The following is a 72,089-nucleotide window of genomic DNA, read 5'->3' on the forward strand; positions in this document are numbered from 1 at the left end:
CTTTTTGTAATTTTTTCTCTTGTGAGAGTAAAATTGGTATTTATTCTCAGTAACTTCTTGCTGAGTAAATGTTACGGGAAAAGTAAACGAACAGACCTACTAAATGCTGTCTTTTTACACAAAAGTTCAGTAAAAGAGAGCGAAGTGAGAGAACAAGTTTGACAGTTGTTTGCTGAGAAATTAGTAAAAGTTGCTGAAAGAATTTTCCCAGCAACCTTTAGGAAGTTCGATCAGCTGTTTTTTAATCATCTGCAAATGGTCAGCTGCTCAATGTTTATCTTATTTTTTGTGGAAAAATACTATAAATATTACGACCCAGGTTTATTTATTGATTATTTTATAAATATATTAATTATTTTCTATTTGTTTTGCTTAAAATTGAAGAACTTTTTCATTGCTTTGGAATTATTTTTTCGTTCATGCATTGGCGCCAATGTTTTTTTTTTGGTTATCAACTGTTATCTTGCTAAAGTTTACTAAATGCCGTCTTTTTACTATTTTCTCTATTTTCGTATCAAAGAGTAAAATCTCTCTTACTCTCAGAAAAGAAGTTACTGAATAATTACACTGTGCAACATTTGTGAGCCAATCGCGTGCAAACAACTTCTGTCCAGAATTTTATGAAAGTAGAGGACCAATAGGCAATAACTATATTTGGGTTTTGTTTTCTTAGATCGGGTTCGGTTTTTATGGCCTATCTAAACATGGTTAAAGATCGAATTTTTAAAACAAATCGGGGTTGTATCTTTAAAACCAATACGAATCTTGTTTTGACATCTGCAGCAAACTTGTAGATAAGAGCAAGAAGAAAATATTTGGAGGAATAGTGAACTCGAAAACTGCATTTATTGCCTCAAATTTTATAATATATGTAAAAATTCTATAATTTGTGTATATTTCGCAGCGTATCTCGCAAAATGTTAAATTCTTCTTAATGTTACCTTTTGGGAAAATATTCTCTGGAATGTAATACACAATTCTTCAGAACATTATATTGTTGTAAAATGCCTCTATCGCCTTGTTTATAGCGAATTTTTCAACAACAATTTGGTAAATATTTCAATAATTCATTGAAATTCCAACATGAAAATAAACAGCCTGTGTGAACATTGTTTGAAATAAGTTTTGTAAAAGGTATGTTATGAAATACCCCTTAAACAACGTGAAATAACAATTTTAGAGTTTCAGAATGTTCTGAAGAATTGATGGTCACATTGTTTGGAAAATTTTTAAAATGGTCACTTGTTTCAACTTCCAGCAGTTCAGTTGTTACTGACCAGAATTTCAGAAATTATGTAAACTTTTCTTTATTTTAACGAGTTTGAAGCGCTAGATGTAGCTTTTCTTAGTTCATCTGTTTGACACATAAGTTCTACTACTTTAGGGCTACAATATTGCTGAAGACTGCAAAGCAAAATTCTTATTAGTTTCGGAGATAAAGGTCCGATCACTGGAAAAAAGGCTCATTTTAGGTCGGTTTAGATGAGGCCATAAAATCTAAACCCGATCTAAGAACACAAACCCCAATTAAGGTTTTTGTAGTCTCAATATGTACTTTCAGAAAATGCCCATTAGAAGTTGTTTGCATTTCCAGTGTTGCACAGTGTTATTACTGAAAAAGTAAAAAGACACAACTATTGTTGAGTAAACGAACACACCTATAATCAGGGCAATCATGAATAAAAATTCCGTGTGGAAATTGTTCTCTTTTCCCGATTTCACAGTTTTTTATTTCCATATGTATGCCCAACAAGAGAATATTTTTTCGATTCGGTGAGAATAAAAAGCTTAAAGAAGGAGTCAGAGAAAAAAATTTTCATTCAATATTCCTACGACATTATTCCAAATTTGTTCAGAAATCTTTACGAAGATTCCGAATATCCCAAGGAGTTTCTTCCGATTTCGTTCCAAATCCTGACCGAAATCGATCTGATTTCACTTCGACATTTGGTTCCGAAATTATGTCAACCACTTCATACAACTTTCGTTAAGATATCCTTACGATTTTGGATCCGACATCTACGTCCGATGTCCGATTTTTTTCCTAATTTCGTTACGATGTCGGTACGATTAGTTTGCTGGGAGGATAAAGGAAACCCTTATGGGGAATTTTAAGGCGTAAATGGTTCCATCATGCAACAACATGGTGAGAGTTTTGGGCGGAATTGATTCCAGAAACGAAGTTGTCGAACTATCTTTGGAAATGTGGGCCAGGTAAAACATGGTCATCGGAGGATAAAGGCTTCAGCACAATGGCTCCGCTAAGTGCCGCATTGCAACAACCACTAAAAAGAGTCTAAGCGATGTCAAATTGTTTTAAGTGTTCATGTGGTTGTTGTAACGCGATATCAACGGATACCGATCTAGCGTGCAGAAAATCAAAAAAATGGACCTGAAGGTAACTATGAAACATTAGTACAGTATTGAAGTAGAGTGATGGTTGACTTAACGGCATATCTAATAATTAGAAAAAAATAGTCAGAATGGTATAACGGTACATTTAATTAAGAATTTTGGGCGTATGAACTTGCCGACGAAAATATGGATTTGGATTAAAGCTCAAAAAGTTTGCGGGCGAGGTACCGAAAGGAGTGGACCGGCATAGTCCATTTTGAAAGTGGGTCTTATTTTTGGAGTCACTCGAGACCACCAGTCATTTCAGTTGGTCACCATATAATTTAGACCTTTGGACCATTATATCAAGAAACATGGACTAGCCCACGAAACCCACCACCCTTAACCGCACTTAAACAAAAATTTTGAACATTTGTGTGATTTGTGTGGTTGGTACCCCAAAAAGTAGACCTATAGGGCCCACTTTTGAACATAAACTAAGTTTATGAGATATCGCGCGTACCATTTTCGCGAATATTTTCGAACATTCGTGACATAGGTACCGGAAGAAGTGGCATATGAGCACCAGCTTCGAATTTTATCTAATATTCGAAGAAATATTACGATATGCATAGTGTGGATCAACGCAATATTCTCTGCTGGCCGTAGGAATTTTTACAGCTTTCGGGTTATTTTCTCAAGAAGTATGGACTTACCACTCGAAAAACTAGTACCTTCGAAATGAGGTCCTAAACTGCACTTTTCGGAAATATTGTGTGGGAGGTACCCGACCAACGTGACCAAATCGCTTAATGCTTTCGAGAGTTATCGTGCGTACCATTTCAGCGAACAGTTTTAAACTTTTGTGGGTAAGGTACCCGAAGGATTGTACCTATATGGCCCATCTTGGAACTTAATTTAAGTTTGCGCAAAATATTACGACTGCCAAATTTTGGATCGAAGCGATCTATCCGTTGGAGAGTTATCGTGCGGAAGTATGGACTTGCCTGAAAAAAGTTGTACCGCCGTAATGGGGTTGCGAATACAAGTTGATACAACAAAAATCAAAACTATACGAGAGGAGGTCTTAAACTGCACTTTTCTGAAATTTTGTGTGTGCGGTACCCGAAAATGTGAACCGATTTAGTCCATATTCGAACTTGATCTATGTGTGGTAAAAATATTACAATGTGCGAAGCATGGACCGAATCGGTTAACCTCTTCGCGACTTATCGTGCACATAATTTTTGCGAAAGAAATTGAACTTTTGTGGGGAAGGTACCCGAGGGAGTGGACCGATATGGCCCATCTACGAACTTAAACTAAGTTTGGACAAAATATTACGAAAGACAAATTTTGGATCAAATCGGTTAATCCGTTTGAGAGTTATCGTGCGCTCCAGCCAGACTGACATGGCTAAATCGTCTCCAAATAGTCTGAAACGGTTTCGTCCAAATATGCTCTCAGACAATTTGGAGTCAATTTAGCCATGTCCGTCCGTCTGTCTGGCTGGTGCGCACGATAACTCTCGAACGGATCAACCGATTTGAACCAAATTTTAGGTATCGTAATATTTTGTCTAAACTTAGTCTAAGTTCGAAGATGGGCCATATCAGTGCAATCTTTCGAGTACCTCCCCCAAAAAAAGTTAAAAATGTTTGTGTAAAATGGTGTGAACGATTACTCTTGAAGGGAGCAATTGATTTAGTCCAAACTTTGCACATCGTTTTATTTCTTCCAGTTATATGTACATCGGACTCGAATATGGACTATATAGGTCCACTCCTTCGGGTACCTCGCGCACTAAATTCGGCTAAAGTGAATTTTAAGAGCACCTATCGGACTGTACTGAAATTTTTTCCAGTAGGTAAAATTTTTTCTTGCGAGTCCATACTTCTTGAGATATTATCCCAAAAACTCCACGAAAACCTTGCGGCACCAACCAAATTGGCAAATCCGCAAGATAATTCTCGCAGGCAGTTTCTGATTGGTAGCAACTTTGCACATCTTATTATTTCATCCAGTCATGTATCAGGTTAGAATATGGAAAAATTTGGAAAAGGTGAAGTTTAAGATCTCCTCTCGCATCGTTTTGATTCTTTTTTCATGGGGTTGTTCTAGCGGCCTCATTTACAATGGTACATTTTTTCCGGAGTAAGTTAATTCTTCCTGAGATAATGCCGGCACATACCAAAATGGATATTGTGCAAGATAACTACAAAACTTTTTCAAACTTAGTTTAACGAGTCTTTTATGAAGAAGTTTTGTCACTAAAAATGTTTGGTATGTGTCATATATCATATATATAAAATGTATAGATTTTAAAGCAAATTCATCTTACAAAATCATTTTATATACGGTTTGGTTTTTTGTCAATGGCTGAGAGTAATTCTCCACCAGCACAGCTGACTGATACTTTCTTACTTGTTCAATATTAAAATGGAATAAAAGTTGTTTTAGTCATTAATAGGCAAAAGGTCATTCAGTCGTCCAACAGGAAACTATTTTTTGAGAAAAAACGATCGTTTTTTCAAAAAAAAAAAAAAAAAATATATATATATCAAAGTGGTTTGTGCGGAACCTTTTTATATAATAAAATGCATTTAACGTTATTTTATCCATTAATAGGCAAACGTTAATTCATTCTCACTACAGGAAATCATTTTTGAGAAAAAAATTTCAAAAAGTCTCAACCCTAATAAACATACAATAAAACATCGACTTTTATTTTCTGCACGCTAGATCTGCACTTTTTCCCACTGTACGTACATATGTGCCGAGCCCTTAATTGTTTGTTTACACGTATGAGGAAATAATTTGTACCGTGGTAATAGAATCATCGAGCATAAGAAAAACCGGTTGCAAAAAATCAAACCGATTGGAGAGGAGGTATTAAACTAAAGGCTGAAGGCCTGGGTACATAAGCCGCTCGGCTTTCTTGCTTAATTCATTTCTGGTAAAGGAATAAAGAAATGTCAAAACCACATTTCAATTAGGTCGAACTTGGTCTTTGGTCTTTTACCAGAACTGAATTAAGCAACAAAGCCGAGCGCCTTGTATACCCAGTGCTTGAGAGTATAAAAATAAATGTGAATGGACAACTTCTAAAAAGAAAATATTTTTTCCATTAAAGATTTAACATAACAAAAAGTCGAAATAATTGATATATGACATAATCCTTGTTTTGAATTTCCCTAATTTGTGTCAATATACATGAATATTTTGGCAGAAAATATACATTTAATTTTTACCCGGATGATTTTAATATGGAGCCACTGTACCTCCGCTATATGTGAGATACAGAAAACAGCGCATTCTACAAATATACGCATTCTCAGAGAGAGAGAGAAATATAGATGGGGCTCCTATCACGGTTGCCACAGCTGGTAGAATATTACCAAATTTGGTAACTTTTTATAGGGTTGGTAACTTGGTAACTTCGTTTTTGGTTTGGTAACTTTTTTAAGGTTTGATTGATCAAACTATTGCTATGGTAACATTTTTTCCTTTATATTATCGAAAAAATAGTAAAAATTAATAGATCCTTGCAGTACTGGAACTTACCATTGGTTTTCACAATGTAATAGGGTCTACTCATAAAATTTGAAACATAGAAATGTGCTACCATAAAATACTTTTTTGTACCCTCCACCATAGGATGGGGGTATATTAAGTTTGTCACTACGTTTGTAACTACTCGAAATAATCATTGTAGACCCCACAAAGTATATATATTCTTGATCAGCGTGCAATTCTACATCGATATAGCCATGTCCGTCCGTCTGTCTGTCTGTCCGTCTGTCCGTCTGTGGAAATCACTCTAGCGTCCGAACGGATTGACGTAGGTTGATGAAATTTTGGGAAAATATGTTATAATTACGTAGGACTTTTGGTATTGAAAGCGGGCTATGTTTACGCGTGACGCGTCGTCGTGTTAAGGAATTTTTAAGATATTTGGCCCATTTTACCACCGAATTGGTTGTAATTTGGTTCTTTGTGTCTCCAGAGGCCAAAAAATATTCCTACCAAAGTTGGGTTTTATAGGTCCACGTTTTGGTATAGCCCCCATATGAGACCCCATATAAAGTACGCGTCATTTTAATATATTTTGAATGTATTAGACCCATTTGACCACAGAATTGGTTGTAATTTGGTATTTTGTGTCTTCAGATTCCAGAAAACATTCCTACCAAAGTTGGGTTATATAGGTCCACGTTTTGGTATAGTCCCCACATAAGACCCCTTATAAAGTACGCGTCATTTTAATATATTTTGAATGTATTAGACCCATTTGACCAAAGAATCGGCTGTAACTTTGTATTTTGTGTTTCCAGAGGCTAAGAAACATTTCTACCATAAAATGTTTATATAGGTCCACGTGTTAATATAGCCCCCATAATACAATATCTCCCGATTTTCGATATTTTGAACGTTTTAGCCTCATTATCACACCGATATGGCTGAAATTTGGAAAATTTAGTCTTCTTTAGGCGTATAAAACTTTCCCCCAGAAATTTGTAGGTATATGTCCACGCCATCATATAGCCCCCATAGAACGGTACCTTCCGAATTTCGGTATTTCGAAGGTTGTGGCCACATTAATCCACCGAAATGACTGAAATTTGTGGTGGAGGGTATAAAAAGTTCGGCCCGACCGAACTTAACGCTTTTCTTACTTGTTGCATTGTAACGTGCGACAGTTCTGTATGCTTCATATTTGCATTTTGATTCAAATTTGTTCTATTTTACAGGATTTTCAAAATGTATTTATGTCTTTCCTGAGAATTTTTTGACATAAAATTTTCAATAACAACAATGTTGTTTTTGAAAATTTTTTAGTTGTTGTAATTCATGCATTTACCTTATATAAATATGCCTTGGTCTAGAATATATACATTTTACAGGGTTTCCGATGCATAGTTCGACGTGTAACAAACAAAATGGCAAATTTAATTTGTTGGTAACTTTTTGGTAACATTTTCGGAAAATTTTGGTAGACAATTTTTTACCCGGTGGCAACCGTGGCTCCTATTCATTGTTTTGTTTGTATGGAATCGTGGTATCGGTGGTGGATGGTGGAATACATTGGGGGAGTATCAAAAATCTATTTACTAACTCCACCATCATCTTTCTCTTTGTTTTCTTCTTTCATTCTATGAGTAGGTATATGTTTTTGTTTGGTCGATTTTGTTTTGTTATTCTGTTTTGCTTATGGTTTCCTTACCAATTACGTTTTACCATAAAATTCTGTTAACTACAATCTGAATCTGTATCTGTGAGTACACTGTGTGTTGTACGTACGTACGTTTGTACATTTGTCTGTTTCAATTCACTTTGTCGTTTGCCAGCTTAGAGCTACTGGCGATACCATTCCCCTTGACATTCATAAACAAAACTTTGTAAAGAAAACAACACTCGCACTCTTCTTACAAGACACAAAATAGCAACAAAAATTACAACAAAATAAAAGAGGAAACAGGAAACACAACTAACTGGCCACAAGCAAAAAATAACAAGGAACATTAAAGGATATAAATTCAATGAAAAAGTACGTTCAATATTTACATGTATAGTATAATGCAAAAACAAAAACGTTACATTTTTGTGCAATTTTCTTGTTAAAGAAATATAAAAAACAAGGATATAAAAAATGAATTTCTTATAAAAAAAGTTTGGAAAAATAAGGAAAACGAAAAGAAAAATTAAATAATTACTGTGAGCCATAAAATGTGAAAAGTACTAATTATTTTTAATTACCATGGAAAAAGAAAATTGAAAAAAAAACACTTAAAAATTCCATATTAAAATTGTGTAAACAATAAACAGTTTGCAAAAATTAAAGTGTTTACAAATATTTGAAATATCTTTTACCAAATTAATACCTACATTTATGGGAAGTGCAATAAAAATTTAGAAGCTTTTTTTGCAATAACAAAAAAATGTACTATGTATGAGTTGAGATGAAACAAGTCAGTGGTCGAATGTTTATTACCCTATAATATAACATTTTCTTGTGTAAATAATTGCCTTATCGTTGAGAATAAGGTGGTGGATTTTTCGAATTAAAAAATAGATACATGCATTTTTATATACCCACAAAGGGTTATTTTGGATTCCATGTAGAGAGAAAGATATGTTCTGATGGAAACACTACCATAAAATATTTTGGACATTATACAGAATTTTTAATGACAATTTCAATTAGGTAAAAAGTTGGCAGATATAGTCGGTTCCATACACTGCATTCTACACACTTGTGTTGGAGAAAGGATATCTTACGTTTAGACCAAGAGACATATTTTTCTTAAGAATTAAAATTCAGTCGAACTTCTCTACAACAAACAATTCTCTATAACTATTCTGTTTATAAAACAAAAATATGAATTCCTATATAAAATATTCCTCTATACAACGAACTTTCTCTATAACGTAGAAATTCATGCAAAGGCCAAATCCGTTTCAGACAATTTGCAATCGATTTAACCACATCCGTCCGTCTGTAAATGACAACACTCGGAGTAATCTTTATGTTCCAATGCAGCCTTTTTGCAATCATAGATTAAGTTGAAAGATATGCCCATAAAAGTTTAAAAATATTTGCCTAAATGTTGAAGGGGATTTATCGAACAGAGTAGCGGATTTGGTTCAAACATTGTGCAGACAATTTTTATAACCTCAGCATTTATGCTAACGAGGGTATATACACTTTCATACTGGCAAAATGTTTCTCATCGAAATAATGTTTTTAGACCCCAAGTATGCTTGGACGAAATGTGTTTCAGACAATTTGGAGGCGATTAGCAATGTCCGTCCGTCTGTCTGTCTGGCTGGTGCGCACGATAACTCTCGAACGGTTGAAACGATTTGGGCCAAAATTTGGCTTTCGTAATATTTTGTCCAAACTTAGTTTAGGTTCGAAGATGGGTTATATCAGTCCATTCCTTCCGGTAACTTCCTTCCGGAAAATCCTCCCACACATAATTTCGGAAAAGTTCAGTTTAGGACCTGCTCTCGAATCGTTTTGATGTTTGTTGTAACAACTTTTACTTACGGCCCCCATACGGCGGTACAAGCTTAATCAGGGGCAAAACCATACTTCCTGAGAAAATAGCCTGAAAGGACCAAAAACTCCTATAACACCGTGAGTAGTGGTTAGAGCGCAAGATACCTCTCGAACGGATCTACCGATTCGGTCCAAAATGTGGCCTTCGTAATATTTTGTGCAAACTTAGTGTAAGTTCGAAGATAAGCCATATTGGTTCACTCCTTCAGGTACATCCATCACAAAGGTTAAAAAATGTTCGGAAAAATTGTGCGCACGATAACTCTTTAAGTGAAGGACCGATTTGGTCCATACTTTACGCATATATCTACCAGATATAGACTTCAAGCCTAATCTATATCTGGTAGACTATGGACTATATTTGTCCATTCCTTCGGGTACCTCCCACACAAAATGTCGGATAAGTTCACTTTAAGACCTGCTCTTGACTAACTTTGTATTCTGTTGAAGCAACTTGCAATCGCTGTCTTAATTACAACGGTAAAAGTTTTTTCAGTGGCAAGTCCATACTTCTTGGGAAAACAGCCTGAAAGTTGTAAAAAACCCCTATAGCACCATATGTAGTAGCTGGAGAGCACAGTAACTCTCGAACTGATAAACCGATTTGGTCCAAAATTTGACCTTCGTCATATTTTGTCCAAACTTATTTTAACTTCTAAAATGGTCCATATCGGTCCTCTCCTTAGGATAGCTCCACCACAAAAGTTCAAAATGTGTGTCCAAGTGCAGTTTAGGGTCTGTTCGGAGATCCTTTGGAAATTTATACCGATAATGTTCTTTGTGGTCCTGTTTAAAGCCATATTATGTTTTTCGTGGACAAGTCCATGCTTCCTGGCATACTGGTCCAACAGGTCTACGATAACCCACTGAAATGACTAGTGGGCACGATATCTATCGAAAAGATATGACTCTCAAAATAAGATTCACTTGTGTAATGCACTATTGGTCCATTCCCTCCTCCGCAAAACTTTTGAACTTTAATGCTAATCCAAATTTTTTTCAGCCAGTTCAAATGTCCAAAAAGTGCCACAAAATTCTGAAAGGACTATAAATACATTCGATTTGTCCGTAGATGAAAGTTCCAATTCACATAGGCTGAGGGTATATCTCTGTCGGCAAAGCCGACTGATACTTTTTTACTTTTTTCTATCATACATGAACTTGGGAGATAGGCTATGTCGAACAACGTCAAGATCAATCCGCGTATATTACTATGACTGCGCCGTCTGGAGGGTGTGGAATTTCAGAAAGGTAAACAGTAAACGGAGATATTCCTCCCACACAAAATTTAAGTTCAGTTTAGGACATGCTCTCGAATAGCTTTGTTTTTTGTTGTAACAACTTGTATTCACTGTCCCCATCACAATGGTACAAGTTTTTCAGGGGCAAGTTTATACTTCCTAAGAAAATGGCCCGAAAGCGCTAAAAACCGCAAGTGTAAACTACTTGATAGCTAGTGTAAACTACCTCTTAGTTGTTCACTATATCACATCTTTCTTCCTTATTACCCTTGCACTCCACTTCATACATAATGATGTTTTATTGTTGTTTTTCGATCGGCGTTTGATAATCCAATGTTTCCCACACGGCTGGAGGGAAGTCTTCCCGATGTCCTCGAACAGCTTTGCATGTTTGACGGTATCGAAAGCCTTCTATAGGTCAAGAGTCACCATGACTATTCAGTAGCATGGCCTGTTTTCGTTCAGTCCTCGACTGATATGTGTCATGTCATACCAATGTAATGCTGTATTGGGCAACTGGGAAACATCTAGTGCCTCTAGAATTAATAACACTATGCAACACTGAACATGCAAACAACTTCTAGGATGCACTTTTTGAAAGTACATATTTAGACTACAAAAACCCTAGTAGGGTTTTGTCCTGTCAGATCCATTTCGGATTTTATGGCCTCATCTAAACCGGGCTAAATCTACACTCTTTTGCATTTATCAGGCCTTTATCTCAGAAACGAATAGGAATTTGACCTTGCTGCCTTTAGCAATATTGTAGCCCTAAACTAGTAGAACTTATATTTTACTTGAAAAAAACACATAAGAAAAACTCCACCTAGGGTATCAAAATCTATAAAATATAGAACATTTTACATAATTGCTGAAATTCTGGTCAGTATCCGCTAAGTTATTGGGAGTTGAACTAAGTAGCATTTTAAAAAAATCTTCCAAATAAAGTTCTCAACAATTCTTTACAACACTCTTAAACTCTAAAATGCTTTCTTCATGTTGTTTCAGCGGTATTTTGCATCATATCTTTTACAAGACGTATTTCAAACACAGTTCACACCAAAGGTTTATTCTCGCATTTCGGATTTCACTACATTATTGACATTTTTACAACAATAACATGTTCTGAAGAGTTGTGTATTACATTCCAGGGAATATTTTTCCAAAAGAAAATATTCATATTTTCGAGTTCATTATTTCTCCAAATATTTTATTCTTGTCCTTATCTACAAATTTGCTTCAGAGGTCAGAAGAAGATTCGCATTGGTTTCAGAGATATAGCCCCGAATAAAGTGTCAGGGAAGCAATTTTTACATGAGGGAGTGTAAAACTCACTTCTCCACTTGGTTGCAGGGATTGTTTGATAAATGAAAACCATCGTCGCATTATTCGATATATGTTTTCTCACTTTTTTTCTATATTTCTTTCTACAAAAACCCTGTAACATCGTAAATGTTAACAACCAGTACAGAAAATGAGGAACAATAAAATCCGATTGCCATAAAGTTTTAACCCTTAAATGCTGTAAGCTGTAATAAAGTGCGTTGTAGAAAAATCCATAAAAGTACCAAAGATAAGGGTGGTAAATAAATTGACCAGAAAACACAAAAGGTGGTAGTCGAAGGCCAATGAACTTTACTTTTCCAATAAGGGAACACAAAAAAAAAAAAAAATAAATTACAGAAATGGGGTCAGTGGAACAGCAGCAGAATTCGTAGATAAAAGCATTTTTTATATCAATATTACAAACATATGTCTTTATGATAATTTATCGGAAAAAGAAATCACAAAATAATATTTTAATGAAGAAAAGTAATGAGTATAAAAAGGTGTTTCAAATTGGTCGATATAGGGATAATACCTAAAGGTGAACCAATCATGACAATTTGGATACTACACCATGTAGTAGAGTTAAACAAATTCTTAAAATATGACAAGTCATTTAAGCGATTTCCATCCTCTCAGAATCTCCATCACTAAACTTAAACATTATCGCCTAATTTGTGTAAGTCGCCGGCAGGGCCTTAGTAACTTTTGAATATCTGGTGAAAAACACTATTCAAAACTGCCAAACGACCGCCAAGCATTGCATTTCGGATAATTAAATTATTATCGTAGTTTCCTATATTAAAATACGCATTTTACACTCGCACTTAAAACAGGTGTTTTTGGGAGTTTATGTCATTTATTTGACAGATATTTTATGGAATTGACAACTTAAATGATGCATATTTTATAAGTATATACAGTGAATCACAGCCAAAAGCATCCACTTGGGTTTCTTTCATTAAAAATGCGATTGCTAAGAGTTAATGCAAGTGATTTTATTCGTTTTTTTTATATTTTTACATTAGTGTCTTAGCTTAGCACCTTTGAGCATTTCTGGCATAGATTTTATTAAATTTTCGGAGCAAGAAGAAAAATTATTATTATTACTATACTTGAGATGTTTAGACTTCTTATATTTGTCTCCAAAATAATCCATAAATTTTCGATATTTTTGAAATCCGGGAATTGGTGAGGTTTATGAATAACTTTTGGGCAGTTGTGTAGCATCCATTCTCGAACAATGTGTGATTTGTGTTTTGGGTCATTATCTTGATAAAATGAATGTTGTCCTCCATTCCACTTTTTTCAGCGCTACATTTCAAATTATCCCTTAGAATGTTTAAATAACACATCTTACCCATAATTCCTTCGATAAAGACAAGATTCCCTACACCGGAAGCACTCATACAACCCCATACAACAACAGACTATCATCCTTACTTGGATCCATCCGACCCAAACTGGTTAAATGCTTTCATCTGCAAAACAAACAAATAATTTTCCAAAACTCAAAATCCTTACACTTTTTGTTAAGATATCACTCCGGAATATCAGCAAATTTCAGGTCCCTAAGCTTCCTGTGGCAATTTGGTATTTGGTTTTTTGGATATTGGGTACGGGCTTCTAAAATACTGAGGTGTTATTATTGGTGAAATTGAAAACCGAATATTTTTGACACTCACTGTATGTATTCTTCCTAAATTCACATTGGTTGTATGTGTATCTCATTTTTCACAGCTCGAACTTTTACTACTTTTACCATTAAAAAAGTACGGGAACACTCATAAGAATAACTGTTAACCGTTAATTTGTTAACTGTTAATCTGAATATACCAGAATATTGCTAATTTTATTTTATGAATTTTAAGTAAGACAAACTTGTACAAGTCCAGTAACTTCTTGTAATCGACTAAGGTCTTTTGCATTGTACTGTAGAGCATCGTCCGGCAAAAAGGGGCACACGTGCCCTTGATGAGAATAGCAACAGAACAACCACCTCTCAGTCTTCGTTCAGAAGTCAAAGAAGAAGGTTCTGTTGTCAGTTGTTTCAATGATTTTTAATTTTAGCAATGCATTAACGCACACGCTGTTTGTGGAGAGAGCGAGAGAGAGTCGTATGCGTGAGGCCGCAAACAATGCATTTGTATTGGTGCCGATACCTGCTGTAGACAGGGATGCCAGATAAGTTTGGTCGAAAATCGGCTCTTTTCGGGTCCCAATATCGGCAAAAAATTTTCAAAATCGGCAATTTAAAAAAACATTTATTTCAGTTCAAATTATCGCTTTATTTAATATGCATAAGTTTAAAAAATAACATTTTAAGTACAACAACACAATTAACAATTCATAAACCAAGGCAATAATTCAAAATATGTATGAAAATAAATGGTTTTACCATATGCATATGTAGTACATATTTATAAGTACTTGTATATATGAGATCAATATATTTTCAATTCAGTCAAGCTAAACAAAACGTATACAAATATTGTCTTAAGAGGATAATTAATTAGGTGATTGTTTTTATACCCTCAGCATTTATGCTAACGAGGGTATATACACTTTCATACGGACAAACTGTGCCTCATCGAAATAATGGTTTTAGACCCCAAGTATGTTTGGACGAAATGTGTTTAAGACAATTTGGAGTTGATTTAGCCATGTCCGTCTGTCTGTCTGGCTGGCTGGTGCGCACGATAACTCTCGAACGGAGCAACCGATTCGGTTTAAAATTTGGATTTCGTAATATTTTGCCCAAACTTAGTTTAAGTTCGAAGATGGGTTATATCGGTCCACTCCTTCCGGTACCTCCCCCACAAAAGTTCGGAAAATTTGTGCGCACGATAACCCTTGAAGGGAGCAATCGATTTGGTCCATACTTTGCCTATCGTGAAATGTGTACCAGACTTAGATAAGGTTTCAATATGGACTCAATCGGTCCACTCCTTCGGGTACCTTCCACACAAAATTTCGGAAAAGTTCAGTTTAGGGCCATATCTCGAATCGCTTTGATTTTTGTTTTTGCGACTTGTATTTACTGCCCTCCATACGACGGTACAAGTTTTATCAGGGGCAAGTCCATACTTCCTGAGAAAATAGCCTGAAAGTTGCAAAAACCCCTACGACATCGTGTGAGGTGGTTGGAGCGCAAGATAACTCTCCAACGGATCTGCCGATTCGGTCCAAAATTTGGCCTTAGTTATATTTTGTCCAAACATAGTTTAAGTTTGAAGATAAGCCATATCGGTCCACTCCTTCAGGTACCTCACCCACAAAAGTTCAAAAATGTTCGAAAAAAATGTTCGTACGGTAACTCTTGAAGGGAGTGGCCGAATTGGTCTATACTTTACACATCCTAATATATTTACCAGATATAGATTAGGTTGAAATATAGACTATATTTATCCACTCCATCCGGTACCTTCCACACAAAATTTTGGATAAGTTCACCTTAAGACCTGATATCGAATCACTTTGAATTTTGTTGAAGCGACTTGCATTCGCTGCCTCAATTACGATGGTAAAAGTTTTTTTAGGGGCAAGTCTATACTTCTTGAGCAAACAGCCCGAAAAGTGTAAAAAAACCCCTATGGCACCATATGTTGTGGCTGACCATAACGGTCAATGTCTATCCATTCCTTTTAGTATCTCCTCCGCATAACTTTTGATATTTAATCCTAATCAACATTTTTGTCGGTTCAAAAGCCCAACATTTTTAAAACCCCCTAAATACATACGTATTTTGGGAAAAAAATTTTTTTAATATACATAGGCTGAGGGTATATCTCTGTCGGCAAAGCCGACTGATACTTTTTTACTTGTTAAAATTGTTTTTAGAACATTTGTACGGAAGAAATTCTTCAGCTTTGCATTGTAAACAAACCCACTTGTTGCTTTTGCGTTTAGTAATTTTGACGTTTTAGGAATTCAGGAAAAAACAGGGTTCTATAATTTGTTTTCATCTAGATCTACCTCTTTACTTATACCATCATTAATTAAATGTTTTTATTAAATCTTTTTATGGTTGTTTTGTTGTTAACGTTTGCTTGACAAAATAAAAGAAAATGGAAGAAAAAATTTTCCAACGAATAACAAGAAGAGGCAACCCAACAAACACAGAAAATCATGTACATATGTAGGTTTCACTATTTCATACCCCTCGCCCATAAACTTGACGTCGCCATGATGAAATCTTGCTAGTCTGACCATCGACTTTCATTGAAATTTGTTTTCACGCAATTTTGCAAGAAATATTGAGTATTTCTGTTATTATAGTTTGATAATTTTGCAGTTCAGCATGATGAGTAACTAATTTCAACACAAGAGCTTTGTTGCAGAAGTAAAAAGTTTCCACATTTATTCACATTTTACCCGAAACCCGGTTAAATTAGAGTTTTTGCCGGGGTAACCCACTTCATGAGGATTTATTTGACGTTTGCACTATGGAATTGACATTTGAAACTCACACTCACTGGCTTAATTCGGTTAAGTGTAACCGGGGTATAAGTCGAAATTCAAAATAGAAACACTTGGATTTTTAATAAAATTCTTGTTCTTTGTGTGTTGTTGTTTTTGCCACCCGCCAAAGCAACCATTACTACTAACAACCACCCTCCCTCGCTATAATACAAGTAAGCAACCCTAATAACAGGCAGCTATTTACCTACTAAAACGCTACTACAATATCTGGTATATTATCATTATTAGTTAGGTATATACTAAATACACACAGTGTGTATTTACATATGTACATACATATGGAGGTATACATTATTATTATAATAATCATACATCTCATACACTTTACACATTATTTATGTGTTTTTGTTTTTGTATTCTATATTTCTTTGTTTTGTTGTTTTTCAAATAACAACAAACAAATAGAAAAAACAACAACAACGCCATAGCCAAAATAATTGGTTATATTCTTGTTGCTTTTTTCTCTGCTGCAGTTTCATTTTTCTTTACGTGTTTGTGTTTACATTTTGCTTGCTTTTTGTTTTGAATTTTCTGTTTTTGGTGTGTGTTTTTGTTATTGTTGGGGGACTTGAACGTTTCATTCGTAGCAGCTGTGAATTTAGTTGGCAACATAGTGTCGACTTTGCAATATCGTTTGTGATATTCTCACCACTCAATCGTGCGTTCCAAATCCAGTGTTTTTGTGTGATACTCCTCCACATCCTTGTCGTGGTCGTTACAAATCGTTGTTCGGGGTTTTTTCGGTTTAAATTCTTCAGAAATCTAAGCAATACTCACCTCACCTTTACTACACCTGTGTTATTTTTCTTGTGAGATTCCGTGAACTTTGTGTTTTAATTGTAAACAAAAAAGTGATTTTGTGTGTTGACTTTTAGTTAGAGGAATAAAAGAGGTAATGAAATAAGGGTATATTTTTTTAAAATGTTGGACATATAAGGGATAATTAAAATATTTTGAGCCTGTTTTGAAATGTCGAACGAATATGAAAACGGAAGAAAAACAACTAAACTCGTGTATATTTTAATTTTGTAGTTGTTTTAAAGCAAACACAAAGTCAATATTGCCCTGAAAACCAAAGTTTAGGTGTGTTTCGTTCGCAATAATTTTCTTTCGACATAGTGAAGCAGGCCCTATATCAAATATATGCTCGTTTTCAGGACCTGTAAGAGTTTACTATATTTGATATTATGAAAATTTGTTCCATTAAAAATTCTAAAAAAATCAAAAATAGTATATTCTTGCAGAGCAATAATAACATGTATGATTTAAAAAATTGCCGAAGGATTAAAACGTTAGTTGTGTGTATCATATGCGAAAACTGTTCTATAATGTGCATACAGTGAGTCACAGTCAAAAGTATACACTTGAGATTCTTTAATTAAAACTGCGATTGCTAAGATTTAATTAATGACAGTGATTTTATTCTTTTTTATATTTTTACTTTATTGTCTTAACTTAAAATTATAAAATTAGCATTATTCTGGTAAATTCAGATAAAAAATAAATCTAATCAAAATCAAAACTAATCAATTTCATATCCACTTTAAAATATTTTGTTGTTATTCAAACAATTGAATTACAACAAAATATGGACTAAAGCTGAAATAAACACAAAGATATAAAAAATAAATATTATGTGTGTTCGTTTACTCTACAGTACCATGCAAAAGACCTTAGTCGATTACAAGAAGTTGCAGGACTTGTAAAATTTATTGAATAAATGATTGTTAAACAACATCGATTTCTGCCTTACAATGAAAAGTATCCACCTGGAATTACTTAAAATTTGTTAACGGATAAGAGTTATTCTTAGTTTGAAATTACAAGCACAATATTCCGCATAAGTTTGCCAGTTGGGAGATCAACTGTTTTCTTAAATTAAGAACATGGGACGCCATACAACGATTGCCGAAAGAAAATTAGTTATTCATCATACTGAACTGGGAAAATCTCAGCTAGGGATAGGTAATGGAAAACAATAATCGATTTTGGCCTAAAACTAAAGATGCGATTTTTCGTCCCGGCGATTATTTCAGTTGTCTTAAATCTTGACTTTCGACTTTTTCATAACCGCAGAAAATCAATTACAATCGACAATTTGTCGATTTTGGAAACTTATTTTCTTTTTCTACTATGGAACTTGATCTAGTGACGCATAATTTCATGAAATTTTTCCCAACGAAATCACTTTAGTGTGGATCGGGACCAAGTCTACAATAGGTCTGTACGATAACCCAAAAATTTGGACAAATTCGTACAAATTTTTACTGAATGCTGTTCGATAACAAAATTATCCAGCAAAAGAGAGTGAGGTTGGAGAGATTTTTGGAGAGTTTTGTGCATGAGAACTTGCAAATTTTTGCTGGGAAAATTTGTCCCGCAAAAATTTGCAAGTCTGATCAGCTGACTTTTAATCACCTGTTCAATGTAAACTCGAAATGTTAACATTTTTGACCAAGAAAATTTCACAATTGCACATTTTTTAGATTCTAAAGCGTTGTGGATAGGATTAAAGCATTAAATAAGTAAACTGCAATTTTAAAATTTATGTTTTTTCCAGATTGGTTTAAAATATCAAAAGAAACAAAAACAAATTTCATACATTTTCGGAAACAGCTGACATTCTTGCAAGTTATTGCAAAATGCTGTTCGATAACTTTTTGCAATTTTTCTTGCTTGAGAGAGTAAAATTCAATGAGAGAGGTTGTTGGAACTGACTGAGTAATTATTGCTGGGAAAGTTATCGTACACACATAAGCTTCGTTCCCGTACTTTTTAATAGTTAAACTCGTAAAAGAGAGAACTGTAAAAAAATTGTTCTCACACAAAAGTTTTTTGAAATAGTTCGGGAACGGAAAAATGGAAAAGAACTGGAACAAATGTCAAAGTCGGCGTACCAGCCAATCAGACGCCGGGAACCATGTTACTATTTTTTACACGCTCAAATTTGTCGAGTAAAAAGTTTTTAAAGAGAGCGTAATTCAACGCCATTTTTGTTTAAAGAGAAGTGAACATTTTACAGCTTTTTTATGTACGGGAACGGTTTTTCGGGTAAAATGTGTAAAAGTCGTAAAAATTGTAAAAACTTTTTAGTTCTGGAACAAAGCTATAATCTATCAAGCTGTATATGGGGCAAGCTCGAAATACGATCACATGATAATCGATTATGCTATTTTGCCTCCAGACAAAAGTCGACTACGATTCTTTGATTTTTTACAGCAAAAAGTCGATTAATCGAAAGTTGACTTACCTATCCCTAATCTAAAAGGAAAATAGCAAAAAGTAGTATTAAGGCATAAATCCGAGTATAGGATCTGCAACAAGTCGAAAAACAGCGAGACAAAAATTTTACTGAAAGAAACGAAAAGTGGTTCCATCGATAGGTGGCCGATAATCCGGAGCTTAGTGCACCTAAACTTGAGAAATATTTTAACAAAAATTGTAACATTGCGTAAACATGGTCTTCTTGGCAGAATTGCACTGAAAAACTATTTATAGCAGAAATACTCAATGGTGGAATAAGAAGGTGTTATTAATTACATCAAATCATACCAAACGTCAAAATTGTTCACAATAACGCATTGCTGTGAATTGCTTGTTTATCTTTTGTACGATATGTGATTTTATTCACAATAATGCATTTTGAATACTAGTGTGATAATCAGCTGTTTTTCCCGTTGTAAAAACCGCCAAATTCGATTGGAGGCCGTTCAGGTACACGAAAAAAAGCATTTTGAGTTTTGGAAGACTGTAATGTTTGTCGATGAAAGCGAATTTAACCTGTTTGGGTCGGCTGGACCAAGTAAGGTAAGGTAAGGTAAATACGTCCTTGGACCCTAAATACACAATTCCAAACGTAAAGCAAGCATGGATGATGCTCTGTTATTTTATGGGGTTGTATGAGTGCTTCCGGTGTAGCAAATCTTGTCTTTATCGAAGGAATTACGGATAAGATGTGTTATTTAAACAATCTGAGGGATAATTTGAAATGTAGCGCAGAAAAATGCGCTTGGGGACAACATTTCAATATTATCAAGATAATGACCCCAAACACAAACAACACATTGTTCGAGAATGTATGCTACACAACTGTCCAAAACTAGGGAACTAGATTGCCCAACTCTAGTTGTAACGCGACACTCAACGGACCGTATGTGCCGAGGCCGTTTGGAAATTACGACTGAAATGTTCTAAAGAACGAAAATTTTATATGTAGTTTAGACATTGACCCATTGTGACCTGTACATTGATTTCAAGATTATATTTGGACTTTCGGATGTGGGGGCAATTATTCCTATACATACGGTGACCAACCGTACTCTATTATAGAGTACAGTACTCTATTTTAAGCGTCCGTACTCTATTTTTTTAACGTACTCTATTTGTCCTCTATTTTCAGTGGACGCACTCTATGCAATAGTCCTAATTTAGCCCAATTTTAAATTCTTGGAATTTTAACTGTTTAAAGCGAATATCACAGTCCTGGCATTCCAAAAGCAAAGCTGGACTATGAAAGTAGAAAATCTCACCTTTACAATGGTGCAAAACAGGTTGGCATAGGTGGTCAAACAACGGAGATATCGCAATAGTGCCTAATTTAGCCCAATTTTCAATTCAAGGAATTTTAACTGTAAAGGCGAATATCACAGTTTGGGCTGGTTCCGTATCGTCAGTTGCTTTGCAGTCATGCATGAAACTAGGTGTTTTTAGGTCGAGTTTCATACAAGAGTAATTTTATGAAATAGCAGTAGTGGGGAACTCGAACAAGGAACCCCTAGTTTCATGCACTACTGCAAAGCAACTGACGATACGGAATAGAGCCTTTTTTACAGAATTCGACTTTTTCAAGACACGATATATCTCTGGAGCCATAACCCAATGATTACACATGCAAGTAACTTACAGACAGTTGTGTATACATATTATAGTCGAAACTTCAATTTTTTCGAACTGACACTTGCATGTGTAGACGTTCGGAAAAAAAATTTAAGTTACTTTCAAAGCACTTACATTGATTACTGACAAGAAAATTTTGTCGGCAGTGAGGTTGTTAGTTGGTGTGGCAATGAATATGTGTGAGTGTATTTGTGTTTTTCGAACTGCCACTTGCATGTGTAAACGGGGGGTAATAGAGGAAATAGAGGATATCAAAAACCTCATTTTGAAGAAGTACCCGTCTTCTCGCAGAAATCCCCATATGTACTTTATTTTCATACAAAAATATTGGTCACCGTACCTATACATCTACTTGTAGAGTGATTCTAAGTAGGTATATTAACCCAGTAAAAAGTTCGCCTCCAAAGATGCAGTAAAATCATATGTACAAGTGATTTGGAAGTGCATCAAATTATGCATTTTCGCTCATGATTTTCACAAGAGCGTGACTACTGAAAGATTCACTCCATTAGCACTGAATTTTAACTATCCCTTTGGCATTGCATTTAACTAACCCTTTGGAAGGTATGTCATCAAAATTAGCAGCGGGTCAACCTAATCGCATTTTGTATTTTACAAATACATACAAGGAGCCATAATACCTTGAGCTCAGGTTGATGTATGCCATAAAAAACCATAGGACTTTTGGTTACAATGTGTAAAGAGGTTGATTAAAAAATAATAGGGGGATAGGTGTAAACAACTAGGAAAAATGTACAAACATATGGGGAATTCCAAGTGAAATCGAACAGTTCGGAGAAAAGTAATTTTTGATTTCAATTGTTTTTGGTTCAATTAATGCTCCTAGCCAACAGAACATTTTAGTATATTTTAAAATTTTTTTTTGACCAACGGTACAGAGATGTCGCCTATGGAAATTATCACATTTTTAAAGAACTATGTCCAAATAAATACTCATAACTTCTTTAATATTGGTCCAAATGGGACCATCTTTTTTTTGAATTGTTTGTTTTTTCATCAGCTATCGAAAGAAATACTTAAAAGAGAAATGCACAGTGGGCTTCAATGCAATTTTCGGGATTTAATATTTAAAATCAATTTTTAAATATGATTGCACCCTTCGATTTTTTCAAAAAAATTATATGTTAAACTACGTTCAATTACAAAAATTTTAAGCTCTAAATCGTAATGGGATGCGAATAAATACTATTTTTTCTGAATTTTTTAAAATTTGTCAATTTAATTTTTCCTTTATACCTTTGTCTAAAATGTATTATTTTATTAAAAAAATTAAAAGTTTCATTTATAAATATTTGTTTTGATTTTATATTTATGAATTTATCTCAAACATCTTAAAAACTGCGTCATTTTTCGATTTTGAAAATGCATCAGCGAAAATTCCATTAAAGCCCACTGTGCATTTTTTTTTCTATTTTTTATGATAAATATATAACATATAATGATAAATATGTACTCTTAGCTTCAAAAATACAGGAAATACAAATTTTGGACAAAGGTATTAAGGAAAAATTGTATCGACAAATTTTAAAAAATTCAGAAAAAATAGTATTTATTCGCATCCCATTACGATTTAGAGCTTAAAATTTTTGTAATTGAACGTAGTTTAACATATAATTTTTTTGAAAAAATCGAAGGGTGCAATCATATTTAAAAATTGATTTTAAATATTAAATCCCGAAAATTGCATTGAAGCCCACTGTGCATTTCTCTTTTAAGTATTTCTTTCGATAGCTGATGAAAAAACAAACAATTCAAAAAAAAGATGGTCCCATTTGGACCAATATTAAAGAAGTTATGAGTATTTATTTGGACATAGTTCTTTAAAAATGTGATAATTTCAATAGGCGATATCTCTGTACCGTTGGTCAAAAAAAAATTTTAAAATATACTAAAATGTTCTGTTGGCTAGGAGCATTAATTGAACCAAAAACAATTGAAATCAAAAATTACTTTTCTCCGAACTGTCCGATTTCACTTGGAATTCCCCATATACACTTGTTGGTACATAAAGATACATACATACACATGTATGTACATATTTATCTATGTATGTATAAACCTGTTGTAGCTGAGGGAATCCACGGTCCAATGATTTACCACAGAAAATACGGAAAACAAGACAAAAAAAAAAAAAAAACTCTTGTTTATTAGTTGCCAATGACAACAAATTATATTTAGTTAATTTATTTTCTAAAAAAAAAAGACAGGGATTCGGTCGACATTACATCAGTTGGCAAATGAGGTGCAAAATAAGGAATGCCGCCTTTGTATGTATGTATATCGAATTGTGCTAGTAAAGGGTGTTGGTGTGCATGATTGTTGTGTTTATTACAATAATTTCTAATGGGTACAATATACATTCATATAATAAACGGTTATTTTTTATATAATAAAATATTCCCATGAGCACACAGACCCACACACCCACTTGGCCATTCTAGTATATGCATTAAAGCTCTCAACCTGCAGGGAAAGAGAGCGGTGGTAGCCAGGAACTCTTGCAAAGGGGGCAGAGATTCTTCTTATTTTGGCTTAAATGTTTTATTGTTGCCGTCGTTTGTTGTTGGTAGTCATCATCATCACCATCAACATTGTTATTGTATGGTTGGTTATTGTGAATGGTCTCTTTGCTTTTCAAGGTTAATATTGACGTAAGCATTAGAATATAGTCCGAGTGTGTTACATACACATGCATACAAGTGTTTCTGATACACGCTCACAGATACCTAAATCAACACTTGCATTCAGCAGCTAAATTGACAGCACACTTTTTCTTCAGAAAATTTCTTTGCTTTTATGGTATAAACAAATATATCATTCTTATTGCTGTTTCTGTTGTTGTTTATTATATTACATAATTTTAATGAATTTTGACTGTTGTCGTTGTTGTCTTTAAAAATGGCAACAACACAATTTTAAATGGCAACAGTAACAAACAAAAGCAAACAAATGATTATAATATGCGAAGGCAAAACCAACAGCCATACGACCATAATCCGCCAAAGGTAAAATGTCAGTTTTTCAGAAAAAAAAACAAACAAACAAAGGAATAGGACAAATGGCATATTCGTTTTTTGTTGCTGGGGAAGAGATCAGGTGTTGGAATACAGTGAGACTCAATAGTAATGTAATATCGGAATTTCTTGAGTGATAAAATGTCAGTTATGTTTTCAAAACGTCATAAATGTCATTGTAATAGCATGACTGAGATTGGGCGCCACTGTGGTGCAATCATTAGAATGTCCAATTTGCACATAAAAAAACCTATGTTTGAGTCTCTTAAAAGGAAACACCACATTTTGTAATGGAGATAAGACTCCTCACGGTAATTTTTTTGTTGGGTAATAAAACTGTATTCACTGAATTTATCAGTGATGTTAATGTTACAATAAGTGCTGCAGTACTTTTTTTTTCAAAACGTCAAAAATATGATATGAATATTATGAAGTTAGGCGCCACTGTGCTGCAATGTTTGAGTCCCTAAGAGGGAGACATACTTTTCTAATGGTGATTAGACTCTTCAGCGTATTGTGGGCTTGCGTTGGCTTCCATGTAAAACTTCTTTTGAAACGTTGTCCGGCATTGGAGATAAAAAGAAGGTATCTTAGGATAAAATCGAAACGCAATCATTAATAAGAGAGAATGTTCCCTGGTCTCTTCAGATTGTGGGAAATATATTTCTTATAGTATGTACTATGCTTTGAAAAGAACAGTCACGGTTGTCTTTTTAAATTTAGCTTTCAATTAGCTATTTTAAAATTAAAATTATAACCTTTTATAAAAGTTATCGTGAAAATTTGTTATTAAAATTCCTATAGCTATTTTTCCTTCCTACTGTACTGTGTTGTCTGTCGTCTATCATTGAAATTGCCAAAACACATACAAATGAAAGAAAAGCAACCTTTCTGGTTGTTTGTTCTGCTCTGTTGATAATATCTCCCTTGGGAGGTTTGAGTTTGCGGAAATGTCAAGTCAGACGAAATGATGTGTTATTACTGAGAATTTCAAGAGAAATAAAAGAAAAATACCTGTACATGTTGAACACTTGGGGTGAAGCAAAATTATAATAAAAATAAAGAATTAAGTCTTTAATGTAGAACTGAAAAAATACCTATACGAGGGGTACTAAAAACCCTTCTGGCCTAGGCAACTCGCAGTGTTGCCAGGTGTCATTTGACATTTTTTTTGAAAATTTTGACAGTTTTTAGCCTAAGCGTACTCAGGTCAGTTTGACATATGGCCATGTGTTGGGTTGTTTACAGTGACTTAAAAAAATTACTTAGCGAAAAAAATGGAATTTACTTGTGAACATTTTCGTCCGAAAAATTTTCACAACTTTCGACGTGGATAATCACCGCAGAAGTGCATCGATCAAACTAAATCTTTGTATGTCGATAAAGGACTATCCTGTAAGACTATGAAATACTGATTCAATGAATTCAATCGTGGCGGACACTCGCTAAAAAACGAAGATCGGGAAGGTCGTCCAAAAACAGACGTTGTGCCAGAAAAAAAATAAGCCGTGCGTGAACGGATAATCCATGTTAAATGCCGTCAGATAGAGACATCCTTGGGTATTTATTCCACCAACTAACATTCGATATTGCATGAAAACCTGGCCGCAAAAATGGATTTTTCTCGCTAGATTCAGCAAAATTGTTCAATCGCTCATAAAAGGCTCTCGTGGATTAGTGCAAAGAAATTGTGCATAGAAACAATCACGGTGCTTCAAACGGCATTTATAAGATCGTCACAGATGACGAATCTTGGATCTATGCTTAGAAGCCCGAAACAAAACAGGAATCGGCCATTTGGGTCTCCGAAAGCGAGCCAAATCCAACCAGAGTTGTTCATGGAAATAGACCTTCGAAGCAAATATTCGCCTGTTTCTGCGGTAATATAGGACAGTTAATTCTGAGAATTACACTACAATTTGTCTGCCTGAAGTCTCCTGAGAAATTCGAAAAACGACAAGAGAAGACGAATCGTTCAGCATCATGACAATGCGAGCTCTCACACATCGTTCAAACCAGCGCCTGTTTGACCGGACAAAAAGTGGAATTGATGGGTCATACGCCGTACAACCCCGACTGGGGATCCAATGACCACGTTTTGTCCGGTAAAAAGGCGTTGCTTCGAATCGATGTGTGAGAGCTCGCATTGTCATGATGCACCTAAAATTTTCTGAGCGACATTTTTGAAGAACATTTCGAAGCTGAAAAACGTCATCTTGTGGTACTTTTATAGCGGTTCTTAAAATAAAGGAGAAAAGGACATTGAAGAAAGCGAGTTAGAGGTCGAAATGCTCTACGAAAATGATCCTCATTCGATTTGACTGGAGATATGTCATCTCATAAATAAGCTAACAAAGCTATAACGCTAATTTCGTATGCCTTACAGGGTCTTCAGCAGAAATTTCTTTCGGGATTCTTAATACACTCACCAATGGCTTTCATCCTCAAAAGGAATTATCTCTGCCCCAAAATTTCGGTTCACAGTGTTATCGAAGGTATTTCTTGTGAGCCGTATTACAACGATATACATTTTTTCGTGGACAAGTCCATGCTTTCGGCTATAATGATCCAAAAGCTCGAATAAATTTTGCAGTGTCTAACTAAAAAAATGCTGGTTGGCACGATAACTATCAAAAGGACCATAATGGGCACCATAATATGGGCACCATACTATGGAGGATATAATTAAATATGTCATTCCGTTTGTAACACATTGAAATATTCTTGATCAGCATAAAATTCTAAGTCGAAATAATCATGTCCGTCTGTGTGTTGAAATCAAGATATTGCTCGCAATTTTTAAGTTAGAGAAGTTTCTATTACTCCTGGGATGATTGGTATTCAAAATGGGTTATATCGGTCCACGTTTTGATATAGCCTCCATAGAAGGGTACCTCCCGAAGGTTTAAGCCCCCTTATTCCACCGAAATGTATGAAATTTGGTATTTTGTCTTCCATGGGGAAATAAAATATTCCAGAAGAGAATTATCAGTAAGGTCCACGACTTCATATCGCTCATTTACTCAAAGGGTGGCATAACTCAAATAATGGGTTTTTTGAGTTATCAATTTCTATTTTTTCTACGCCTTCTACTTTATATTGTGTCAAATTTTCAAGTTGGTATCTCTAAAACTCAACGAGCTACAGCTAATTTTCTAGAACTTTGGCATAAATAATTAAAAAAGTTTTTTGAGGTTATGAAGCACTAAAACATTTCACAAATTTCAAGTGGTAACTTAAAACGCGTTTTTCTCGAAACTTGATATTTTGAGATGTGCCACTCTTTGAGTAAATGAGCGATATAGCCCCCATAGAAGCGTAACTGCAGATTTTCGTTATTTTGAGGGTTGTGGCCTCAGCATCTCACTGAAATGACAGAAATTTGGTATTTAGTCTCGTCGGTGGTATGAAAGTTACCACCAGTAGTTTGCCGGTTCAGGTCCTCGCCTACATAGAAGCGTACCTCCCGATTTTTGGTATTTTGAGGGTTGAGTCCTCAAAAGCCCACCCCAATATCTGAATTTTAGCATTTAGTCTTCGTTGGGGGGTATAAAACGTCCCACCTAAAATTTGTCGGTATAGGTCCATGCCTTCATATAGCCCCCATAGAAAGCTGCCTCCCGATTTTCATTATTTTAAAGGTTACAGCGTCATTATACCCTCAGCATTTATGCTAACGAGGGTATATCAGGAATATTGTCAATTATTTCATATTCCATTTCAGAAAAAAGGATAAATTTTTTTCGCGCTACATCAACGATTTTTGATATGTAGGTTAAGAAAAAGATTCCCAGTACGAATCTGGTCGCGAGCCAATTTTTGGTTGTTGCGGATAAAAGTTATGGCGCTTTTATTCCGCTTTTTAAGAAAGAAAATATTATAAAAACGCTAATTATTTTAATGAGCACAATTGTTACAAAAAAGTTCTCTCGAAGTGACTTCAGCGAGTAGATTCCATAATACCTGCAAAATGTTACACAGAATTCGCGGAATGTACATAAAATTGATAAATTATTGAATATAAGTCTACTTTTTTCAAAATTAAGGCCCATTTAGTGGTCATATAATTACATAAAAAATTGTTGTGGATCCAAACTTCACGGCGAATCAAATGAGACTGCAATCATACAGATTGGTGTTATAGTTTGGATGTTACAGCCAAAATAAGCACATATTTTGGTCAAAAAATAATTTTTTGTTTGAAAAAATATTTTTTTCACATGCATTATGTAGTAGAAAATGTTGTAAAAATTTATAGGAATACTTCCTTCATTTTGCTTAAATCTCCCAACAAAATAGACGGATTTTGCTTTATTGACATTCGTATTAAAGCTTTCCCATTAGGGAAGCTAATTGGGTTGATGAGGATATATGTCAAAGCTTCTGAAATGGAAATAGAGGTCAAATAACCCATTTTTATTTATATGCATTTTAAAATACGCGTAAATCGCGTAATTATCAAAATCAGTTTGTCCGCATGTGATTTTCATGTACAGCAAGATCGTAGCTTTTAATTTGAATATAATTTTCGAAGTTGAATTTGGTGGCTAAGATGTAGCATCGGCTGCATCTTAGTGCCTAAAAACCTATATAACGTCGCTAACTTGCGCGGAGTGCGTATGCTTTTTGTCCGCATCCGATTTCAGTGTCCACCATAAAAATCTACATCGATATATATCTATTTCAAGGCGGTCAACGAAGAACCGTGGATGTAGCATCACACACTATTTTTTGGGATAAAATGAATGTAGCTCCCTTATCAGTGAAGTTTTCAAATCTCTGTTTCCGCTAAAACGAAGATGCTGTATTAGTTGTTTCATTGCAGTGGAAACGAACCGCAGAAAACGCGATATTTCCAAAAACAATTTTAGGTGATTTTTCTACTTTGGATTTTCTTGTAACTCGCGTTTTAGTGGATGGATTTTCACGGAGAATGATTTATTAGATCCGGAACGTAAAAAACTAAAATGTGCAATCAAGTACGAGGAAATCGAATGATAATTGTAAAAATTAGGCCCGAATAATATGATTTTTAGAAAAATATTCACACAAAATTTCGTCATTTCGATACATATTTCTGTGAAGCTGTGGAGGCTACATTCACGATATACGTATCAAAAAGCTCAGAATCGCAAGTACTATAATCCTATTAAAGCCTTTTTGAAAAATCTGTTTGCGGAACGCGACTAGAAGAAAATGTCAAAAAACACTGTAAATTTGGCTTCAAAATGTCAGCGTCATTTAATGGAAGACGCAGATGAAATTTTGAAAAGTTATACATTAGTGTGATTATCCTTATTTAGTTGGCTTCTACTTTTACTTTGACAGGAAAATCGTGAGAAGTGTGGTTTACTCACAAATCGAGAGAAAACAAAAAAAGACACGTTGGCTTCAACCCATTTTTACCCATTTTCTAACATAAATATAGCCACAGCTTCCACGCAAATTAACTTTTGAGGCCAATATTTTTTGCCACGTCCAAAAACATTTCATTTTATCCATATATATTTAATTTTTATAATATACAATTACAAGTCGCGTGTTCTAAAAGGGTAAACCTTGGCTTCAGCTATGTTAAATTTTCAAAAATATTGGTGATATACACTTTCATACGGGCAAAATGTGCCTCATCGAAATAATGGTTTTAGACCCCAAGTATGTTTGGACGAAATGTGTTTCAGACAATTTGGAGTCGATTGAGCAATGTCCGTCTGTCTGTCTGGCTGGCTGGAGCGCACGATAACTCTCGAACGGATGAACCGATTCGGATCAAATTTTGGCTTTCTTAATATTTTGCCCAAACTTAGTTTAAGTTCGAAGATGAGCTATATCGGTCCACTCCTTCCGGTACCTCCCCCACAAAAGTTCGAAAATGTTCGGAAAATTTGTGCGCACGATAACTCTTGAAGGGAGTAACCGATTTGGTCCATACTTTGCCCATCGTGGAGCGTGTACCAGACTTAGATCAGGTTTTAATATGGACTCAATCGGTTCACTCCGTCGGGTACCTCCCACACAAAAATTTGGAAAAGTTTAGTTTAGGACCATCTCTCGAATCGCTTTGATTTTTGCTTTAGCAACTTGTATTCACTGCCCTCCATACGACGGTATAAGTTTCATCAGGGGCAAGTCCATACTTCCTGAGAAAATAGCCTGAAAGTTGCAAAAAACCCCTATGACACCGTGTGAGGAGGTTGGAGGGCAAAATAACTTTCGAACAGGTCTGCTGATTCGGTCCAAAGTTTGGCCTTAGTAATATTTTGTCCAAACATAGTTTAAGTTCGAAGATAAGCCATATCGGTCCACTCCTTCAGGTACCTCCCCCACAAAAGTTCAAAAATGTTCGGAAAAATTGTGCGTACGATAACTCTTGAAGAGAGTGGCCGAATTGGACCATACTTTACACATCCTAATATATCTACCAGATATAGATCAGGTTGAAATATGTACTATATTTGTCCACTCCATCCGGTACCTCCCACACAAAATTTCGGATACATGTTCATTTTAAGATCTGCTTTCGAATCACTTTGATTTTTGTTGAAGCAACTTGCATTCGCTGCCTCAATTGCGATGGTAAAAGTCGTTTCAGGGACAAGTCCATACTTCTTGAGCAAACATCCCTGAAGTTGTAAAAAAACCCCTGTGGTACCATATGTAGTGGCTGGAGATCCATTCTTTTTAGTATCTCCCCCGCAAAACTTTTGATCTCTAATCCTAATCAACATTTTTTGTCAGTTCAAACGCCCAACATTTTTAAAACTCCCTTAATACATGCGTTTTTTGGAAAAAAAAAAATTGTTTCAATATACACAGGCTGAGGGTATATCTCTGTCGGCAAAGCCGACTGATACTTTTTTACTTGTTATCACACCGAAATGGATTGAATTTGGAATGTAGTCTTCCATGGAAGAATAAAATATTCCAGAAGAGAATTAATTATCAGTAAGGTCCACGTCTTACTATAGCCCCCACAGAAGCATACCTTCAGATTTTCGGTATTTTGAGGGTTGTGGTCTTAGAATCCCAACGAAATGGCAAACATTTTGTATTTAGTCTACGTCGGAGGCATAAAAGTTATCATCTGAAATTTGTCGGTTTATGCCTACGCCTTCATATAGTCCCCATAGAACGGACCCTCCCGATTTTCGGTATTTTAAAGGTTGTGTCGTCAATATCCCACCGAAATGGTATTTGGTGTTTGTTGGGTATATAAAACTTTCCACCTGAAATTTGTCGGTATGGTCCGCGCCTTCATATAGCCCCCATAGAATCGTACCTCCGGATTTTCGGTATTTAGTATTAGTATTTAGTCTTCGCTAAAGGTACAAAACATTTTTACTGGTAAAAACTTCCCTTGCAAAAATCAGGCAGTATAGGTACACGTATTGATAAGTTGCCCTCATTTTTGAAAATCTTAGTCACATTTTTCTGCCGAATTGCTTGTTAATTGGAATTTTGTGTTCCCAGAAGATAGCAAACTTGCCCGCAAAAACGATCCATATAAATTTAGGTTTTAGTCCAGCCCTCATGAACCGGTATTGGCCAATTTTATGTACAGCCGAAATCGCTTATAACGTCGGTCAAGGGACCGACGGAATTTGTCGCTATAACCGATTGTCGTTATAAGCGATAGGGCTATAAAGAGATCCAGAGATTTGGTACTTTTGGATATCGTCGTTATAACCGATATGACGTTATAAACGACGACGTTATAAGCGATTTCGACTGTATTTCGAGGGATTTTTTGTGAAATTTTCGAACTGAAAATTGCTGTAATTTCGGAAAAATGTAAATTCTGGTCCATGTTTTGGAAAGAACAACGATGACGCCCCATATGAGCTCTGCTTCTGAAAAGGAATAAGAGGAAGAGCTCTGTACTATCTTCAATACTTTACTCCAATACACTTCGTGGTGGAGGGTATAACAAGTTCGGCCGGACCGAAGTTAACAGTGGTTCAGAATAATTTTTTTCTTGGTCAAAACTCTGTAACTTTTGAACGGATAAAGATATGTTCATATTTTTTTTTTTGTTCCCGATATAGCACTTTCAGCTTTCTAATACATCAAAATCTATCAAATTTGGTCTAGCAGTTGCAGAGGAATTCATGATCTAAGTAAAAATTTTAAGTTTTTTCATATTTTGCAGCAAAATATATTAGAAAATATTAGTGTTTTTAGGAGCATGTCACGCCCACACTTTTCAATATTTTGACCTATTATTTAAGTTTCCTTAGATTCAATATGTTTTCTATCGAATCCCATAAAGAAATTAAAAACCGGTGACGCCAAAAATTTTGTCGAAATATAATATAAATAAAGACATGACTTTTATTGGTTCAATCTATGTTCCATTTTAATAGCTTTGTTAAATCTACTCGTATTTCTTCTAACAAACCCAGACATTAAGTGGACACTCGAGAATCTCATAACAAAGCAAATTTAATTGCCATTTATACATCGCTTTAACAATAACAAAAAAAAAAACCTTTGTCTGCTCTTATCACTAGTCCATGTAGGTATTTATAAAACATTCTACAAAAAAAAAAAAAATAAACAATAATTTCTTCGCTATACGTGGACTTAATAGTGACCGCTGAAATTGCAAAAAACACAGTAATTTTATATTATGACATAGTTGTTTAGTAGTAGAAAATAAATAACAACAAGTAGGTACATGTCTCGCCAGAATGTCTGGCATTCTTATTTGTATAAAAACACTAAAAAAACTAGAAAAAAAATAACAATGAAATTTTATATCTTAATGTGTAATTTCAATACATTTTTTTATTAAAACATTTCCATTTTTTCTCTTTTTTCTTTTTAGGTAAGTTACATACAAGCATTTGCTGAGCTAAAAACTATTATTATCGTGACATTTAAGTAAGTTGTGTAATTCGTTATTCTAATACGTTTGCAAAATTTAATGTAATGTAATTCATGACTCATAACTGAGTGAAAAAAAGAAAACGTTTGGGTGCTTTGGGGTTTGTTTTTGTTTAGCTGTAATTAAGACTTAATTTTGTTAATAACATTCGTTCAATATGTGGGGTAACAACACAGTTTATAAATACATACATAATAGGCCGGGGCGATTTGTATGGAAGGTAAAACACCTTATTGGCCCCTTCGCGTTTCTGATTCATTCTGAGGTGAAAATTGAGCCTCCCAATTTTGACTTGAAGTTGTTTTATCCACAAGGTCAAAATTGCCTGAAGGAACGTCCCAATGCTTTTGCGATGTACTAGAGAGTTCTTGATTGTTGTCTTGGTTACAATTTCTGTCTTAGTGTTGGATCCAAAATCTCAATGGTTTGGCTGTTATGTGCCAAAATATCCAAAAACCGTGAATAAAAAACTTCAAAATCGGGAGGCTCGATTTTCACCGTAGACATAATGGACTAATGGACTTTTATTGCTCAGTACAATCCCAGGAATCAGAAACTCGTAGGACCCAATAAGGTATACAAATCACCCCAACCTAATACATATATTTTACAACAGTCGTTTTTTGTGAAACATTTGTCCCCCTTATTGTTCTTGTTAATAACGAATATCTTAGGTCATTTGTTGGTCATTGATTGTGGTTTTGCTTTGTTTCTTTTTATTTTTTTTGCAATATTTAATTGCACAACAAAACTCAATTATAGAATTGCAAACACATATCTAACCAGTTTCATGTGGCCAACAAACAATTGCTAATAATTAAAGGTGATCAGTTGCATGTTTAATTAATTAAAATTAATTCATTGAAATTCAAAACGCATATAACAGTCATTGGAGGTAATGCGATTTAGACCATCCCAGCAAAATGTTCGATGCCAAAGATGACATTCAATCATGGGTGCAAGTGATCTAGCATGTCATCTTTTTAGCATCTTCATCGATGAATTTTATATGAGCGTGGACCCCAAAAGATGACGTTCTTTTCTGGATCCTAAGCATGTCATTTTAACCAATGCGTTGACATGTCATTTCCACCAATGCTTTGGCATGTCATTTCCACCAATGATTTGACATGTCATTTTCACCAATGCTTTGACACGTCATTTCACCCATGCTTTGACATGTCATTTTAACCAATGCTTTGGCATGTCATTTTCACCAACCCCTTGGCATGAAATTTTCATGTCTTGTTTGGAAAATGAAATGCTGTATTGAAATATGGTTTTCATGGAAAACAAAACTCTTTATTAATTCAATCGAATTCATGAAATAGCTACAATTAATTTATCAGTTTAGTTTTTCAAAAGTTTACATCCAAAATTGCAATGTAATCACCACCGCTGCAACGCAAAAGATTACTTCCTCCGTTCTCCGCAACTGATATTCTTTCATCTTACAAAAGGTTTTTTTCAATTATCTTCCCATCACCACTTCAGATTTCAACATGGACTCCAAATGCACTCCTTTAAGTATTTTTATTTCGTAAATTACTTTTATTTTATAATTTTGTTATTTTATAACAACATTTTGGTAATTTATACTCTTTTGTTTAGTGACGGAAATATGTAGGGATCTACAACCCGGCTTGCTTTAGGGATCTCTAAGAACAAAATGTAACGAACGGGGAGGAGAGACTTTTTATGGAAAATACCATTTATGCTTAATTAATTTATTTTTAATTGTTTCTTTCCAAAAGTAGTTTCTTCTTTATTTTCAGATTCTTGTTCCTTTTCGTTTCGGACTTTTTTTCAAATTCCAAGAAGCGAGATTTGATTTATTTCGTTCAATGTCAGATTTAGAACAGACAAGGGAACTTTTAAAATAGCAATGTGTGCAGTCCGATTCTATTTTTAGCTCGATGGTTGGGACTTCATATAATACCAATTGTTTAGAAGTTTTAGTTGTTTGATATGCAGGAAATGTAAGACAACATCACGACGACAGTTCTAACAACTTTGGTCTGTTCCAGAAACTGCAAGAATCTACTTATTTTTACTACGATAACAATTTTTCCTTTATGTTATCGGAAAAAATAGTAAAAATTAGTAGATTTTTGCTGTACTGGAATACCAAAATGAAAATAAACAGGTGTGTAAATAAAAACACAAACATCATCTCTATTGGATCGATGGAATGGGTACAAATGCTGATGAAAAGATCGGATCTTTCACGACTTCCTTTGCATTGGTTCAAATCCTAATGAAAAGATCGGATTTTTCACGACTTCCTTTGAACCAATGCAAAAGATGACATGAAATCACGTCATCGCAAAGAACCCCTTCCGTCAAATTTTGCTGGGATATAATATGTTGATTTTTTGAATTTGAAATTTATTTTCAAACAAACACATTAAATAATTGTTTGGTCTGAATATTCAATTACATTTTGATACAAAATATGGGTATTATAATACATACCGCAATTGTTCTAAAATCTCAATATCACACATTCTTATTTAAAAATGCAAATCAAATCCCCTGGTACTTACTGCTCTGAGACCGTAAGAAGATTTGTTATTTTCTATATAGAAAATTAATTAGAATTAGAATTATATTAACAAAAAGGAATCATTTTATATCCGGTTATACTTGAAACTTTTAAGTGCCGTTATCCCTGCCAGCATTTGGAAATGAGTTTCTCACGTCACTCCGGAGACACGCCAAGGAAGATAAAACAATGCCTATAGCATTATTATGATTATTTCTTAACGCGTGTGCGGACACTTCTAAGTGACTCTTGAGTCACTTAAAAGGCGATTGTTTACATTAGGTGTATACGATAACTTCCCCAGCAATAATAACTCAGCAAGTTCAAGCAACCTCTCTCAGTGAATTTTACTCCCTCAAGCAAGAAAAATTACAGAAAGTTATCGAACAACATTATGCAAAAACTTGCAGGAATGTCAGCAGTTTCCGAAAATATATGAAAATTGTTTTTGTTTCGTTTGATCCACAACTCTTTAAAATCTAAAATAATGTGAAATTAGTTGTGTCTTTTTACTTTTTCAGTAATAATTATTCAGTAATTTCTTTTCAGAGAGTAAGAGAGATTTTACTCTTTGATGCGAAAATAGAGAAAAAAGTTAAAAGACAGCATTTAGTAAACTTTAGCAAGATAACAGTTGATAACCAAAACAAAAACATTGACGCCAATGTATTTAAGAAAAACTAACTCCAAAGCAATGAAAAAGTTCTTCAACTTTAAGCAAAATAAATAAAAAAATAATTAATATATTAATGAAATAATCAATAAATATAGCTGAATCGTAATATTTATAGTATTTTTCCACAAAAATAAGATAAACATTAAGGAGCTGACCATTAGCAGATGATTAAAAAACAGGTGATCGAACTTGCTAAATGTTGCTGGGAAAAATTCTTTCAGCAATTTCTCAGCAAAGAACTGTCAAAATTGTTCGCTCTCTTTTACTGAACTTCTGTGTAAAAAGACAGCATTTAGCAACATTTCGTAATAGTTATTACAAATTATCACGTTAAAAAACACAACTATTGTGAAATTTTCTTGGTCAAACATTTTAACATTTCAAGTTGTTTGCATTGAACAGCTGATTTAAATGTCAGCAAAAATTTGCAAGTTCTCAGTCACAGAACTCTCCAAAAGTCTTTCCAAACTCGCTCTCTTTTGCTTGATAATTTTGTTATCGAACAGCATTCAATAAAAATTTGTACGAATTTGTACAATTTTTTGGGTTATTGTACAGACCTATTTATTTAAGAATTCAACACATTTGAACAAATATGGGACATTTTTCTATGTGATTATTATATGACTCGGTAGTGCAGTGGTAAGCATGCTCGCTCGATTCGCTCGACTCGGGTTCGATTCCCAAGCCAGACAACGAAAAAAATCGCATTTTTAGAATGACACAATTTATGTAGGCAGAAACTCCTAATTCTCTAAAAGCGTACTTAAGAAGTGACTTCCAAGAAGTGACGTGGTTCATTTCTGCGACTTTTTTCATCTCTGCGATAGTTTTTGCTTGCAGGGATGTTATATTGTGAGCAATTAGCATTGTGTAAACAATTAGATCATCGATGCTCCAAATATTTCGTACATTAGTAGTCCCCATTCCCATTCTTAAACCACGACAGCTTAAAATAAGGAGAGAATACGTAGGGTTTGTTTATACTTGATCGTATATGGACGAGCATCGATGAATTAGATCAGGGATGCGCTTCTTTGCAAAGACAGTATACTCAGCGATCCCACTGAGTTGACTTTGCATTTGTTTTTCTCTCTCACGAACACTGAGCGTGAACAAAAACAAACAAAAAACACAATTTCGTTGTTGCTTTTTTATACCCTCCAAAATAATATGGAGGGTATAATTAAATTTGTCATTCCGTTTGTAACACAGGGAAATATTCATCGGAGACCATATAAAATATATACATTCATGATCAGGGAAAATTCTAAGTCGATATAACTATGTCCGCCTGTCCGTCCGTCTATTGAAATCAAGATACAGCTAGCAATGTTTATACCCTCAGCATTTATGCTAACGAGGATATATACACTTTCATACGGGCAAAATGTCCCTCATCGAAATAATGGTTTTAGACCCCAAGTATGTTTGGACGAACTGTGTTTCAGACAATTTGGAGTTGATTTAGCCATGTCCGTCCGTCTGTCTGTCTGGCTGGTGCGCACGATAACTCTCGAACTGATCAACCGATTCGATCTAAAATTTGGTTTTCGTAATATTTTGTCCAAACTTAGTTTAAGTTCGAAGATGGGTTATATCACTCCTTGCGGTACCTCCCCCACAAAAGTTCGGAAATGTTCGGAAAATTTGTGCGCACGATAACTCTTGGAGGAAGTAACCGATTTGGTCCATATCTTGCACATCGTAAAATTTCTACAAGACTTAGATGAGGTTCCAATATGTACTCAATCGGTACACTCCTTGGGGTACCTCCCACACAAATTTTCGGAAAAGTTCAGTTTAGGTCCTGTTCTCGAATTTGTTGTAGCAACTTGTATTCACGGTCCCCCATACGAAGGTGTAAGTTGTATCATGGGCAAGTCCATACTTCCTGAGAAAACAGCCTAAAAGGTACAAAAAACCCGTATGACACCGTGTGTAGTGGTTGGAGCGCAAGATAACTCTCGAACGGATTTGCAGATTCGGTCCAAACTTTGGCCTTCGTAATGTTTTGTCGGACCTTAGTTTAAGTTCGACGATAAGCCATATCGGTCCACTCCTGCGGGTACCTCCCCCACAAAAGTTCAAAAATGTTCGGAAAAATTGTGCGTACGATAACTCTCGATGGGAGTGACAGATTTGATCTATACTTTACACACCCCAATATATCTACCAGAAATAGATCAGGTTCGAATATGGACTATATTTGTGCACTCTATCGGGTACCTCCCACACAAAATTTTGGATTCATTCACTTTAAGACCAACTCTCTAAACACTTTGATTTTTGTTGAAGCAACTTGCATTCGCTGCCTCAATTAGGGAAGTAAAAGTTTTTTCAGGGGCAAGTCCATACTTCATGAGAAAACAGCCCGAAATTTGTAAACAAAACCCCTATGGCACCATAGGTCCACCTTTCCGGTACCTCCCCCACAAAAGTTCGAAAATATTCGCTAAAATGGTACGCGCGATTTCTCATAGACGTAGCAACCGATTTGGTCCAAACTTTGGATCTCTAAATATTGTCGAAACTTTTTTGGCCCTATGTCCAATCCTTGTGGTACCACCCACACAAATGTTCAACAGTTTTGTGTGGTTGGAGGATCCTTTGGACATTTACAGCTATATTATGTTTTTCGTAGGCTAGTGTGATAAAAAGCCCTATCTATCGATATCCCCTCAAAATTTTGAGCTTTAATCCTATCCATCCTTTTGTCGGTTCATACATAAGATTTTTTTTTGGGGGGCGGGGAGGGCGGCAGGAAAGTATTTCAATCCACACAGGCTGAGGGTATATCTCTGTCGGCCCATTATCTCACTGAAATAGCTGGAATTTGGTACTTAGTCTTTGTTAGGTGCATACGACTTTCCCCCAGAAATTTTTGGTATAGGTCCACGCCTTCATATAACCCCCATAGAAAGGTACCTACCGATTTTCGGTATTTTGAAGGCTGTGGCTACAATAATCCTCCGAAATGGCTGAAAAATGATATTTAGTCTTCGTTTGGGGTATAAAACTTTCCATATGAAATTTGTCGGTATAGGTCCACGCCTTAATATAGCCCCCATAGAACGGTACCTCCCAATTTTCGGTATTTTGAAGGTTGTGGCCACAATAACCCACCGTAATGGCTGAAATTCACCGAAATTACTGAAATTTGGGGTTATAAATTATTCCAGAAGTTAATTATCAGTATAGGTCTACATCCGCCATACAATCGTACCTCTTGATTTTCGCTATTTTGAAAGTTTTAGCCACATTATCTTACTGAAATTTCGGAAATTTGCTATTTATTCTTCTTTGAGTCTAAAAACGTTCGGCCAGAAATGTGTAGGTATAGAGAGACGTTTTGATGTACCTTCAAAATTTCGGTATTTTGAAGGATAGCCACATTGTTTTACCGAACTTGCTGATATTTGGTATTTAGTATTCTTCATAAACGAAAGAAACTAAGGGCCATTATTACATGTTTTCTTTTAATATCTGATGGATTTGAAAATGCAAAATAAACTTATTTGGAGGCATTAAAAATATAATTTTCACATTGAAAGTTAATGGCAAAAAGCTCCTCCTTGAAATGCAATCATCACTTTTAACTTAAAGTTAACCGGAACGCTATAAATCTGTTCGGAAAATCCAAACTATAACAAAAGAAGACTTATAATAATGGGGGTAATTGTTCCATTTTACTTCAATACAACTCGTGGTGGAGGGTATAACAAGCTCTGCCTGGCCGAACTTAACGCCTTTCTTACTTGTTTTTCTTAAAATGGTGTGAACAATAACTCTCGAAGGGAGCCATCGATTTTGTCCAAACTTTGCTCATCGTCTATGTCTACCAGACATAAATCAAGCAGACATATATCGATGTCCACTTCTTCAGATACCTCCCACACAAAATTTAGGAAAATTGCAGATTAAGACCTGCTCCGTTCAACAAATTCAAATTTCTTGAGAAAATGGCTCGAATGTTTTAAACAAAACTCTTACGGTCACTTTCGAACGGGTTACTGCGTTTTTCCAAACTTTGCATATCGTATTATTTCTGCAAATCGTAGACAAAATTCGAAGATGGTACTTATCGATCCACTTCTTCCGGTACCTCCCCTCACTTAAGTTAAGAAATATTCGCTAAAATGGTACGCGCAATATCTCATAAACGGATCAACCGATTTGGCAACTTTGGATATCGTAATATTTTGTACAAACTTAAGGTAAGGTTACACTAAGCAAATACATATTTGCTCCAGAGACCGACAGTGTGCGCATACTGAGAGCAAGTGAGCATAAATTTAAATGCATTATTTGTGTTCGAAAATGGGCCATATCGGTTCTCTCCTTAGGGTAACTCCTTTACAAACATTCAACATTTTTTTATAACACTATGCAACACTGAAAATGCAAACAACTTCTAGTATGCATTTTTTGAATGTACATATTTAGACTACAAAAACCCTAGTAGGGGTTTGTTCTGTCAGATGTCAGTATCTGCTAAACTATTGGGAGTTGAACTAAGTAACCTTTTGCAAAAATCTTCAAAATAAAGTTCTCAACAATTCTTTAGAACATTCTGAAACTGTAAAATGCTTACTTCATGTTGTTTCAACGGTATTTTGCATCATATCTTTTACAACACGTATTTCAAACACAGTTCACACCAACAGTTTATTCTCGCATTTCGGATTTCACTTCATTATTGACATTTTTATTAAATCGTCGTTAAAAATGTACTGAAAACAACGGCATAGAGGCATTTTACAACAATGACATGTTCTGAAGAGTTGTGTATTACATTAACGGTTTTGGAGATACGGTGCGAAATATATAAAAATTGTGGAATTTTTGCATATATTATGAAATTTGAGGCAATAAATGTAGTTTTTCGAGTTCGTTATTTCTCCAAATATTTTGTTCTTGTCCTTATCTACAAATTTGGTTCAGAGGTCAGAAGAAGATTCGCATTGGTTTCAGAGATATAGCCCCGAATTTCTTTAAAAACTCATTATTTAACCATGTTTAGATGGGACCATAAAAAACGAGCTGGGTCTGACGCAACAAAACCCAGCGTCGTTTGGGTCTGCACTTTCAAAAAATCCTCAGTTCGAATTGTTTGCACAAGATCACCTTAAAAATGTTGCACAGTGTAATTGTAGTTTTAGGTCTGTTCAAAAATCCTTTTGGACATTTTTACCGAAGTTACTCCTTGTGGTCCTGTTTGCAGCGATATAATGTTTTTCGTGGGCAAGTCCAACCAACTGAAATGAGTGGTATGCGCGATATCTATCGAAAGTAATGACTCCCAAAATAAGACCAACTTTTAAAATGGAATATTTCAGATACTCCCTCCACGATACTTTTGAACTTTAATCCAAATCCATATTTTTTGGTCGGAAAGTTCATACCTCCAAAATTCTGAAAACCCCATAAATGAATATTTTTTAGGGCAAAAATATGGTATATTTAAATGATTCCAATAGTAGAGGGCAATATTCATTTCATTACTTCATGATCAACTCGTCGCATTTTACTATTCATTGTTTATATACGCATTTGTCTTTCATCATCTTCTTCTAGCGTTCAATTTTATTTGACATGGATTTGTTATGCGTTCTAGATATGTTTATTTTTTTCTACGTAGCGGAGTGTTTGTGTCCCCCAGCCAGACTAGTTGGGTGGTTGGACAATGAACACCACAGTCCACAGTATTTTCATGTGCGATTTTTTGTTACTGATGTGCTCATACAGTCGGTGATCATTCAGAGATCACGTGTGACCATCATGTTAGTGGTTGGTTAGTTCAAAACAATAGAGGGAATAATTTGTGTTTTTTTTTTGTTTTTCACTAAAAACAAAAATAAAAACAAAGAACATGAAACGATTTATGGCAAATTAACAAAGTTCAACAACAATTGATGGCTGGCTGGCTGGTTTGTCATTTAATGTAATGGGGGAAAGTTTTGGTTGGGGGTACAACAATAACACGGTTTATTTGGCATTGATTTAACCCATATATAGATAGAGATGCATATAAAGAGTAGGTATTCTAAATTTATGTTTGAATTTTGTAATAAAGATTGTCAAATACAGTAGCACAAAAAAGCTCTTCTTGCAGAAGCATTTGAATGTTTTTCTTTTTGTTTTCTTTAACAAAATGTCATTTTGCTTGTTTTTTCATTTCGTTTGTTTTCTTGTAACACGAATATGGATTCGGTTATGGCGTATTTTCATAGATATCTCAGTGCATTGATCGCAAATTTATGATTATTGCCAAAGCATGCCAGGCAATTGACACACATCGTTCGTTCGGTTCAATTGTAAAGTAGTCGTCATGATGCTGATAATGATGATGTCGGCTGCTGATGTCTTTGGAAAAAATCTCAAAAGGCTCTTAGCTTTATGTACACAGTATAAGTTTCCCGCCAAAACTAACGTTCAACTCTGTCATTATCATATGTTTTGCCAATGAACATCGTTAGTGTTACCATGCTACCGCTTAAAATGGCATCGTTTGCTATTGTTTCCATTGTTGTTGTCTTTATTATATCTCAGCATCTGCGGAGGTTGGTTGTTTGCCTCTATGGAGGTATACGTAGTTGAAATAGTTTTGGGATTTTTCCTTTGATTTTGTTGCTTAGTCTTCTTTTTGTCTTTTTCTGTTTTCCTATAATTGCCTTTGTTCAATCACGTTTTTGACTCCAATTCTTGAATGTGATTACAATGCGATTGCACCAAGTGCACTTTTCCATTGTGTGGCATTTCTATGCGAATTGTTGTTGTGTTTCTTTTTGTGTTAAATGCGTTTTTTGTTTCTTCTGTTTAGATATTTGTAGTGTTGTTGTTGCTGTTTAACTATTTGTTGCTGCTATAGTTTATGAAAGAAAAAATTTTCTGGGCTGCCTGCTTTGTGGCGGCAAATGTTTTCCATCTCGACACACAATGACCCATATTGTAAATAAATGCATATTGTGGAAAATTGCTGGTAAACTAAAAATCGGGGGCAAAAGTTAAAAATAAGCAAATTATGTATGTTTCTTTCGCGCTTTATTGCCATCGTTAGGGGGTTAGGGTAATGTAATTGTACCAATATGAACTGAGGTAGATACCTCCTTTGAAGAAAAGTTCGACCAGGCCGAACTTCGTATGCCCTCCACCAAGAGTTGTATTGAAGTAACCTATACTAAGTACCAAATTTCAGCCATTTCGGTGCGATAATGAGGCTAAAACCTTCAAAATACCGAAAATCGGGTGGTACCGTTCTATGGGGAGCTGTATGAAGGCGTGGACCTACACCGACAAATTTCATGTGGAACGTTTAATACCCCAAATGGAGACTAAATACCATTTTGGTGGATTATTGTGACCACAACCTTCGCAATACCGAAAATCGGGAGGTACCGTTCTATGGGGGCTATATGAAGGCATGTACCTTTACCGACAAATTTCTGGGAGAAAGTTTTATACCCCCAACGGAGACTAACCTCCTGTTTTTGTAATTTATTTTTGTTCGTTCGTCTATATTCGTAATAATTTAGGCATCCATAGCTCAGCCCACAAATGACATACAGACTTAATTTTTCGTAGATGAGTTCCATATATGGTTAAGAATTCTTCATTTAAAAATGAGCGCTCTCCATTTGCGCTAAGGTGAGTAAATCGATCTACAAAATTTGTAAGTTCGTGTGAGAAGAATAAAAGTTTTTACAAAAACTGGGGGTTAGTACCAAATTTCAGCCATTTCTGTGTGATAATGAGGCTGAAACCTTCAAAATATCGAAAATCGGTTGGTACCGTTCTATGGCGGCTATATCAACACGTGGACCGATATAGCCCATTTGCAATACCAAACATCCTAGGAGTAATAAAAAACTACCATACCAAATTACAAAGCTGTATCTTAAAAATTGCGAGCTGTATCATGATTTCAATAGACGGACGGACAGACGGACATGGTTATATCGATTTAGAATTTTACACTGATCACGAATATTTTTACTTTATAGGGTCTGCAATGAATATTTCGATGTGTTGCAACGGGAATGTCAATGTTAAGCTTCGTTCCCGTATTTTTTAATACTAAAACTCGTAAAAGAGAGAACTGGAAAAACATTGTTCTCACAAAAAAGTTTTTTTGAAATAGTTCGGGAACGGCAAAATGGAAAATACCTCAACAAAACTGGAACAAATGTCAAAGTCAGCGTGTGAGCCAATCAGACGCGGGCAACCACTTTACTATTAGCTTTGTTCCCGTACTTTTTAATAGTAAAACTCGTAAAAGAGAGAAAAAGAGAAAAATTGTTGTCACACAAAAGTTTTTTCAAAAAGTTCGGGAACGCAAAAAAGGAAAAAAACGTCAAAAAAGCTGGAACAAATGTCAAAGTCGGCGTACCAGCCAATCAGACGCCGGCATCCATGTTACAATTTTTACACGCTCTAATTTGTCGAGTAAAAAGTTTTTAAAGATAGCGTCATTCAGCGCCATTTTTGTTTAAGGAGAATTGAACATTTTACAACTTTTTTTGTGTACGGAAACGGGATTTCGAGTAAAATGTGCAAAAGTCGTAAAAATTGTAAAAACTTTTTAGTTCTGGAACAAAGCTATTTTTTACACGCTCAAATTCTTCGAGTAAAAAGTTTTTAAAGAGAGCGTCATTCAGCGCAATTTTTGTTTAAAGAGAAGTGAACATTTTACAACTTTTTTGTATACTGGAACGCTTTTTCGGGTAAAATGTATAAAAGTGGTAAACGTTTTAAAAACTTTTTAGTTCTGGAATAAAGCTTTAATTATACCCTCCATGGCCAGGTGATTTTCTACAAGCTTATGTGAAATCTTCTTCCTACAACATACTCATGTTAAATAATTCAGTTGAAATCATGAGTAAGGAATGGAACCAGTCCCTGTTATTCACAGACGAGTTTAAGATACCGAAATAGTTGTTCATCTTGCCAGCGGGAACTTTGTAAATGGAAAGAGAGTTCTCATATACTTTGCTAAGAAACTTTTTCCTCCATTCATGTAAATATTTACTATTTCTGTTTTAAATGATATTTCAATATTCGCTATTTCTATTCCTTCGCACCGTTGGGCGCCAGAATTTCGTCTACCTTTGGTCTCCCAACTATTGTAAAGAACAAAATAACTCCGAACATCGGTTATATGTCCATTACGAAATTTGATTCCATATATACATTTAGACCAGAATATAAATCAAATTCGAAATTACCTTTGCGAGAACAATTTCCTAAATATATAATTTTACCGACCATGAAAAACCTACCCTCGTTAAAAAAAACTCTCTGCAAATTGTAACGATTTGTTTTTTTCTTCGTTTTGTTTTTCAAAAATAATATAATTTTCCTCTCATCTCAAAGTGTTACGAAGTGCATCATTGTGGTCATTAATTTCAAATGGAACAAAATTTCACTTTATTTTGCCACTATTGTTGTTGTTGTTTCTTTGTTTGTTGTTAAATGAAGGTGAAATTATTTTCTATGTTTATAACCGCAATGAAAAAATGAAACAGAAAAACAAATGTTGAGATCATCATCAAGTGCAGAACAGATGCAATTTGTTTTTATCAAAACCATAGATTAGAATAAAGAAAGTTTAATAGAAATAGCAACAACATAAAATGATTGAATACATTTTTAAATGACTTCATGATTGTGGGAAAATTTTAAGCACAGTTGTACAGAGGTCACCAAGAATTCTACAACGATAACCCAAAAATTTGTACAAATTCGTACAAATTTTTACTGAATGCTGTTCGATAAAAAAATTATCCAACAAAAGAGATCTAGTTTGGAGAGTTTTGTGGCTGAGAACTTGCAAATTTTTGTTGGCAAAATTTGTCCCATAAAAATTTTTAAGTTCGGCCAGCTGATTTTTAATCACCTGTTCAATGTAAACAACTCGAAATGTTAACATTTTGACCAAGAAAATTTCACAATTGCGAATTTTTTAGATTCTAAAGCGTTGTGGATAGGATTAAAGCATTTAATAAGTAAACTCCAATTTTAAAATTAATATTTTTGTTCCGTTTGGTTTAAAATATCAAAAGAAACAAAAACAAATTTCATACATTTTCGGCAACAGCTGACTTTCTTGCAAGTTTTTGCAAAATGCTGTTCGATAACTTTCTGCAATTTTTCTTGCTTGAGATAATAAAATTCACTGAAAGAGGTTGCTGGAACTGACCGAGTAATTATTGCAGGGAAAGTTATCGTACACACCTAATATTTGGTTCTGTTCAATAACTTCTCAAGTAAAAAGTACTTCTAAGTTCTCTCAGTTCTCTTTTGGTGAACAAGTTTGTTATCGAACAACATCTTGTAAAGTTTATAAAAATTTTACAAATTTTTGGGTTATCGAACAGGTTTATTTTGTATACTTTATATATTTAATTTAATTAAAATTTGTCAATATAGGTTCACGTCTTCATATAGCCCCAATAGACCACACCAGTGATGGCCAAAAACACACATTTGCAGATTATAACTTGCGCTAGTGTGAGTGGAAACGTAAACAATGCATTAACCGAACGAATTTGTTTACAGTGTACGTGTGTGTCGTATGCCCGCGGGCATAGGAAAGTTGTTGTTGGTGGCCATCATTGGATCACACCATCCCGATTTTCTAATTTTGGAAGTTTCTGCGTCATTTCCAACAGAAATAAACGAAATTTGGTACTAAGTTTTCCATGAGGGTATAAAATATTCTAGAAGAGAATTATCACTATAGGCCCACGTTATCGTATAGTTCCCATAGGGCTCCTCCCGATTTTGTTTTTTTTTTAGATTTTAGCGTCATTATCAAACCGAAATGGCTGAAACTTTGTGTTTAGTAGTCGATGGGGGTATATAACGTTCCAGAAGAGAATTCCACGTTTTCATATAGCCTCCATAGAACGGTACACTCCGATTTTCGGTATTTCGAAAGTTTTAGCCAGATTATTCAACCGCCCATCAGCCCTTTGAAATTTGGTATTTGGGTGCAACCGTGGTGCAATGGTTTGCACACCCGCCTTGCACGCAAAAAGCCCGGGTTTGAATCGCAGGCCAGGTAACATCAAATTTTCAACGGTGGCAAAATACCCCCCAGTGTAATATTGGCGACATTTTCTCAGTATTTTAGTCATGTAAAACTTCTCTACAAGTGTTGTTCGCAATGGCTGAAATTTGGTATTTAGTCTTCATTGAGTGTACAAAACTCTCCACCTGAAATTTGTAGTTACAGGTCCACGCCTTCATATAGCCCACATAGAAGGGTATCTCCCGATTTTCGGTATTTTAAAGGTTGTGGCCACAACAACCCACAGAAATGGCTGAAATTTGGTATTTAGTTTACGTTGGAGGTAAAAACATTTCCGACTGAAATTCGTCGGTATAGGTCCATGTTTCGATAGATTCCCCATAGAACGGTACCACCCGATTTTCGTAATTCTGAAGGTTGTTACGTCAATATCTCACCGAAATGACTGAAAAAATTGTCAATATAGGTCCATCAGCTATCTTTTTTGACTGAACCATCCGTTATTTGATATGTGAGTTTCCCCACAGTCACGAAACTTCTCTACCAAGGATTGTCAATGTAGGTCAATGTTTTTGTATAGGCTCCATATAACGATTTTCAGTATTTTTATACCCTGAGCATTTATGCTATCGAGGGTATATACACTTTCATACGGGCAAAATGTGCCTGATTGAAATCCGTTTCAGACAATTTGGAGTTGATTTCGCCATTTCCGCCATGTCTCGCTGGCTGGAGCGCACGATAACTCTCGAACGGATCAACCGATTCGGTCCACAATTTGGATTTCATAATATTTCGTCCAAACTTAGTTTAAGTTCGGAGATGGGTTATATCCGTCCACTCCTTTCGGTACAACCCCCACAAATGTTCGAAAATGGTCGGAAATTTTGTGCGCCCGATAACTCTTGAAGGGAGTAACCGATTTGGTCAAAACTTTGCACATCGTGAAATTTCTACTAGACTTAGATGAGGTTTCAATATGGACTCAATCGGTTCACTCCTTCCGGTACCTTCCACACAAAATTTCGGAGAAGTTCAGTTTGGACCTGTTCTTGAATCGCTTCGTTTTTTTGTTGTAGCAACTTGTATTCACTGCCTCCCATACGACGGTACACGTTTCATCAGGTTCATGCTTCCTGAGAAAAATGCCTGAAATCTATAAAAAAAAAACTCCCATGACACCGTGTGTAGTGGTTGGAGCGCAAGATAACCCTCAAACGGACCAAAATTTGGACTTCATAATATTTTGTCAAAACTTAGTTTAAGTTCGAAGATAAGCCATATCGGTCCACTCTATCAGGTACCTCCTCCACAAAAGTTGAAAAATGTTCGGAAAAATTGTGCGCACGATAACTTGGTTTGGTCTATACTTTTTGGTCCATACTTTACACATCCTAATATATCCACCAAGTATAGATCAGGTTCGAATATGGACTCAATAGGTCCACTCCTTCGGGTACCTCCCACACAAAATTTCGAATAAGTTAACTTTAAGTCATGCTCTCCAATCACTTTAATTTTTGTTGAATCAACTTTTCAGGGGCAAGTCCATACGTCTTGAGAAAACAGGCCGAAAGGTGTAAAAAACCCCTATGGCACCATATGTGGTGATTGGAGAGCACGATAACTCTCGAACTGATCAACCGGTTTGGTTCAAAATTTGACCTTCGTCATATTTTGATGAAACTTAGTTTCAGTTCGAAGATGGACAATACCGGTCCACAACTTCCGGTACTTCTACCAATATTTAAAATTTTCATAAAATATGGCACGATATCTCTTGAACGGGGCAACAAATTTGGTCCAAACTTGTGATCTCCTAATATTTTGTCAACATTTAGTTTAACTTCTAAAATGGGCCATATCGGTCCTCTCCTTAGGGTACCTCCCTCACAAAAGTTCAACATTTAGGGTTTGTTCGAAGATCCTTTAGAAATGTATACCGATGCTGTTATGGTCCTGTTTACAGCGATATTATGTTTTCCGTGCGCAAGTCCATGCTTCCTGGCATACTGGTCCAAAAGTTATACGATGACCCACTGATATCGCGATATCTATCGACAAGATTTGACTCCCAAAATAAGATCCACTTCCAAAAGGGACTTTGTCGGTCCTCCTTCACAACACTTTTGAACTTTAATTCTAATCTACATTTTTGTCAGCAAGTTAAAATGTCCAAAAAGGCTGAGGGTATATCTCTGTCGGCAAAGCCGAATGATACTTGTTTACTTGTTAGAATTTTAGCTACATTTTTCACCGGCGGTAATTTGACATATGACTTCTCCACTAAAAATTGTCAACATAGATCCACACTTTGATATAGCCGACCTATGAAGGCACCACCCAATTTAAGACATTTTTAGATACATTTTCTGACCTAATTTAGGCGTTTGTGGTATCCGTGGTCGAGAAAACTTATGCACCTAAAGGAGAGGAAACTAATTATTCCATTTCAGTTCAGAATATTTTATGGTGCAGATTGTAAAAAATTCGGACCGGCCGAACAAAACGATTTTTTTAATTAATTTCTCTATAGTGTCGAGCTTAATGACCAATGATTTTTGCAAGTGAAAAAGGAAAGCCGAAGATTCGAACCCACACAACCACCACTACGTGACATGTTTCGCCTTTGGTAGAGGCTCGTCAGACATATCGGCTGTGGAGCGGCTTCGCTATTAACTTTTCCTCTTTCAAATGCATTTGTTTTTTGCTAGGAAAGCCAATACATCTTGATATATGGGCCCACTCCTTCTCTTCTACATTCAGGTCCACCACTCCTGTTATTATTTGTTGTTGTTGTTTTTGAACAACCTTAGGTTGAGGGTATTAAGCTGACGACAAAACTGATTTTTTTTACTTGAAACACAGTGCATTTAAAAAAATAATTTCGACCCAGACAGTATGACGCGTCAGTTTTGGTGTTCCACTCAACAAACAATGGAGAACAAAAGCTAAGGCAAAACACACATCCAAAATACATATTACGAAACAAATATGCAAATAAATGCGTCAGAGACCCCAACAGTTCCAAAGAAGGCAAATATCCAAAAAGATAAAAACAAAAAACACACGTGACGAGATAATTTGAATAATAAATTTGTGGGTACAACTATACATACAACACATACCTATGTACATATGCATTTTACAGTTCGCATGGATAATAAAGTGTCAGTCAGTCACTCAGTCATGTTTAAATGATGGGATGCAGACAAAAACATATGAGTGACAGTAGTACAAGATTTATTATACATACATATATAAGAAATATTTATATATAACAAAGCATGAATTACACAATTTATAACAAATAGTTTTTTTCACTTTTTACTAATTACCATCTATTTTCTTCCCTTCCTCCACTTGCAGTTGACGAGCTACAATAGTTCAAAAGACTGATACATAAATATTGTATAGAAAAAAAAAAACTGCAACAAAGCTACAAAGTAATTCCTGTTACAAAAAGGATCCCACGGAACGCAAGCGGAACAACTTATTTTGATCTCAAAGCAATATTTATTTAAAAATTTAGATACTATTCTAAAGCTTTAAGGAAACATCCTTAAGAAGTGATACGGAAACCGCCCCTTTTGTTGTAAAAATACAATACACAAAAGCTCTTAGCTCTCTAACTCTCGCATCCGAGCTCATATAATGTTGAGTAGTATTGCATCGTATCTATTTGGTTCGAATACTACTGCAACTAATCCGAATCCGAGTGAAACAAAAGAAAGTGGTGATATTGAGGAGAACGTTGTTAATAATCCAACCAAAGTCGATGTTGACAATCTTATAGAAGTAACTTCGTTAACGCCATCAGTAACTGGAACAGGAGCGATCAGTAGTGGTAGCGCAACTGTAAATAACGCACGTGCCATACGTCGTGGCAAAAATAAACGTAACAACACTCGGCAACAGAACAAACGTAAAGGTGGAGGTGTTAGAAATAATAGCACAAAGTCGACGGAAAGTACAAAATCACTGACCAAAACATCATCATCAGCATCGCCTAGCGATAGTTGTGACGAAGATTTCGACGAAGACGAGTGGTTCATTGTTGAAAAGGAAGGTGAGTAGAGGCAAAAAAATAAAAACATAAACTGAGAAAAATAATATTTGTTATTCTTCCATTCCAGACGACGAAGACGTCTCTCAATCTCGCAAGGAAAACGAGAAAGAAACAATTGAACCTACCCTTGAGGTCGTCAAATCGGTCAAACAACCCACCATTGCCCCCAGCCCATTGGCCCAACAGCGCCGCCAACAACATATCAATTCGCATTCCCTCTATAGTGGACCAAGACCACAAAAACAACGCAACTTTTTGCAAAAATCCCGCACTAACAACACCACTCAAGCCAATAACGTTAATAACCGCAGTAGCGGTCTAAGCGTCTCAACATTAAGCCCCTCCCGCACAGTAAACGAAAGCCGCAATGGCAAACCCAACACCGGGATGACAGCTGATGCCGGTGGCATTAGCCGTTCGCTGTATGTGGCTGCAACAAGCGCCTCAGCTACTGCTGCTCTTATTCAACCGGATAAGGTGAAAGTGGCACCAGTGAATGGCATCATGGGAAATGTCAAGAGCATGGACGAATCATGGTTCGTAACACCACCACCATGTTTCACCTCCATTGGACCCATCAATATGGAAGCTTCACCCTATGAGAACCTATTGATTGAGCATCCAAGGTGGGTGAAATAACATGGTGTAGATGAAGAAGATGTTATTGTAAACAAAACTCAAAAAGCAACTTACCGTTAATTGTTGTTATTTTTGTAATTTTAGCATGTCGGTGTATCATAGTATTAGATCGGTCCAAGAGGATACAGCTGAAAGTTATATTGAATTTGATCTCGATGATGTTAAGAAGGCCAAGAAGGATAAAAAGTTAGCTAATAACAAGGAGAATGTTCAGCGTAAGGTAAGTGTAGCTGAATGGAATAGATGACAAGGGATAAATGATGTAATGAAAATGTCGTTTTTTGTTGTCAACAGAATTCTCAAGCTGTCCAACAGCGATCATCGGCTGGTTTCCGTTTAGATCGCCAAAGTGTTGCTCAATTGAAGCAGGAATTAATGGCTCGTAGCGCACAAAAGGTAAGACACAATTATAGACTAGTCCGACCAGTAGTCTAATTCTCTGGCCTTTTCATATTAACCGGCACGAATCGTCAAGGGAATATGTTTTGGTTTTAGTCGCTAAATAAATATACCCTCAGCTAGGGACTTAGTACGGAGGCGACTCAGAGATTACAAATTTTGGGTACATTTTCAACATTTAGCTTCCAAAAACTCAAATGAGATCTTGTGGTAAAGGTACTCAAACGAGTGGACCGTTGAAGTCGTCCTTCGAACTTAATCTGTGTTTGGGACAAATACTAAACGATCTCCACTGCCAGCCTACATCAAATTAATCGAGTTCCACCCCGAAGTGGTGTCAATATGCATTTTTGGCTACGTCCCTGCCTTGGAACCCAAGTATATTTTGACAAAATCCAATTCTGATAATCTGCAGTCGATTTAGCCTCGTCCATCCGATGTTGTTGTTGTAGCAACCAAATATGTGTTATCGTATATCATTTTCAGTTTTATGGTCATGGTTCCTCTGTGTTCAGATTTAAAGATTCTGCATCCTGGACTGGCTTCGTCCATAACGAATAGAGTGAGCGGGTGCTTGGTTTTAACTGGATAAGGAGTATTTTAATTGAAATAAAACCACTCGGGCTTGCTTGGCAGCTTGCATTCTTCTGCTGTGATGGATGGGATGGTGGTCTCCGAGTAGGTCATTGACACTATGGACGACTTCCGTATTGTCAGTTGCTTTGTATTCGTGCATGAAACTAGGGGTTCTTAAATCGATTTCCCCACTACTGCAATTTCATAAAATTTCTTTAGAATGGAACTCGATTTAAGAACCCCTAGTTTCATGCACGAATACAAAGCAACTGACAACACGGAAGTCAGCCTATACTGCATCAGTGTGAATGATATCCATCCTGCCTGACAAGCTCGTTTATCTAGAAGTTCTCTTTTTCCTTTGGAAAATTTTCTGTAGTACATGAAGATATCTCCTGAAGTCTGGAAGTCTGTCCACAAGACAATGCTTCGGTAAAATCTTCGCCTCCTCATAAATATGGTCCACAGGTGACACGTGTAGACACCCTGTTGCAGGTCTCAGTGCGGCATTTTGACTAGTTTGAATATCCTTCCACTGTGTCGCTCTAACATTTGCATACCACACTGGTGTCGCACAGCTTACCACAGATCGGCCTATTGCTTAATAAGGGATCAACTAGGTTTCTTTATCAACACCCCATGTCTGAGGTCTTCCCTTCTGTAAAAACCTCCAATGGAGGTCTTCTATTCTATAGAAGCCTCATATGGAGGTCTTCTATTCTATAGAAGCCTCCTATGGAGGTCTTCTATTCTATAGAAGCCTCTTATGGTAGTCTTCTATTCTATAGAAGCCTTCTATGGAGGTCTTCTATTCTATAGAAGCCTTCTATGGAGGTCTTCTATTCTATAGAAGCCTCCTATGGAGGTCTTCTTTCTATAGAAGCCTCCTATGGAGGTCTTCTATTCTATAGAAGCCTCCTATGGAGGTCTTCTATTCTATAGAAGCCTCCTATGGCGGTCTTCTATTCTATAGAAGCCTCCTATGGAGGTCTTCTATTCTATAGAAACCTCCTATGGAGGTCTTCTATTCTATAGAAGCCTCCTATGGAGGTCTTCTATTCTATAAAAGCCTCCTATGGAGGTCTTCTATTCTATAGAAGCCTCCCATGAAGATTTTCTATTCTGTAGAAGCATCCTATGAGGGTCTTTTATTCCGAAGAAGCCTCCTATGGAGGTCTTCTATTTTATAGGAGCCTCCTATGGAGGTCTTCTATTCTATAGAAGCCTCCAATGGAGGTCTTCTATTCTATAAAAGCCTCCTAGGGAGGTCTTCTTTTCCATAGAAGCCTCCTATGGAGGCCTTCTATTCTATAGAAGCCTCCTATGGAGGTCTTCTATTCTATAGAAGCCTCCTATGAAGGTCTTCTATTGTATATAAGCCTTCTATGGAGGTCTTCTATTGGATATAAGCCTTCTATGGAGATTTTATATTCTGTAGAAACATCCTGTGCTGGTCTATTCTGCAGAAGCCTCCTATGGAGGTCTTCTATTCTATAGAAGCCTCCTATGGAGGTCTTCTATTCTATAGCAGCCTCCTATGGAGGTCTTCTATTCTATAGAAGCCTCCTATGGAGGTCTTCTATTGTATAGAAGCCTCCTATGGAGGTCTTCTATTCTATAGAAGCCTCCTATGGAAGTCTTCTATTCTATAGAAGCCTCCTATGGAAGTCTTCTATTCTATAGAAGCCTCCTATGGATGTCTTCTATTTTATAGAAGCCTCCTATGGAGGTCTTCTATTTTATAGAAGCCTCCTATGGAGGTCTTATATTTTATAGAAGCCTCCTATGGAGGTCTTCTATTTTATAGAAGCCTCCTATGGAGGTCTTCTATTCTATAGAAGCCTCCTATGAAGGTCTTCTATTCTATAGAAGCCTCCTATGGAGGTCTTCTATTCTATAGAAGCCTCATATGGAGGTCTTCTATTCTATAGGAGCCTCGTATGGAGGTCTTCTATTCTATAGGAGCCTCCAATGGTTATTCAATCTATTCTATAGAAGCCTCCTGTGGGGGTCTTTTATTCCATAGGAGCCTCCTAAGAAGGTCTTCTATTCTATAGGAGCCTCCTATGGAGGTCTTCTATTCTATAGAAGTCTCCTATGGAGAGCTTCTATTCTATAGAAGCCTCCTATGGAGATCTTCTATTCTATAGAAGCCTCTTATGGAGATCTTCTATTCTATAGAAGCCTCCTATGGAGGTCTTCTATTCTATAGAAGCATCCTATGAGGGTCTTCTATTTTATAGAAGCCTCCTATGGAGATCGTCTTTTCTATAGAAGCCTCTTCTATTCTATAGAAGCCTTCTATGGAGGTCTTCTATTCTATAGAAGCCTTCTATGGAGGTCTTCTATTCTATAGAAGCCTCCTATGGAGGTCTTCTTTCTATAGAAGCCTCCTATGGAGGTCTTCTATTCTATAGAAGCCTCCTATGGAGGTCTTCTATTCTATAGAAGCCTCCTATGGCGGTCTTCTATTCTATAGAAGCCTCCTATGAAGGTCTTCTATTCTATAGAAGCCTCCTATGAAGGTCTTCTATTCTATAGAAGCCTCCTAGAGAGGCCTTCTATTCTATAGAAACCTCCTATGGAGGTCCTCTATTCTATATGAGGCGCCGTAGGACGTTTTCTAGAAAAAAGCCTCCTATTCTATTGAAGCCTCCTATGCGGGTCTTCTATTCTATTGGACCCTCCTGTGGAGGACTTCTGTTCTATGGAAGCATCCAATGGTGGTCTTCTATGCTATATAAGCCTCCTATGAAGGTCTTCTATTCTATAGAAGCTTCCTATGGAGGTCTTCTATTCTATAGGAGGCTCCGTAGGACGTTTCCTACAAAAAAAAAACTCCTATTATATTGAAGCCTCCTATTGAGGTCTTCTATTCTACAGAAACCTCTTATGGAGGACTTCTATTCTATAGAAGCCTCCTATTGAGGTCTTCTATTCTATAGAAGCCTCCTATTGAGGTCTTCTATTCTACAGAAACCTCCTATGGAGGTTTTCTATTCTATAGAAGCCTCTTGGGAGGTCTTCTGTTCTATAGAAGCCTCCAATGGAGGTCTTCCTTTCTGTATAAACCTCCAATGGAGGTCTTCCATTCCGTACAAACCTCCAATGGAGGTCTTCTATTCTATAGCAGCCTCCTATGGAGATTTTCTATTCTGTAGAAGCTTCCTATGGAGGTCTTCTATTCTATAGAAGCCTCCTATGGAGGTCCTCTATTCTATAGATGCCTCCTATGGAGGTCCTCTATTCTATAGAAGCCTCCTATGGAGGTCCTCTATTCTATAGAAGCCTGCTATGGAGGTCTTCTATTCTATAGAAGCCTCCTATGGAGGTCTTCTATTCTATAGAAGCCTCCTATGTAGGTCTTCTATTCTATAGAAGCCTCATATGGAGGTCTTCTATTCTATAGAAGCCTCATATGGAGGTCTTCTATTCTATAGAAGCCTCCTATGGAGGTCTTCTATTCTATAGAAGCCTCCTATGGAGGTCTTCTATTCTATAGAAGCCTCCTATGAAGGTCTTCTATTCTATAGAAGCCTCCTATGGAGGTCTTCTTTTTTGAAGCCTCCTATGGATGTCTTCTATTCTATAGAAGCTTCCTATGGAGGTTTTCTATTCTATAGAAGCCTCCTATGGAGGTCTTCTATTCTATAGAAAAGCTCTTAAAAATCCCACGGTGACCATTTTAAATGGTTAGTTGGCACGGTTACTGTAGAAAGAAATGATTCCCAAAATTAGATTCACTTCCAAGATCGTTGTGTTGGGCCATTCGTTCACGTTCCTGCTCCGAAGAAATCAGTAGTTTTACGCTTTGATACAAATTAAGCCTAATCTCAAATCGTGTTAAAATTTTAATAACTGGTAGTCGTTGTGATTATTACTGCAACAATATTTTGGGACAATCCTTCATACACCTTCTGACACTTAAGTTTTTAGTAGCCTTTGTTGTCTATGTTACAACGCTATAGTTTTATTCTACATACTTCCCTCGGTAATGACCAACATTTTGCAAAACCCTTTCATAGGCTGAGGGTAAAAATTGCGATTTGTTGTTTCTAATTTCTAAAATAAGACTATTTCAAAGAACAGTTCTAATTTTTAACGCTGTTTCAAAACAGCCTCAAAGTATGCTTTGGAAAATACATATTTCAGCAATGTGGCGAATTGCTTCTTGACAATTTAACCCACATATCCGCAAATTGTTTTCAGAAATATGAACATTTTCTTTTCAAAATTAACTATTATGGCTGTTACGCATTTTTTGGTCTGTTCCTTTACTTTTGAAAATGGTAAAACCGGCAAAAATAGTAAAAGTTGTAAACTGCTCTCATATGAATTGTACGGTGTCAGAAGTAAAGGAACGCTTTTCGAGTAAAAAGTTGTAAAACTTGAAGATTCTTGAACGTAAAGGAACAGAGCTTTTGTCTAAAAAGAAAAGTTATCCTTAATCGGGAACTTTGGTTTGGTTAGTCACGGACCTATGTTTCTGCTGCTAATATAAGTTTATAAGCAAATAAGATTATTTTGTTAGAATTTCGTCCCAATTCATAGGAGCAAAACTGGTACATACCTAAGGATTAATAGTAGATTAAGTGGCTAGATTTATTGTAGCCCCTGAACAGTCTTAGTATCTCGATAGATATTCTGTGTTGTATTTTCTTTAACAATAATTAATAACGAATTTGTTTTTATCATTTCAGACCCAATCCAAAAAGGAACGTAAGGATATTTGTCGTTCGGCCATTAAACGCGCCAATAAAGTTCGTGATGTTCAATCCAAAAATCATACTTCCCGTCGTGCCGATAGACAATACTTCAAAGCTGTTAGCGGTACCAACAACAACCGCAATTCTCACTTCTAAATGCTCAGCCAGGGCTTGAAAATGCGATGACAGCACAGAAGGAAGAATGGATTGAAAAATAAAATGATTTTAAAATTGATGAAAATAAGGGAAAACGAAAACAACAGAAAACACCATTTAATACAAAACTACAAAAACAATCATTACAAACCAAGAACTAACAATTCTTATAAGATTTTAATTGAATAAAAATAAATGATAAAAACAAAAAATCTATAAAAAATTATAGGAAAAAAAGTTAACTGTAAAATGTTTGTGAGCAAAGGAAGATGATTAATTGTATTGTAGGGTAACATTTTGCGATATGTATTTTTAAAGGATAATAATCAGAAATTACAAAAAAAAAACAACAAAAACAAAGAAAAGTACAGCAAAAAAAACAAAATAAAATTTCCAAAAAATCCCACAAAAAAGAAGATATGGTAGATTTTAAAAATAATGTTCTCACAAAAAAAGAAATATATAATAAAAAAAGATATATTATATTAATTAAAGTACATACATATTTTTTCCAATTTTAATCCAAGTTTTATTCTTAGAAATATACAATGACAACACACAAAAAACCAACACCTTCAAAAACTATGAAAGTGTATGAAGATAAGAATATAAATGTTTATTTTTTTTAATAATTTATTTGTTTTTATTTGTATTATTATTTTGTCATATACATAATTTAATTATTTTAGTTTAAAGTTTATCATTATGAAGTTTTAATTATTTTTGTTTGATTTTTTTTTTGTTTTTGGAAAATGAGTAGTACGACAGAAAAAATGTACGAAAAAATGAGAAATTTATGAAAAAAGAAATAAATATTTTAATGTTTAATGCAAAAGATATTAAAATCTGACACTTGTTTCATTATTTCGGTGATATTGTGGATGGACCTTAAGAATATTATTTTTTTATTGAAATTTCATTTCATTCACAAATGTAGGAAATTGTATTTGAATTTATTGCATTGATTCAAGCATTTTTTATTTCAGAGCTAATAATTTACTAGATGGGGTTAAATTTAAAACCATTTTGACATTTAAGGGTCAAAACGTAAATTGTAGTATACTTTCTGGCACGTAAAAATATATTTTTGAACAATCCTAAAAAGGCATTGGAGAGTCTCCACTGTAGACTTATGTCTTAGTGACACTTAAACAAAGTATACTTTTAGGCTGTTACAAATAACAAGTTTAATCGAAATACATGATTTTGAAATAAAAAATGATCATCTTCTTTGGTTCTCTTTTGTGTGAATTGCCCACGGTGCTCTTGAAACAATTTTAAATGGAAGGTGCTTACACCTCGGAAGTTTTTGCGGATTCTGAAACTACAATGCTTATGGAAGAGAAAAATCAAAAAAACAAAAAAATCGCCATAGCGCATTTTAAATAAATCGCGATTTAAGTTGACATTTTTAGGGGTTGTTTAGGTTTTCACGATTTTGCTTAGAAACCGCAAGTCATATCAAAATGGGACTAAACAAAATGTTGTAGCTATGAAAATTCTCTACAAGAATGACCTTGAAGGTATTCTCGTCGGTTTTACCGTGTTATGGCACCGTGTGCCATAACACGTCATTTGGATAGATTTAAATTTTTTTTGTATTCTCATAGCATAACCCAAGTAAAGCCCAATTGGTCCAACGGCGTGTTTATGAGGCAATAAATCACAGGCAACCAGCTGGACCTACTAAACTTCGTTCTGGTGTTTTTTTGAGCCTATACAAGCCTATATACAAATTATACTTAGATTTTCCAACATCTTTCTCAAAAGTTTTCTTTTTCCGGTAGCAGGAGTGAATGATTTTTTCCTTATTAAGGACTAAAATAACGTTTATTTCATTTAAGGGGTGACATCCAGTTGTTCTTGTAGCAGCTACTATATGTCTTTATTTTATTGATTCGGCTCTGCTTCCAACTCTAAGTTGAATAGGATGATTTGTCCATAGCGAGATTGAAGTTAGTTGGCTGGGCCGTAAAAAGGTGCAGCGTATCATGCGGGTTGGTGTTGAATGCTGTGCGGATGTTCTGCGTTGTACCATCAATGGGGGCCTAATTATGTGATTCCATATCGAGTTGTTTCGAACCGAGTACTCAAAGTTGGGATGACAACATTCGTTATCGAGTAAAATTATCGAGTTGTTGAGCATAAATTTGCGAGAAATTACTCGTAGCTAAATTGCCTATCGTAAACCAACAAAATGAAAGTCTTCTTAATGTATTTTTGTATAAAATGTAAAAATTGTTATTTATTGCCGTTTTTAGAAGAAAAATAAAATTAGTAAAAAAGTCTCAGCTTTTTTTTACACAAAATACAAGAATAATTGAGAAAAGTCCTTTGCACTCGTTTGAAAAATAGTAATAAAATTAGAATTAAACAAGTAAAAAAGTGTCAGTCGGCTTTGCCGACAGATATATACCCTCAGCCTGTGTATATTGAAACAATTTTTTCCCCAAAAAAAGTTTGTATTTCGGGGGTTTTAAAAAATTTTGGGCATATGAAGCGACAAAAATGTTGATAAGGATTAAAGATCAAAAGTTTTGCTGAGGATATACTTAATGGAATGGATAGACATGGACTATTATGGAAGTGGATCTCCAGCCACTACATATGGTGCCATAGGGGGTTTTAACACCCTTCGGATGTTTTCTCTAGAAGTATGGACTTGCCCCTGAAAAAACTTATACCATCGTAATTGAGGCAGCGAATGCAAGTTGCTTCAACAAAAATCAAAGTGATTCAATACCAGGTGTTCAAGTGAAGTTATCCGAAATTTTGTGTGGGAGGTACCGGATGAAGTGGAAAAATATAGTCCATATTTGAACCTGATCTATATCTGGTAGATATATTAGGATGTGTAAAGTATGGACCGAATTGGCCACTCCCTTCAAGAGTTACCTAAGAACAAATTTTCCGAACATTTTTGAACTTTTGTGGGGGAGGTAACTGAAGGAGTGGCCCAATATGGCTTATCTTTGAACTTAAACTATGTTTGGACAAAATATTACTAAGGCCAAATTTTGCACCGAATCGGCAGATCCGTTCGAGAGTTATCATGTGCTCCAACCACTACACACGGTGTCATAGGGGTTTTTTGTAACTTTCAGGCTATTTTTTCAGGAAGTATGGACTTGCCCCTAATGAAAGTTGTACCGTCGTATGGGGGCAGTGAATAATAGTTGCTACAACAAAAATCAAAGCGATTCGAGAGCAGGTCCTAAACTGAAATTATCCGAAATTTTGTGTGGGACGTACCCGAAGGAGTTGACCGATTGAGTCCATATTGGAACCTCGTCTAAATCTGGTAAACATTTAACGACGTGCAAGAGTTATCGTACCTACAAATTTTCCGAACATTTTCGAACTTTTGTGGGGAAGGTACCGGAAGGAGTGGACCGATATAACCATTTTCGAACTTGAACTAAGTTTGGACAAAATATTACGAAAGCCAAATTTTGGACCGAATCGGTTGATCCTTTCGGGAGTTATCGTGCGCTCCAGCCAGCCAGACAGACGGACGGACAGTGCTAAATTAGCTTCAAATTGTCTGAAACGGATTTCGTCCAAATATACTTGGGGTCTAAAATCATTATTTCGATGAGGCACATTTTGCCCGTATGAAAGTGTATATACTCTCGTTAGCATAAATGTTGAGGGTATAAAAATTAAACTTGGCTATTTTAACACCATTATTTTCACCAGCCAAGTATTATCCGATCATCTTCCACAATTATTAGCATCTTCCGTCGTGAGAAATTTTGTCGATATTGAACTACAAATGGGTACTCTAGCGTGACACAAAAGATTCGGTTCATTTAACCTGCTAATTATCATCATGTTAAATTACAAGATTCTTCTTTGTTGAAAACCAAAACCTTACTTAAAATTGAGCCCCGATCAAACCATTATTGCGACTTCCATAGCCGCTGCAAAGTAAAATGAAAAAATTGTTTTTGGTCCATTTTACATTTTACGATCACACTATGCAACACTGAAAATGTAGTATGCATTTCTAGTATGCATTTTCTGAAAGTACATATTTAGACTACAAAAACCCTAGTAGGGTTTGTCCTGTCAGATCCAGTTAGGATTTCATGGCCTCATCTAAACCGGGCTAAATCTACACTTTTTGCATTTATTAGGCCTATATCTCAGAAACGAATAGGAATTTGGCCTTGCTGTGTTTAGCAATATTGTAGCCCTAAACTAGTAGAACTTATCTGTTGAAAAGACCACATAAGAAAAACGTAGGGGATGGAAGATACCAAACAACGGTCCTGACCGGTTTTAACATGGCAAAGCCCAGGATTTATCTTGGTCCCTCTTTCATCTCAAGTGGACACTGACCTCCCCGTGGTGTCACCTGGGGAACTGCCTTTAACACCCGTTAAAGGTAGTGAGCTAACATGTGCCGCGCGTTCACCCATAAGAACGTTAAAAACTTGGGTTTGGGCGTCGGGTTAGTAACCCTCCCCTAGAAAAAACAGCCTACTATGAAAAAACGAAAGAAAAGAAAAACAAACCCCTTTAAAGTTGACGAACCCCGCAAACGTTTTAAGGACCATGATCTGCGAATCTGCACCTGGAATGTTCGCACTCTTTATAGAGAAGGTGCAGTCTTCGCATTGGCAGACGTACTTGAAGAGTACAAGACCGATATTACTGCCATACAGGAAATACGATGGATTGGGAAAGGCGTCACAACAACACCTAAAGGTGACGCACTGTATTATAGCTGCCATGACGTAAAGCATGAGTTTGGTTGTGGATTCGTAGTTAGTCGGAGACTAAAACATCTGGTATCCAGCTTCACCCCAGTGAATGAAAGACTTGCTGCAATTCGAATAAAAGCTAAATTCTTCAACATCAGCTTTATTTGCGCTCTTGCTCCCACTGAAGAAAAGGACGAACAGACCAAAGATATAGTTTACGAGCGCTTAGAAGAAACTTATGACCGTTGCCCTGCCCATGACATTAAAATCATTCTAGGCGATTTTAATGCCAAAATTGGAAAGGAGAATATCTTTGGCCCAACAGTCGGGAAATTCAGTCTCCACAGTGAAACATCTGACAATGGCATGAGGCTGATAGACTTTGCAGCTGCAAAAAACATGGTAGTTAGCAGTACCAGATTTAATCATCTCTATATTCATAAGGGCACCTGGCTGTCTCCAGATCAGAAAACAAGAAACCAAATTGATCATGTTGTGATAGATGGAAGACATTCATCGAGCGTGTTGGATGTACAATCGTTCCGAGGCGCAAACATTGATTCGGACCACTACCTTGTTGCAGCAAAGGTACGCACCCGCTTAAACGTAGCAAACAAAGTACAAACAAACACAACACGAAAGTTAGACATCGGTAAGCTGCAATCACAACAGATAGCCACAGCATATTCCACTCAACTAGCCCAATTGCTTAATCAAAGCACTCCTCATCCCGATAACATATCAGCGCAATGGCAAAGCATTGCCCACTCCATGCAAACAGCCGCAAAATCCATATTTGGATACCAGAGACCTCCACCAAGGAATCCATGGTATGATGAGGAGTGTCGTGCTGCCACCGAAGAGAAAAATGCGGCATATAAGGCTACTTTACAATCCGTAGCAACGCGTAGCGCACGAGAGAGATACAGGGAGAAAAGGAGAGAGGAGAAACGTCTTTTCCGCAGGAAAAAGAGAGAGATGGAAAAGCGGGAGTGTGAAAAAATCGAGATGTACAGGAGCCAGAATGAAGTCCGAAAATTCTACCAAAGAGTCAAGCATCAAACTGATGGCTTTGGTACAGGCACATCCTCCTGTAGAGACCAGCAAGGTAATTTGGTAACTGATACAGATAGTGTACTCAGGATATGGAAAGAACATTTTTCAAATCTGTTGGTATCCAATACCAGCGAAGACGACGAAGATACCACAGTCCCAATCCCAGAAGATGGTATTAAATGTATACCGCCCAGCCAAGATGAGGTAAAGGCAGCAATAAATCGGCTGAAGAATAATAAGGCAGCAGGGGCCGATGGCTTACCAGCCGAGCTGTTCAAAACCGGAGGCGACACGCTGATAAGGTGTATTCATCAGCTAGTTAGCACCATCTGGCAGGAAGAACGAGTACCCGACGATTGGAACCTGAGTATCCTGTGCCCCGTCCACAAGAAGGGAGATAAGACTGTATGCTCTAACTATAGGGGCATAAGTCTCCTCCCTATTGCCTACAAGATAGTGTCAGGGATATTGTGCGAACAACTAAAGCCTATGATCAACGAAATAATTAGGCCATACCAATGCGGCTTTAGACTTGGCAAGTCCACCATTGACCAAATATTTACCCTGCGGCAAATCATGGAGAAGACCCAAGAGATGCAGATCGACACCTACCACCTTTTTGTCGATTATAAAGCAGCCTTCGACAGCCCGCTGCGTTCAAAGGTATTCCAAGCCATGTCTGAATTTGGTATTCCCGCAAAGCTCATCCGGCTTTGTAAAATGACTTTAACTGACACGAGGTCCTCAGTTAAAATAAGAAAGAACCTCTCCGAAGAGTTTGGTACCAAAAGAGGTTTCAGACAAGGAGACAGCCTTTCGTGTGACCTCTTCAACATCCTGCTAGAAAAGGTTATACGAGAGGCAAACGTCAAAAGAAGTGGCACAATCTACACCAATAGTCACATGTTACTTGCTTATGCTGATGATATAGATATCATGGGCCGATCAGTAAAAGAAGTAACTGATACCTTTATAAAGGTCGAAGGAGAATCTGCTAAAGCGGGTCTGGCGGTAAACGGAGAGAAGACCAAGTTGATGGTGTCGACGCGCAATGCGTCCATTGAGCTCGGACCGACTGTGGAAGTTGGTTCCTATAATATTGAGGTAGTAAAAGACTTCGTCTACCTCGGCACCTCCGTAAACACAACAAACGACATCAGTTGTGAAATAAAAAGAAGAATTGTATTGGCCAACAGATTCTACTTTGGTTTAAGTAAGCAGTTTAAAAACAAAGCCACATCTCGTCAAACAAAAATAACACTATACAAAACGCTGATACTACGCCTGCTAATGTATGGCTCCGAAGCATGGGTACTTGCGCAAGCAGACATGGCAGTGCTTGGTGTGTTTGAGAGAAAAATTCTTCGAAAGATCTACGGACCAATCTGCGTTGACGGTGAATATCGACGTCGCATGAACCACGAACTGTATCTGCTATACAACGACATCAATATAGTTAAACGTAACGAGATGCAGCGATTGCGTTGGCTAGGCCATATCATAAGAATGAGCGATGATGAACCCGCTAAAAAGGCGTATGAATACATGCCACATGGCGGTGCACGCAGAATTGGCAAGCCAAGGAATAGATGGCGCAAACAAGTGGATGATGAGATGAAAAGGCGCGGTATTCCAGAGTGCAAAGCAACAAATAGAGAGGAGTGAAGATCTCTTCTTAGTTCGGCCTATAGAACAAATGTTCTGTAATGGGCCAGTTAAGTAAGTAAGTAAGAAAAACTCCATCTAGGGCATCAAAATCTATAAAATATAAAAAAATATTACATAATTGCTGAAATTCTGGTAAGTATCGGCTAACATATTGGGAGTTGAGCCAAGTAACTCTTTGCAAAAATCTTCCAAATAAAGTTCTCAACAATTCTTTAGAACATTCTGAAACTCTAAAATGCTTACTTCATGTTGTTTCAGCGGGATTTTGCATCATATCTTTTACAATACGTATTTCAAACGCAGTTCACACCAACAGTTTATTCTCGCATTTTGGATTTCACTACATTATTGACATTTTTATTAAATCGTCGTTGAAAAATGTACTGAAAACAACGGGATTGAGGCATTTTACAACAATGACATGTTCTGAAGAGTTGTGTATTACATTCCAGGGAATATTTTTCCAAAAGAAAATATTCAGAAAAAATTAACTTTTATGGTGGAAATATTGGTACAAATAAATAAATAAAAAACCCTGAATAATGACCGCAAGCTCAAAAAATACTCATCTATTTATTTAAAAGAAAAAATTAACAGTTTTGGATATACGGTGCGAAATGTATAAAAATTGTGGCATATTTGCATATATTTTGATATTTGGGGCAATAAATGTAGTTTTTCGAGTTCATTATTTCTCCATATGTTTTATTCTTGTCCTTATCTACAAATTTGCTTCAGGTCAGAAGAATATTCGCATTGGTCTCAGAGATATAGCCCCGAATTTCTTTAAAAACACAATATTTAACCATGTTTTGATGGGGCCATAAAATCCGAGCTGGATCTGACACAACAAAACCCAACTAGGATTCCTTGTCGTTTGGGTCTGTACTTTCAAAAAATTCTCAGTTCGAATTGTTTGCACAAGATCACCTTAAAAATGTTGCACAGTGTCATCGTATTGGGCAAAAGAAGCTTATAATATCCTTTCCACATTGTTAAGTAAATTATAAATATTTTATTTAAAAATAATCGTAAATTTAAGGAAAAGGTCGCAAGTCCTAACAAAAATTCAAAACTATACAAGGAAAAGGTCGTAAGTCCAAAGATATCCAATTATCACCCAAACGCGATGGAATTGGATCAAACAAAATACAGGTATTCAAGCGGAAAAAGTAAACGAAGAATACTGCCTTTACCACCATAATAAAATCTTTAATACAGAGATCGGTAGAATGTTTTTTTTTCCTCCTGAACAATTTCTAAAAATGGACTTATGACCTTTTCATGCGTAGCAGACGTTATAAGAAAAATATCTAATGTTGTATATATCGGTAGACGAAAGCTCTACCTGTTGTAATTAAAGGATATTCTACGGTTACATTTACAACTCGTCGCATTCGGTTGGTTGTGCCTTTGCCAACATAGAGTTCATACTCACAATTTTTAGAAAGTAACTCATTATTCGTAAATACTTGTAATGAAATTATCCTAGCTTCTTCGGCTCACAGATTATTGCTATCTGTGATTTCGCCTGGAGGTTCTTTTGAAGTTCATTAATAGAAAAATAACACAAAAGACACTTACTTTAATCTCCTGTACTCTGTACACAATATTAATGAGCATAAAATAATAAAATGTTGTTACAAAATTTTCACAAAGTAACAATGAACCCTTTCGCAATTATTTTTAGATCATATCAGAGATTGATGGTATTTAGAACTCGTTACCATTAGCGATGTGGCCATAAAAAATGATTTACCATTTAATGACAAATTGCTTGGCATAAATCTCATTTTGTCCTTGAGCTTATTTGTGTTTTTTTTTGTTTGTTTTTTTAAGACTGCAATTGTAGTCAGTCGTCTCAATAAAAGTCCACACCGAAGACAAAAGTAAATAATCCGATTCTATGCTCGTTGTTTTCCAGTTTTAATAAAGCATAAAGAAAAATCCTACATTTTATGACTTCCTTTGCAGAACATTAACATTAAATCTTCTCAGATGGCATTTTATTGGCATCTTCCTCATTCGGCAAATACAATAATTTCTTGAACATGGGCATTGGTGATAATATGTCCCATCTATTCGTGTTGTTGTTGCTGCTGCTGCTGTTGTCTTGATGCTAATCTAAGGTGGCAGTCAGCAATGGATGTTAAAATTTGTTGGTGTTTGAAAATAATAAATGTGGACGGTGTGGATGTGGCTTTTCACGTCGATATCACTCGGATTCACAGCAGAGAATTTTATTTATTTGATTTTATTGTTTTCTTTGGTCTTGCAAGAAAACGCTGTCAGCCGCGGTTAAGTTGCTAACGGCCAGGGGAAATACAGACGGATGGTTCGACAGACGGAAGTGTATCTTTATGAATCTTGTGGTGGTTTATTTCTAACCAACCAATCGTAAGTAATAAAGCAACAATACGGAACCGTTGTCAATTCAATGCCTGCCTGCCTGCTTGCCATTTCCTTCCCTTTTGTGTTGGCTGTTGGCAGTTCTGTTCTGTTCATCCATTCATTCATTCACTTACTTACTTAACTTTAATCTACCATCATTGAATTCACATTTATATGGGCAGCTTTTCTCATTTTTCTTCGTTTTTTGTTGTTGTTTTGATTTGTAAACTGCGGAATCCCATATCTCTTCCTGATGTAATCAATCAATACGGGCCCGGTTAATGGGATGCTCCAATGGTTTTTCATGATTATCAAGGCCTAAATCCAACAACAACAACAAAAGCAACAATGTATGGTGAATGGTGTTGCTACTGATTTTCCACCTCGAAGGTGATGAACATGTCGTTAGAAGTCATTGAATTAACCTTAACTGTGTATCAGACAAAGCGAGAGTCACAGCGATGATGAAGAAGAAGAAGATGCCACATCATGTTTTCATGGAATGTTTCCTAAGACCAGGAAATGTACACAGCATAGAATTATGCCAACATCATCGTCATCTTGAAACTGCTGCTGCAAACACGTGTAAAATGATATATGGCCACGGTGTTAGCAGTTGATGTTGGTGATTAGTTTTTATTATCGGCTGAAGTATACATAATTAAGATGTCACACGGGTTGTTTCCTCCAGCGTAATGAAGAGGCAGTCTGGAGGGTGGTAATAAGAAATAATCTTTTTGACAATATAAAAATGTATTATGCTATGGCAGAGGTTATTAAGTCAAAATAAATCTTAAACATTCGTATGTACATAATACGTCCCATCCGGGAATTCGAAAGCAGTGGGACATCATGGCTTTTGTGATATGAATGATATTAACCGCTCGATACTAAATGGCAGACTATGGGATACCCTTCTGAGACGTATGATTTGACTCATAGCATATTTACTCATTATCTAATACCATGGCTTACTTAACCCAAAATTCGATTGGAATCTACACCACCGCTCCGTCAAATGGCATAGGTGTTTGTATGCCTATATTTGATTCATCTGTAACTTCTTAGCTACACTGCTAACCGCTTTCCATTAAAGCCTTTGGATTTTTTGGTTATTGTGCACTAATTTTAACGAAAAATGAATACCTCTTAAGGTCTTTATTAGACAACAGAAAACTTCTTGAGGTTTTCAATAGAAAATGTAGGACCTGTTGAGGTCTTTTATAGAAAACACAGGACCTATTGAGGTGTCTTATAGGCTTCCGAACACGTTTTGATGTTTGTATTGGAAACGGAGGACCCCGTGATGTCTTCAACAGAAAATAGAAGAACCCTTAAGATTTTCTGTAGACAGCACAAAATCTCTTGAGGTATACCATAGACAACAGAATACCTCTTGAGGTCTTCCATTGACAACAGAACGCTTCTTGAGGAGCGGTACCGAAGTAGTTGTTCCTGCTTAGGGCCACTATTGACAACGCGCTATCATTACGCCCATAAAAGAACAGGTGGTTTGGTTTTAGGACGCGCAGCTACACATTGTTGGCTGCTACTCCACTCGGAGACCTTGAGGTCTATTGTGATCATCCTTAAAAAAGTTGTGTTTGGTGATTAGTCTATTGCAGATTCTGAAGTGATGTGTAAGTAAGTAGGTGAACAGGATTGGTTATTGCTTGTGGTTATAATGTTGTTGTGGTTTGATGTGATGAATAGAAAAACTGTGTAGGTTAGAGGTGACTGATGGTTATGGATAAGGGTGTGTGGCTGCTGAGGTTGTGGTGAGCGCTGCAGTTTTTATCCTCCTGTTGGGAGAAGCAGTAAAATTTAATTAGTTTCGTTTGCCAAGCCATGTTAGATTTTTGGCAAATTGGTATATGTAGATGGGATCTATGTCGGAGAAGAAAATCAGAGTATTTATCTCATATCTACCGAAGTATCGGTGTCTCCTCGTGAGAAGCGAGGGTCACCTACATATCAGATGTTCGACCGTCTCTGTTTCTTCTGGATCTTGACATAGCCTACAGTAGTCTACACTACTGTTGTCCCATCTAGAAGCTAGGGATCTGACCATGCTATGACCGGTAATAAGTCCTACAGTGGTATTTATCCCTAACTTATTTAGTGAAAAGAGAGAGAGGTTCCGTTTGCCATCTTTGCCCTGCTTTCTCAAGAAAGAAGCCGCGAAGTTTTCGGATGTAGTAGCACTTTGGTGGTCTGGTAGATGACTCTACTGGTAAGTCAGTCGACTGAGAGCCATCCCGTGCGAGTTCATAAGCCTTTTCGTTCCCCGCTATATCACTGTGTCCTGGAACCCAGCAAAGATCAACGATATCACGTACTTCAAGTAGAGCGATTTTGCAGTCAAGGATAGCTTTTGAATTTATGATCCACGACTTAAGGGCCTTAAGGGCCGCTTGACTATCGACAAATATAGTCACGGGTCCTTCAAGGCTGCTCTCAAGTTCTTTGACCATCTCCACTGTTTTTCTGATGGTAAAAATATCTGCCTTAAAGACCCTGTAATTGTTATTGAGTTTGAAGGATGGTTTAATTGGTTGATTCTCGCTCCTGTGCCATCCTCCATCATGGAGCCGCCTGTATAGATGGCCAGACCGCCAAGAGGAGGATTGCCACTAGACCAGGCATCCCTGCTGGGAATTGCCACGTTTATTGGTTTGAAGTTGAGTGAAGTGGGTATGTAATCACTAATGTGATTGAGTCCACTGAACTCAAGTAGTTCGTTAAAAGGAGAGAGGACCTTTGCATGGCCAAATCGTGAACACTGCCACACCCCTGTCTCTCTGAGCCTGAAAGCCGTCCTCGCCGCTTGAAAGTAAGTAATGATATCCAGAGGTTGGAGATCAAGTATCATATTCAAAGCGGCTTGAGGTGTGCTTCTGATAGCACCAGAAATGAGCAGAGATGCAGCTCTCTGAAAACTGGATAATTTGGACAGAAGTGCACTATTCCCGAGAGCATGTTACCAGACAAGCCCGCCATTGGTAAGTATGGGACGAACCACTGTGTCATACAACCAGTGTATGACCTTTGGTTTGAGGCCCCAAGTTTTGCCAATGGAGTTCTTGCAGGAATAGAGTGCCATAAAACCCCTCTTTGCCCTCTCCTCAGTGTTCCTTTTCCAGATTAGGCGTTGTTCCAGGATCACACCGAGGTATTTGGCTTCCGAAGAAAGTTTTAAGGCAACTCCGTACAGGTTTGGTAGGAGGAATTCGGGAAGTTTGCGCTTCTTCGTGTATAGTACGATTTCTGTCTTTGCTGGCTTCACTCCCAGTCCATTGGCGCGAGCCCAGCGTGACAGCTGCACTAAAGCACGTTGCATAAGGTCTGATATGGTAGGCAAGAACTTGCCACTAATGAGGATAACAACATCGTCAGCATAAGCTACTACCTTCATCCTTATCTGGTTGAATTTCACAAGAATTTCTTTTATTACAAGGAGCCAAAGAAGGGGTGAAAAAACTCCTCCTTGTGGCGTACCTCTGCAAACAGTTTTCCTTACGGAACTCTCTCCTAGATGGGAGTTGATGATTCTGCTCTTCAGCATCTCATCAACCCACATAACAAGGATAGAGGAAATTCCTGCGTTGATGCGCGAATTGTGAATGTATTCAAGCTTTACATTGTTAATGGCTCCCTATATATCGGGAAAGGCTGCAAGTGTGAAGCTCGATCCCTCCATATTCCTCTCAATATATCCAAACACATCGTGCAAGGCAGTATCTACTGACTTGCCTTTAATATAGGCATGCTGCGAGTTGCTTATAATAGTGGGGCCTAAATGTGACTGAATGTCGTAGTCAAGTAGTCTTTCTAGAGCTTTAAGGAGGAAGGAAGAACGACTAATAGGCCTATAGTCTTTAGGTAGTGTGTGACTTGGCTTCCCAGCTTTGGGGATGTAAGTCACCGTTAGCTCCTTCCATGAGTTAGGTATGTACGATATACGCAAGCGAGCTCTATATATCTCCTTTATGGTTGACAATACCGAATCAGCCACGTTTGGCAGCATAGCCGGTGTACTGCCATCCGGTCCAGGGGATTTGTAGGTCTGCAAGCTGTCTATCGCCCATTTAAGTCTTGGGATGCTAGTCAATCTATCAATCAGTTGCTCGTCGTGTGCCGTACAGCCCTGATTATGATTTGTTTGCTGCAAATCTACATCTAGATCAGTACAGCCTGGAAAAT

The 72,089-nt window shown here is 36.2% G+C and overlaps 1 protein-coding gene across 4 annotated transcripts; it reads left to right on the top strand.

Moving 5' to 3' along the window:
• The first annotated feature begins 7,579 nt into the window (after nt 1–7,579).
• TP53INP (Tumor protein p53 inducible nuclear protein) lies at nt 7,580–58,274 on the top strand. Of its 4 annotated transcripts, none has more exons than XM_073985714.1 (6): nt 7,580–7,882; nt 50,887–51,586; nt 51,654–52,212; nt 52,310–52,445; nt 52,520–52,621; nt 57,901–58,274. In XM_073985714.1, exons 2-6 carry the CDS (start codon nt 51,172–51,174, stop codon nt 58,060–58,062), a joined length of 1,374 nt encoding a protein of 457 aa, XP_073841815.1. In that variant the 5' UTR covers nt 7,580–7,882; nt 50,887–51,171; the 3' UTR covers nt 58,063–58,274. The 4 variants fall into 4 exon arrangements, with proteins under 4 accessions (XP_073841815.1, XP_073841817.1, XP_073841816.1 ...); XM_073985716.1 differs by having other exon boundaries at nt 7,612–7,882; nt 51,654–52,122; XM_073985715.1 differs by lacking the exon at nt 7,580–7,882 and adding an exon at nt 16,892–17,338 and having other exon boundaries at nt 51,654–52,122.
• The last annotated feature ends 13,815 nt before the right edge of the window (nt 58,275–72,089 follow it).

Source organism: Musca autumnalis, unplaced genomic scaffold (genome assembly GCF_047663935.1).
Source record: "Musca autumnalis isolate F117 unplaced genomic scaffold, ASM4766393v1 scaffold_4, whole genome shotgun sequence".
Lineage (NCBI taxonomy): Eukaryota > Metazoa > Arthropoda > Insecta > Diptera > Muscidae > Musca > Musca autumnalis.

Bases quoted from the DNA above. Each gene is read 5' to 3' on its own strand.
- TP53INP (XM_073985714.1), top strand. From the start codon at position 51,172: ATGTTGAGTAGTATTGCATCGTATCTATTTGGTTCGAATACTACTGCA. The intron at 52,213-52,309 runs GTGGGTGAAATA...TTGTAATTTTAG, and splicing joins CTATTGATTGAGCATCCAAG to CATGTCGGTGTATCATAGTA. The intron at 52,446-52,519 runs GTAAGTGTAGCT...TGTTGTCAACAG, and splicing joins AGGAGAATGTTCAGCGTAAG to AATTCTCAAGCTGTCCAACA.